Here is a 60,948-nt window from a genome sequence, read left to right as displayed (position 1 = left end):
TATGGGTGCTCAACAAATGCTCATTCTTCCCTAGTCGCTATAGGTACCTTTTTTGGTGTGTGTGTGTGTATATGTTTACCCAGACATTCCTGAAAATCAATAAAATTTATTTCATTAAGTGTCTGTCAACATGGGATTTGCCTTTGCAACATCATGAAATTTCTATATTAAAAATATTCATAGGTTAGAAAACTTGCTTTATCAGATCACTACCCAATTATTCCTTCACAAAAATCATCGTCTCCATGACTGTTCATAGCAGCACCACTCACGAGAGCCAGAAGGTGGAAGCAACCCAAATGTCCGTCAATGGATCGGTGGGTTAAACATCGTGCTATATCCATACAGTGGAATGTTATTCAGTCATAAAAAGGACTGAAGTATGGATACAGGCTACAACATGCATGAACCTCAAAACATCATGCTATCCTTTCGAAGCCAGACACAAAAGGCCACATAACATATGATTCCATTTCTGTGAAATGCCCTGAACAGTTAAATCACAGAAAGCAGATTCGCGGGTGCCAGGCTCTGGGGAGAAAGGAATGGAGAGTGATTGCCTCGTGGGTATGGGTCTCCTTTGGAGGTGATGAAAATGCTTTGAAACCAGACAGAGGTGACGGTATCACCACATTGTGAAGATACTAAGTGCCAATGAATTTTTTGCTTTAAATGGTTAATTGTATGTTATGTGAATTTCACTCAAATTAAAAAATGATCTCATGTTCGCATTGTCCATAAGAAGTAGAGAGAAGGGAAATGCAGGTGTCAGGTGAGCCGCACAGGAAGCAGGAAAGTGACCTCCCCTGCCCAGGAAGTCCTGCCGAAGGGATCCCCAGGCTCAACCGCAAACTAAGAGAGAACAATGAAGTGGTATTTTTTTGTCTTTCAAACTGGGACATGTTTTCCCAAATAGTACTCCAATTTGGCATGAGAATGGTAAAAAGGGCATTCTCATACACTGGTGGGATAAAAATGAGCCTAGCCATTCTGGAGGTAGGTTTGCCATTTTGTATTATAAGAGTTTAAATTGTTCAGGTCTTTTTAATCTTTTTAAGATTTATTTATTTATTTATTTGACACAGAGAGAGAGAGCGAGTGAGCACACAAGCAGGGGGAGCAGCATAGGGAGAGAGAGAAGCAGGCTCTCCGCTGAGCAGGGAGTTGGATCTGGGGCTCCATCCCAGGACCCGGGGATCATGACCTGAGCTGAAGGCAGACACCTAACCAACTTAGCCACCCAGAAGTCCCTAAATTTTTTTTTTTTTTAAGGAAAAGTCTATACCCTTTGACTTAGTGTATAATGTCAGGGTCCTGGCCAGAAACAGGCCCAAGCACTTAGTCTGTAACTGAGGTGGTATTTCAAATCAGTGAGGGAATATTCTCATAAAAGAGAAAGGCTGAATAATGGCATTTGGGCAGTTGGCAAACGCTTTGGAAAAAAGTAAGTTTAGATCTTTATCTCATACCTTTTTTTTTTTAAAGATTTTATTTATTTATTTGGGAGAGAGAGAGAGCAAAAGAGAGAGAGCACAAGTGGGTGAGAGGGACAGAGGGACCAGCAGACTCCCCACCCAGCAAGGAGCCAGAGCCAGGGGCTCGATCCCAGGACCCTGGGATCATGACCTGAGCCGAAGGCAGACGCTTAACGGACTGAGCCACCCAGGAGCCCCTACCTCATACCTTACATCAAAATAAATTCCAAAGGGGATTAAAAACATGAAGAAGTAGAGGAAGGAGGAGGAGGGGGACGAGGAAGAAGCGGGGGTGGAAGAAAATTAGGGAAATCTTTGTCTGGTACTCAGATGGGAACAGTCCTACAAGCAAAAAGCAAAGGGAAAAAGAATACAAGAAAACATCAAAAGGTCGGACCACATAAAAATGTAAAGCATATGTGTTCAAAATCACCAAAAACAAAACCAAGAGGTAACTTCTAAGCTTGGGATAACACTTGCAACACATGTGAGAGACTTGACATTTTGAAGTGCTTCTAAAAATCAACAAGAGGACAAAAAATTAAAAATAGGAAAATGGGATAGGATAGGAATAGGCAACTCACAAAAGGGGAAGGGTAGATGTTTGCATCTATTTTTAAAATGCGGCAGGCACGTGGTTGAGCAGCCGCTGAAGAGGAACAAAGCCCAGGCTTTTGGGCAGAGAAGGCACTCCCTCTTTCCAGCGCGGGGGCGGGGGGGGCCATCTGGGCCAGGCCTCCGGGGAGCCGGCGTCTGGGGTGCCCGAGCTCGCCCTTCCCAGGGGCGGGAGAACCAATTCCCTCCTTTGTGGAAGCTTCCCCCCGGGCAAAGCCCACGGGCCCTCGGGCAGGTGGTGTGTCCTCTCCGTGCGTTCCCGGACGGCCTGGGGCTCCAGGCCGGGGGCCTGCACTCGGGGGTCGGGCGCGGGCCCCCAGGGCCGCCTCCTGCGCCCTCCACCGCGCTCCCGGCCACCGGGGGGCAGTGCTGCCCAGGACACGGCCGGCCGCGGCCCGCGCGGGGAGCCCACAAAGGCCCCTTTCTTCTCCGCGGAGAGATGAGTCACTGCCCAGGCAAATGTCAGAAACGGCCTCGGATCCGGAGCTTCTGCAGATCCCGGGCGCGGGGCGGCGGCGGCCGGCGCCTGAGTCCCCTGCTCTGCGGCTCCCGGCGCATCCGCCGCTCCCCGGGGCTGGGCGCGCGGCGCCGCGAAACTGGGTCAGGCCCGTGGCCTAGTTTGTGTTAGTTTGTGTTGGCAGGAGGTGAGCGGGCAGGGCATCTCGATTGCCTCCCTGGCTCATTCATGGGACAGATATCTGAAGAGTCCCTACTAAGTGCCAGGCAGGTCAGGAGCCACGCTGACGGCCAGTTGCTAGTGAACTTCTGAAGCTGGGGCCGTGTGAGTTCACAGTGGGTCATCTCAGGACCCTGGAGGCTGGGCTTGCCTGGGCAGGTCCCCAGATCCCTGGGCTCCCTGTCTCATAGCAAGTTCAGCTGCTCAAATTGGAATGGCTCATCCTGGCATTGGATTCCCCTGGGATCTACCCCGCTACCTCTCTGACCGGCTCCACAGGATGTCCTCACTCGTGTCCCGACCCCCCCCCCCCCCGCCATTTCTGCTCATTTGGGCCCTGGGCCTGTGCTTGTATTCCAGCCCGAGGTGGCCTTCTGCCTCCCACGCCTACCCAAGCCCACCCTGTCTTCCCTCTGCTTCTGATCCTGCCCTGGGATGTCCCAGGACTGCATTTCCTTTTCTCTTGTTAAAAAACAAAATTCAGGGGTGGGTGCCTGGGAACTCAGTCAGTTAAGCCTTCTGCTGAGGTCATGATCCAGGGTCCTGGGATCCAGCCCAGACTGGGGCTCCCTGCTCTGCTAGGAGTCGGCTTCGCCCTCTGCCCCTCCCCCTGCTTGTCCTCTCTCTCTCTGTCTCTGTCTCAAATAAATAAATAAAATCTTAAAAAAAAATTCAACTGAGTAAATTTGAAAATCCAATTGGCCTTATTAAATGATTCATGATTTGGGCAGCACCCCATCTAGCAAGTAGAGGGGAGCTCTGAGCAGTTGTACAGAATGGAAGGTTTTTATAAGAAGGAGGGTGGGGCAAGAAAGTCATCAGCCAAAAAAAAAAGGATTGTCCAGGCAAGGACTCTTTCCCTTAGGGGGAAGCGCAGGGGGTCTTACCAGCTGCTGACCTCACTTCCTTTAGAGGTCGGGCACCCCTGTGGCGGCCTCCTTGGCTGGTAGGAAAATTCCTGGCTGACTGGTTAGGACTGCATTTCTCAGGGAGGTTGAAACTGCAATTAGATTCCGTACTAAGCCTGTTCGGGGACTCAGCCTAAGTGACACCGTTTTGGGCCTGTGGCTTTTTTTTTTTAACACTCCAGAATTTTCACTTTTTGCTCATAAAGAGGACACTTTGGTCACCTGGTCCTAAAATGTGAGCTGCTGGACCTCAGTGAAGCTAGAAGCAACCTATACAGACCAGGTCTGTTCAGTGGGAGGCTGCGGGGGGGGGGGGGGGTTGCCGCTGGAGATGGCTGGGGAGACCCAGAAAGGAAGAAGCCGTGGGCCGGACTAGCACAAAGACCTTCTGTGCCAGGAGGGAGGTCAGTGAGAGTCAAATGGAGGAGGGGCTGAGTCCAGAAGAAACTAGCTGTTCCTCTCCTCTTTTTTCCTTCCTCTTTCCTGCAACCCCCAGCCCCCACTCGAGGTTGGGTGGGACACCGCTTCGGCTGGGTCTCTCGTACGCTGAGTTGCGCTGACGATGCCAGCTCATCAGCTCCCTCCAGCCCCCACCCAGCTTCCCGGCAGCTCCTGAGCATCAGAGATGGCTCTGCCTGCGTCGTGGGTGGACACACTGAGGCTCAGAAAGGCTAAATGACTTGCCAGGAAACACTGTGAGGTGGGAGAGGGTTACCTCCAGGCCCCAAGCTCCCCACTCCAGAGACCGGAACAAGTAGGCAGCAGGTGCACTGGGCCTTTGCTGGATGATGTGTTCATAGGTTTGAAGGTGTCCATTGGTCTCTAGCTTTTTTTAAAATTACTTTTTAAATGTTTGCTGTAGAATTTCCCAGCAATACAGAAGTGTCTAAAAATAGAATCCCAACGAAAGTCTAGTTCTCCCCCCGCCGCCAATTCACATCTCACTGTTAATGTCTTGGTATATAAATCCTTCCAAGCTTTTCCAATAATAAACAAACAAACAGGCAAACAAATAAATCTAATTGAGCATAGCAGTCTAGAACTTGCTCTGTTCTCTTCTTGTAGCTTTCTCTTTCTTATAAAGGCTCCTAATAGCCCCCCTGGGGTTAAGCCAGCCCTCTCCGACCGACAATCAGGTAGTTTCTTGGTTGTATCTTTACAGGTACATACCCTTGGTGCGCTGTGGGAACAGCTCTGGAGAGAAACTTTCTAAAAGCGGACTTGTGAGACAAAGGAAATTCATGTGTCTGTTAGTCTCTTTAAAAGCTTATGGTTGCAAGGGGCTGACAGGTGCAGGGCTGCTGTATGGAGCCGAGCGGTTCCAGATGTCAGCCTCCAGGGATCCCTCCCTCACCACCTGCTTCCTCCCTCTCTGGCCAGGAAGCAGCTCAGTCTAAAGCTTCTGCCTTTGCGCACCAGTCCCTGGGGTCCTTCTGTCACCCCTGACCCCACCCCCCCGCACAACCTCCTTATTTGCCATCAAACACCTCCACAACCCTAGGGCTGTCAGCACCCACAACGGCCCCATCAGGGGCGCCACCATTCAGCCATGGACTCCCAAAGCCTTTCCTTTGCAGCCTGCTAGCTTTGGTAACAAACCCCCTTTCCCCTCCTTTTAAGGCAGTGACAAAGACAGAAAAACTGTTTGTCTCCAAAAGCAAATCAGGCCATCTCCACCGCCGCAGCGCTGGGCCTAGATCTGCTTGTAGTGGGTCTGCTAATTGTCTTGATAGGGGGTCTGGGGTCCACTCCGGGGGTGTTGGGTGAGTGGTGTGGGCCAGTCGAGCAGGAGGGTTTCATGGAACTACTCTACATGCTCAGCCTCAAGCCAGGCACTGGGTGTGCCCAGCCGACCTCCTTTCCTTCAAGGAAACATTTTTATATCGGGCAGCAGAAAGACAGTAACCTTCCCCGTGTAAATGTAAAAACCCCGCGACTCCAGCCCGCTTTACACGCCTGCATGAGTCCTCTGTCCTTTCCATACCCTCATATTTCATCCACCTTTCATGAGCTTTTCCTTCATTCATGCACTGGGTTGGGGCTGTGAACCCCCAGAGAAGAAGCAGCTGCCTGTTTTACAAGCTGGGTGCCGAACCTCTTTTGGTTAAGATAATACCTGGTGCTGGCGAGGCTGTGGGGAAATGGTTACACCCGCCCGTGCTGCCGCCTGTGGTTTAGACAGACTGCATGTCACGAAAGCCATCAAGCAGGGCGCTCATACAAGCTGGAACTTTGACCCACTAGCCCATCTTTGGCATTACAAAAGCTTCCTTCTTTGGGGAGCTATTTTTATTTTTTATTTATTTATTTTTTAAGATTTTATTTATTTATTTGAGAGACAGAGAGAGCACAAGTGGGGGGCCAGAGGAAGAGGGAGAAGCAGACTCCCCCTCTGAGCAGGGAGCCTGACACGGGGCTCGATCCCAGGACCTGGAGATCATGACCTGATCCCAAGACAGACGCTTAACAAACTGAGTCACCCAGGTGCCCCTGGGGAGCTATTTTTAATAGGAGAAAAGAGGGAGCGACTTTTTTCCCCATATTTTTATTTTTATTTAATTAACATATAATGTATTATTTGTTTCAGGGGTACAGGTCTGTGATTCATCAGTCTTACACAATTCACAGCGCTCACCATAGCACATACCCTTCCCAGTGTCCATCACCCAGCCACCCCATCCCTCCCACCCCCTCCACTCCAGCAACCCTCAGTTTGTTTCCTGAGATTACGAATCTCATGGTTTGTCTCCCTCTTTGGTTTCGTCTTGTTTCGTTTTTCCCTCCCTTCCGCTATGATCCTCTGTCTTGTTTCTCAAATTCCACATATCAGTGAGAGCATATGATAATTGTCTTTCTCTGATTGACTTATTTCACTTAGCACAATACCCTCTAGTTCCCACGTTGTTGCAAATGGCAAGATTTCCTTTCCTTTTTTAAAAAATTTTTATTGTTATGTTAATCACCATACATCATTAGTTTTTGATGTAGTGTTCCATGATTCATTGTTTTTGCATAATACCCAGTGCTCCATGCAGAACATGCCCTCTTTAATACCCATCACCAGGCTAACCCATCCTCCCACCCCCCTCCCCTCTAGAACCCTGTTTGTTTTTCAGAGTCCATCGTCTCTCATGGTTCGTCTCCCGCTCCAATTTCCCCCTCTTCATTCTTCCCCTCCTGCTATCTTCTTTTTTTTTCTTAACATATATTGCATTATTTGTTTCAGAGGTACAGATCTGTGATTCAACAGTCTTGCACAATTCACAGCGCTCACCATAGCACATACCCTCCCCAATGTCTATCACCCAGCCACCCCATCCCTCCCACCCCACCTCCCACTCCAGCAACCCTCAGTTTGTTTCCTGAGATTAAGAATTCCTCATATCAGTGAGGTCATATGATACATGTCTTTCTCTGATTGACTTATTTCGCTCAGCATAACACCCTCCAGTTCCATCCACGTTGTTGCAAATGGCAAGATCTCATTCCTTTTGATGGCTGCATAATATTCCACTGTATATATATATATACCACTTCTTTTTTTTTTTTTTTTTAGGATTTTATTTATTTATTTGACAGAGAGAGACACAGCGAGAGAGGGAACACAAGCAGGGGGAGTAGAAGAGGGAGAAGCAGGCTTCCCGCAGAGCAGGGAGCCCAATGCGGGGCTCGATCCCAGGACCCCGGGATCATGACCTGAGCTGAAGGCAGATGCTTAATGACTGAGCCACCCAGGCGCCCCTATACCACATCTTCTTTATCCATTCATCTGTCGAAGGACATCTTGGCTCTTTCCATGGTTTAGCTATTGTGGACATTGCTGCTATAAACATCGGGGTGCACGTACCCCTTCGGATCCCTACATTTGTATCTTTGGGGTAAATACCCAGTAGTGCAATTGCTGGATCGTATGGTAGCTGTATTTTCAACTTTTTGAGGAACCTCCATACTGTTTTCCAGAGGGGTTGCACCAGCTTGCATTCCCACCAACAGTGTAGGAGGGTTCCAAGATTTCCTTTTCTGATGGCTGCATAATATTCCATTGTATATGTATACCATGTCTTCTTTATCCATTCATCTGTTGATGGACATCTAGGCTCTTTCCACAGTTTGGCTATTGCGGACATTGCTGCTATACACATTGGGGTGCACGTACCCCTTCAGATCACTACATTTGTATCTTTGGGGTAAATACCCAGTAGTGCAATTGCTGGATCGTAGGGTAGCTCTATTTTCAACTTGTTGAGGAACCTAAGAAGGAGCAACTTTTTTTTTTTTTTAAATATTTTATTTATTTATTTGACAGAGAGAGACACAGCGAGAGAGGGAACACAAGCAGGGGGAGTGGGAGAGGGAGAAGCAGGCTTCCTGCTGAGCAGGGAGCCTGATGTGGGCCTCAATCCCAGGACACTGAGATCATGACCTGAGCCAAAGGCAGACGCTTAACGACTGAGCCACCCAGGCGGCCCAGGAGCAACTTTCAATGTCTAACACGAGGCAGCTTGTAGATGGAAAGCTCCTTGGATCCAGGGCCTTTTTTTTGTGCATAGGGCTGCCAGAGGCTGGGGCAGCAAGAGCGGGCTGTCCACAAATGCTCATGAGCTAGGGTGCCGAGAGCTGCAGTGTGGTGTGGGGGTCAGAGGTGCAGCTCCAAGAGCCAGCCTGCTTGATTCGAGTCCCACTCAGTAGCTGTGTGGCCTAAAAAGTTCTGTCACCTCTCTGTGCCTCAGTTTCTTCTTCCGTAAAACGAGGATGGTGATTAGAGCAGGACCAATCTCATGGGATTGTTGTAAGTATAAAGAAGGTGAAATATGTGAAGCAGACGTATATAAAAATATGAGCTATCATTATCACTGAACAAAACATTCTGAAATGTCATGTGGCAATTATAAATGGTAACTAGGAAAAAAATTAAAAAAAAAAAAGGTAACTAGGGGCGCCTGGCTGGCTCAGTCGGAAGAGTGTGCAGCTCCTGATCTCTGAGGCCTTGCTCTGCCCAAGGGTAGGCACCACTGTTATCTAAGGAATGAGCTGGGGAGGCATGAGCTGCGGGGGTGGGGGGGTGGGGGGGTGCATAAGGATGCTTTGAAATGGCACAGGCAGCCAGGTAGGGAGGCCACTGGAAGTTCCCCCAGGGTTCTCCCTGGTTTCCGGTGCTCTCCCCTACGGCCCCTCCCTTTGAAGGTCCCATTGCTGTGCAGACTGGGGAGCATTGGTACCAACAAGAAGACTGAAAGGAAACAGCACCTCGGTTTCCCAGTCTGGGCTCCGCTGTGAATTTTACCTCGTCTTGATCCAGTTGATTGACTTCAGGAACATGAAGGAGTTTGAACCAGATCAGTGGTTTTCAACAGGGAACCTGTTGTGTGTGGCCTGGGTTGTGTTCAGACTCAGAATCTCCAGGGACAGAGCCTGGCAGGTATGTTTTCAGAAATTCCACAAGTAACTCTTATGGTCCTCACTGGCCTTAACTTATCCGTTCTCTGGCAAGGGCCATGGGGCACACTCGCTGGGAGCTTTGGTGGGGTCGGTATAGAACCCCAGTGCTATCCGAAGAACTGGCAGCTTCGTAAAGAAAAACAACTTAACCACTCATATTGTGCTGTAGGCCAGGTCCTACTCCGGTCTAGCAAATCCTTTAATCCCGATAACAACCCTGTGAGGTTGTAGCTAATAATTACCCCCATTTTACAGCCAGGCAAACAGAGGCCTAGATAAGCTCCCAACCTGCCTGAGGTCCCACAGCTAGTTCGCACAGAGCCGGGGTGCCCACCTGGCGGTTTGGCTGCCGTCAACCCACTTTTTCGGTTGCTCCTGTGTTAGCCCAGCAAATAGGGGGTGAAGAGTGATCCTGCACGGAGCCCATTATAGCGATCAGGAGGGTGGCTTTTCCTTAGCTTTTTAGTGGTTTGCGGGTTTGCTTCCATCTGCTTCCTAGACTGGGGTTCTTTGAGGGCAAGAGTCCTCAAAGCGTCCCCGGCACTGGGTACGGTCTAGCATGTGGCAAGTGCTCGGGTGCTGCTGAGTGGACGAACTGTAACTGAACTCAAGGGGCTCCCTGCACGGGGTGCATTCAACTGAACACAGCCCAAGGAAGTGTTGAAAGCAAAGACTTTTATTACCTGCTATAAGGAAGGAGACAGGGAAGGAGCTCTCAGAGCACTGTCTCCCCACGGGGTGAGTGCAGGAAGCTTTGATGCAGTGCAGTAGGGGGAGGGGCAGGGAGCTTGCATATACATTAAGGGACTTACACATACTCTATTACTTAGGCTCTGTGGTTCCATTGCGCATGCCCAGTGTGTCAACATGCTAGTGCATACATGGTATGTTCAAAAAATGGCAGCAAACCCCGCCCATGGGAGGTGATCTTCGTATTCAGATGAGTTTAAGGTAACTTTCAGGACGGCTCTGCTCGGGTCCTCAGTTCCAAACCGCCTGAAACTGGCTCCCATAAGGGGCTATCAGGTGAAACACCAACACAACCCCTAGCTGAGTGTTGTGTTCTTGATGGAAACTGCTGGTCCTGCCCTGGTGTGTCCTTTTCCCCTCCTCCCTTCTACTGACAGCTTTCAGCCCTCTGATTGGAGTAACTTCCCCTGGCCTCCTGGCTAACAGAATGCATGCAGAAAGGCAGGCAGGAATGAATGAATGAATGAATGAAGCTGTGCTCAATTCCATCCAGTTCTCTACCTCCCTGTCCACCACTCCCCGATCATCTGCCTGCTCACGGGAGGCCCAGAGTGGGGTGTGGCTGTTTTTCAGGCCTTTGGCATATATTTCCAAAACAACAAAACATTTTAAACAATGACTGATATGCTAAAAAAAAAAAAAGTCTCTGGTTTGCCTCAAATTTGTTTGGGGAGGGGGATAATGATAAACACCCAAGGCCCCTGTTGCTATGGAGATGTGCTCCCGTAGGCGTCATCATAACGGCTCCCTACTTTAGGCTAGGCCCTAAGTGCTAAGTGCTAAGTACTTCTAGGGCTTGATCTCCTTTCATCCTGATAACCCTGGAGTTCAGGTATTAGGTTGATGTCCAATTTCACAAGTGAGGAAGAGGAGGTTCTGGAGGTGAAGGGGCTCGTTCAAGGTCACGCAGCTACAAATTAGAGCAGAGATTTTAAACCAAGTGTTTCTTGATTCTGAAGCCAATGGTCTTAGAAGTGTATAACCAGACTCTGTCTTGGCCTTGTCTGAGGTTGTGTTGATGGCCTCTCAGTATTTATTTAGTGCCGAGAAAACAGGCCAAAGGGACCCACTTTCCCCAGAAAAGTTCCAGCTAGGCACTCTATCTCTCTCCCCCATTCTCTTCCTCTCTCTCCCTCCCTCTCATTTGCAGAGGAAGATACCAGAGATCCCCTATGTTGCCTCTGGGAGGAGGAATAGTATGCCATTCTTGGTACTTCTCCACGTAGCTTGACTTTAAAAAGTCATCAGCATTTACTTTTAAAAACAATAAGCATGAAGACAGTACTTTAAACATCCATGTGGAGATTTGCATTTCTTGAGCATGTATTTACGTTTAGATCCAATTTGCTCTGCCTGCCAGGAAGCTCCAGGTTGAACTCTGTGCACAGCGGCAGATGGAGTAACTGTTTTGTCATCCTGACTTCTGACTCCACCCTTTAGCATGGGGGGCGGGGACGGGATCGGCTTTTTGGCAAGTTAGTTAAGGCTCTAGGCCTCCGTTTCCTCATTTATAAAATGGGGATAACAATACCTGCTTCATTGGGTTGCTGGGAGGAGATCATACAGGTGAAACGCTTAGGGCAGGGGCTCCATCCTAGTGCTTGTGTTAGCCGTTTTTCAATTTTAATAGATTTTCATTGGCTGGATTTTCATTGTCACATCGTTTTTCAGGAAGGGCTCACAGACGTTTTCCCCTTTCACTTGCACCGTCTTACTTCACCCTTCATGCATCATCTGTCCCCGATCTGTCCCCGGTGTCTTCTACTCTTGACATTATCTATAACATCCCATTGACCTTTTAATTCTGTATAAATTCCACTTTGTAGCTCATCAAATCCTAGATGCCACTGATTATAATCTGTGCCACAAGGGTGTATCACTTAAGAAAGAAAAAAATTTGGGGGCACCTGGGTGACTCCATCGGTTGAGTGTCTGCCTTCGGCTTGGGTCATGATCTCAGGGTCCTGGGATCAAGTCCCACATCGGGCTCCCTGCTCAGCGGGGAGCCTGCTTCTCCCTCTGCCTGCTGCTCCCCCTGCTTGTGCTCTCTCTGTCTCTCTGATAAATAAATAAAATCTTAAAAAAAAAAAAAAAAAACAGAAAGAAGGAAATTTAAAGACACCATCGATTCTAAAATATATCCCAATTTCAGAGTTGTTCAAATGCGTAGGGATAAAAGTGTAGCTTTTAATCCATGAACATGTTAAGGATGTTCTGATCCTTTATTTCTGACTTGGGCCCTTCCTGGCTACGAACCGTCCCCGCTCCTTTGATGGCATCTGTAGCATTGACCTGCATGAGTCTCCCACCTGCCACTGTAGTGGCTGGCATTCCCGTTGGGTCAGCTCCAGGCAAGGGAGTCTAACCTTGTGGGAGCAGCTGGTGCAAGGGGCTTGGGTTTCCCCTGGACTTGGCAGCTTGTAACCAGCCCTGGTGTTGATCTTTCAAGCCAGTGGCTCTGAGGTCAGCTGACTTTCTCATCTCCAGTGACTGCTCTGCTGCTTCCTGTTTCAGCCTGTGTTTGATTGTTCACGTGGGTAATAAAAACGATTTGTTTGCGAGAAGTTCCTTTTTTTTTTTTTTAAGATTTTATTTATTTGACAGAGAGAGAAAGAGACACCCCTAGAGAAGGAACACAAGCAGGGGGAGTGGGAGAGGGAGAAGCAGGCTTCCTGCAGAGCAGGGAGCCCGATGTGGGGCTCCATCCCAGGACTCTGGGATCATGACCCTAGCCGAAGGCAGATGCTCAACGACCGAGCCACCCAGGCGCCCGAGATAGGTTCCTAAGAGGAACAGTGGGAGGATGAAACTGACCCACATCCAGTGTAATTTCCCCCAGGCAGTGGGCAAAGGACAGAGCTCAACAGTCATTTTCTCATCTGTGTGGGTTTCCATCTCCAAATTAAATTTGGAGCCACTCCTTCTATGCTCATTTTTTCCATGATTCAGTGAAAAGCTGGGTGTGTTGGGGAAAGATTAAGTCTGACAGCATGCTGACCCCAGGGGGGTTGGCAGACACAGGCAGGGACTAGCTTAGGCATCTGTATTGACTGAATGCCTTACCTAAAGTATTGTGCCCATCCGTGGCCATCATGGAGAGAAACGGGGCCCTGGAGACAGGAATTCAAATCCTGGGTGTCATTTCTCAGTTCTAGGACCCTGACAAGTAAGTTGGTCTCCCTGGCCCTCCATAGCTGTAAAACGGGAATAGTGATACTTGAGTTGCTGGAAAGCACCAGGCCGCAATAGTAATGAACACTTGGCCAATGCTCAACAAATGGTAGTAACAGACGTTGAATGCCTACCACATACCTGACACTGTGCAGATACAAAATAAAAGCTGAACACTGCTCGTGTAGGGAGGCATTATTACTTATTACAAAGCTCCCGAAGTTACAAGCTGTTAAGCAGCCAAGGCTGCAATCAACCTTGGGCCGGCAGCCTTAGCTGGCAGTTCTGCAAAGTCCTCTGGGCAGCAGGCCCTGGGGTTGAGGGACTGGGCCAACCTGCTGTATGAACACCCTCCTGACTGAGGGGGCCAAGCCGAGAAGACTGCGTCTTTGCCAGGTGCCGAGCAACGTGACCCAGACATCCCGAGGGAGCTGCTCTCTCCACCTAGCAGCAGCTGGGTGGGTTGGCTGGGGGCCTCTCATCCAAATGCCCCAACACCAGGGTACTTCCATGCCTGCGGACCGGGGCCAGTCTTTGTCTCTCACTGGGACCCAAAGGCCAGCCATGGGCAGCAGAGCCCTTAGGAGGCCACAGGACCCCTCAGGGCTGAAGACATTTGTCTTCTCACTGAGGCACCAATACCTAAGGAGCAGTAACAAGTAACAGGGCATATTTGAAAAGGCCAAGGAAGTGGTGTAGAAATTAAGACTGATGGAATCGAGGAAAAGGGGCAAGAGTGCTTTGGGCTGGGGCAGCACATCTGCCACCACCAGAGAGGCCATCTATGTCATGGGTCATAAACTCAAGTATCTGCAAGAACTGGAATGCCGTGAAATTCAGTAGAACAAGTGAAAACAGGCTTACGCCGCAGGAAGTGATGGCGGACGCAACCCGACCCGGGGCTCCAGCCCCTGGGACCGCAGGCCCACAGGAATGTTCGCTTCTCCTCCCCTAAGCTCAAGCGTGAAACCTGCCATTCCTGCCAAATGATCTCAGGGGCCTTAGAGGCGGGGAGACAGTTCGGGAATACAGAGATGGATACCCGTGCGCTCTAGCAGAGTTGCCACCCGTGGAAGGGCTAAGGAGGTATCCCTGCTGGTCCTACAGACGCTCTAACTGTGCTCTCCTCCACAATTCAGGATCGAAGGATGGTATGAGACAGACCCAGTGAATCATGTGACTTACTGGGGGAGCTTCCCATTTTGCCTTAGAGCTGATTAGGCTGAGTGCAAACTTGGGTCTTTATGGTTTCCGTTTTTTTTTAAGATTTTATTCATTTATTTGGCGAGAGAGAATGAGCAGAGGGAAGGGGCAGAAGCAGAGGGAGAAGCAGACTCCCCAATAAGGAGCCCGATGAGGGTCTTGATCCCAGGACCCTGGGATCATGAGCTGAGCGGAAGGCAGACGCTTAACTGACTGAGCCTCCCAGGTGCCCTGGTTTCCGTTTTCTATCAGCCTCATCCCAGCCTGTTTTATTACCATTCTCACTAGCTTTCTCAACTTGCTTTTAATATTCGTCTTTTTTTCCTGCAAGAACATTTCATTATTAAACAGAAATTGGGAAACATACACAAAACCGCTTATTGGAGTCACCACTTCATCTGTCTTCATTACCAACTCATTTTATTTTTTTAAAGATTTTTTATTTGACAGAGAGAGACACAGCGAGAGAGGGAACAGAAGCAGGGGGAGCGGGAGAGGGAGAAGCAGGCTTCCCGCAGAGCAGGGAGCCCGATGCGGGGCTCGATCCCAGGACCCCGGGATCATGACCTGAGCCGAAGGCAGGCACCCAACGACTGAGCCACCCAAGTGCCCCTACCAACTCATTTTATTTTATTTTATTTTTTTGTTTTTTAAAGATTTTTTATTTATTTATTTGAGAGAGAGAGAGAGCGAGAGAGAGCACATGAGAGGGGGGAGGGTCAGAGGGAGAAGCAGACTCCCTGCTGAGCAGGGAGCCCGATGCGGGACTCGATCCGGGGACTCCAGGATCATGACCTGAGCCGAAGGCAGTCGCTTAACCAACTGAGCCACCCAGGCACCCGCTACCAACTCATTTTAACTCTATTTCCTGACCTATACTAGAGGTTCATTTCTATGGTTCACACTTTATTTTTGGAATAGGAGAGTTATTAGTGCTTCAGCCTCATTTAATGCAAAACAAAAAAATGATCACCATCATCACTGTATTATACGTTTTCCTAAACAAAGCCTAGGGTTTATTTTCAGACCAGAAGAGTGATTCCCTGCGGTATTACAGGTAGAGAAAGTTCCTAGATTTCTATCACCTCTGAAAGAGAAACCACAAGGATAATCATAGTTGTCGTCTCCAGTAGGGAAAATGCCAGTTAATAAAAATTGAATGAAATTGCTCTTCCTTTCCCAATCCCAGCCTCAATCTTTTTTCCTGACTCAACTGTTAAACCTATATAATAAATGCCAAATCACCACACAAAGCTACCCAACCACCCATAATATAAATAAATCAATTTACACCTTATTCAAACCAGGTATTTTGCCTTGGCTAAAAGCAAGCTTTACAGAGAAAAGGGCAGGGTGAAATTGTCTACTAATCTTTATTCCTCCCAAACATCTTACCATAAATGTAAGCCAAGGTTATGATGGCCATTTCTCCAGGTTGCACTTGAACAGCTCTTACTTCCAAGGGGATTTAAAAACAAAAAACCAGTATACTCCAAATTGATGCTTGGCCGGATTTTGAAACTGACATAGAAGAACTGGTATTTAACTCTACTGTAGGAATTACTTGTGTTTTATAATCCATACATTCTATAGTTAAAATGCATTCTTAGGCCCAAACCCAGTCAGAATTACTTGGATAAAAATTTCACCCACAAACCTTCACTTGATTGACCTGACGGCTGGATTCATGCCCCGGTCTCTGGCTTGGGAGACGACGCTGGCTTCTCATACTTGGGACTTTCTCCTCCCCGTGCGGGCTGGCTGATAGCCAAGTCCTCTGCGCCCATCAGCCACTGCCCCAACCCACAAGCATGCTACAGCGCAGTCCAGCCTTTTTTGGTCTTGCCCTGAGGGCAGTACAAACCAGCTGAATCCAACTTTACTCTGTCACAAGTAGGCAGGGGACTTCAAGGATCATAAAGTTAAGGTTTGCCAACCTAAGGTCAAATTACAGGTCTTAATGTCATTTGAAGTTATTTAAATCAACTGAAATTGTGAAGGACAGTGTGACTGCTGAGTGTGAGGCGCCCTGTGCGGCACTAAAATAGGAAATCGGGTCTGAACATAAATGATCTTGCCAGTTCTCCAAATGGCATGCTTTTGGCAATCAGAGAAAGCAGTATCATTTTGATAAAATCCTATAGCTAGAATCTGACCCGACCACATCTCTCCTACCTTCCCTTGGTCACTCAACTCTGTGTTAGTATCATCCTGTTATTATCTTCTCCACAAATGGGAAATTTAAGCGTGTTTCTACTTCACTATATCCTGCAATCTTCCTTTCACCTTGGCACTATGATTTTCACATGAAAATGTAGCAAGCAATCTGGCCTTCTCAGAGAATGCATCTTCCAGAAATGCAATTTTTACCTGATCACATATGTTGGTTGGAGAGTAAATAATATCATGGTGTGAAGAATAAGTAATGGTATCTTATCATTTTCAAATTATAAAGCAGATGTATTACAAAGTAAAATGCAAAAAAAAAAAAAAATCACAACAGGTTTAAAGATAAGATGCTTTTGTGGTTTTTGTAAAACAGGATTCTCAAGAAGTAACTTAGGCACATTTTGTATTGGTTTTCAAATTTGTAACTTGCACCGTTCACAGAGCCAACTGTTAAGAACTTCCAGATAATCTCAGTGGCAACAACCAAGTCTTCAAGAGCACACATGACTGGGGGCACCTGGGTGGCTCAGTCGTTAAGTGTCTGCCTTCGGCTCAGGTCATGGTCCCGGGATCGAGCCCCGCATCGGGCTCCCTGTTCCGCGGGAAGCCTGCTTCTCCCTCTCCCGTTCCCCCTTCTTGTGTTCCCTCTCTCGCTGTGCGTCTCTCTGTCAAATAAATAAATAAAATCTTTAAAAAAAAGAGCACACATGACTGAATAAGTTTTGCTTATTCTGCCTCCTCAAAAGGCCCACATCACTAGACTTTCCTTTGGTTACTTTAACCAGATAGACTTACTATAAGCCTGTTGGTTCCCCTAAAAGATTTTTCTTTTGCTCAATAGTTATTTTCCCCTGTTCCAGAGCTTTTCTGTGCTTTTAAAGTAAGCAACAATTACTACAACAGTTCTCCTAGAACAAACCACCATAAAAGTGGCCGCATTCATGAAGCACTAACTCTAGACTAGTAGTACCCGTGCTAGTCGTCATCCTTCTTGCGTAACGTGCTGTGGTACTGCATCCGTCTTACCCTGGGCACACAAAAGAGCACTCAACTTCCCAACATACTTAAGAAACATTTGTGATAGTGGTTTTTTACAAGTCTTTAATTAAAAAACTCAAAAATATATAATCAAGCATTGTACATAATGCATACATTCTTAACATCTGCAGGTAAGATAAATAACAGAAGGCAAAAGCAGATACACTGTATTGCTTCTCTCTGGCAAATCACCAATATTACCCCCTGCAGAAACGTATGATACATGTAAAAAAAAAAAAAAAAAAAAAACATAAAAAAAACAAGCAAAACCATGGTCTTAAAATTGTCCCTTAGTATAAACAAAATATTTAGCAATAATACAGTAGATGGGATTTTTCAAACTGCCCGAAATTGATAATACTTTATACCACTGGGTTAAAGTAGCAAGCTGCTTTCCAAGCTTAAGGCCGGGGGGGAGATGACGCAGGACAGACAGACAGACAGACAGACAGACACACAGACACACACACACACACACACACACACACACACACACACACACTCTCTTTTCCTAGTTATACCCTGGCTCTGTTTGTATTTAGTAATGTCACTAATTCTATGTCTTGGATGCCATTCCTAAAGAAAACACAATCCTCTCCCCTTGGGTTTTACTTGCAGGTCAGATGCCTGACCCCCACCCCCAACTGCTTTCTTCAGCCAGTATTACCATCTAACGCAGTGGCCCGGAGCAGGGGGGAAATAAATTCCTTCCACTTTGCAGCAAGCTAGATATCGCAGCTCTACTGAAGCAATATATACATGTTGGAACTAAAAGTGAAAAAAGCAAAAGGGTCCATTCAACACATAGCAGCTTATATCTAAATATATACATGTATGTATATGGTTTCACAGTTAAATTTTAAAAAAATTTACATTTGATATGTCCAGAAATATTTCTCCTGTAGTCTATAAATAATATTTGAATATGCTCAAATGATCAAAATGCACTACAAGAATGTATCAAATTAAATAAATTTTCTAAACCTTGACAAACAGATACTTGAAGTCAGTCAAGCTTGAGGTTTGTGTCAAGTGAGCTCCATCAGACCCTAGAACCAGGGAAGACTGAGCCCTCTAGATACGATAGGAGAGAAACTCCAAAACTTTGGAAGGAATCGGCAGCTCCTGGACCTCCTGGGTGGGCATCACTCTCCGGATCGACATGCGACACAAATGTTGAAGGCTAGGGACTTGCCTTGGAGTGGCCCAGAAATATACACTTCCATCATGTGTCCTAAACAGAAACAACAACAAAAAAAACCCACAAGCTCAGTCACTTACATACATGTATTTCAACATCCTACCGCTCAAACAACTAACACCCAAGGCTGTGTATGAGAGTCACAAACTACACATTAAAACCTAATTAAGGAGGCCTAACCAATGATCTCCTCTATGACAAAGTAACAGTATTATAAAGAGCCCTTATGGAAGATTTAGTGACAATAAAATACTGGCTGCTTTGATTAAAAGCCACCTTAGGGTGCCTGGGTGGCTCAGTCGGTTAAGCATCTGCCTTTGGCTCAGGTCATGATCCCAGGGTCCTGGGATTGAGTCTTCCATTGGGCTCCCTGCAGCCTGCTGCTTCTCCTCCCTCTGCCTGCCACTCCCCCTACTTGTGCTCTTCCTCTCTCTCTGTCAAATAAATAAATAAAAGCCACCTTAAATTGCCTCTAAAAGAAAACAGAAAAATCAATTTACCCAGCAGCTAAAACACTGCCATCAGTAGAAAAGGCACAGCAAAGACCATTGCTCAAAGGTGCAACTTGAACTGGATAATCCTCATCAATTCTCCAGAACCTCACCATTCTAGAAAGGAAGTAAGTTATCCAGTGAGTATCAGAATATTTAAGGTAAAAGCAACATCTATACTTCAGATAAAAAACGCCACTCTGTTCTGAGTCACAACCACACATAGATACACACACATATCACTGCAGCAAGCAATTACGCTAACTCAATTACTCTAACTTGCTTTATAAAATATTTTCTAGCCTATACCAATCAGTAATTTGGATCAGCTCACACTTAAGAGACTATAATGTACGGCTGCCTTCCCTTCCCAGTGTTCGGATCCACAATGGTCACAACCAGAATCTTTCTCCTTATACTCAATTAATATCTGCTCTGAGAATTTTCACAGCCAAATGAAATTTCTCTGGCAAACAACAAGGATGTTAACATTAACATTATGTAATGTAACAACATTACAAAATGAAAAGACTAATTTATGAAAATATTACAATTAACAACATGTCTGTGAATCAAGATTTGCCAATCTTATTTTCCCAAAAGGCAAAAAGGTTTTACTCTTTCCGACACATTTAAAAAGCCTTTTCACATAGGTAGAATGTGTCTAGAAACAGCAGAGACTGGATATGCAAAATCTGAACAAACAGAGAACAGTGACTGCTGGCAAAAAAACAAAAAACAAAACTTTCTCTGTTCTGGAAAAACGAGTGACTCACTTTCTGAATTAATGTGACCAAACTACTTAATACTGTATACCATGCACATGGTATAATAAAAGCATGAACAAAAGGAATGGCGATACCTAGGTTCTGCTTCGTACCAATAATCGTACCAGTGTATCTTACTCGTGTGACATTTCATCTTGTAGCCGCAAATCCAGTGGACACAGTGACTCAGCTTTTACCATTTATTTCACTTTGAAAATGCCCTTCTGCTTCAATCTTTACAAGCTATTACTGAAAAATAAATCTGCGAGCTAAAAGCTAATTAAAAATCTACCCAGTCTGCCTACACTAGTTAACACACAAGAAACACAGGGAAAGGCATAGATTATCTTTAGTTTGCATGGATACTCTTCTTCAGGCCAATATTCTTTAAGACACACATCTCCCAAAGTCTTGTCTAGAGAAAGAGACATTAAAACCCACACAGCAGAAAGGTTTTTTTAAGCCTTGAAAATGTTTCCAGTAAGTAGAAAGATGAAAGGAAATCTTTAAAAGATAATAATAGGTCAAACTATAATTCACACACTTACTTATCATCAGCAAGGCTTGCAACATGCAGTCCATCATGACTAAAAGACACAGATCGTACCCATCGGTCATTTGCTCCTCCAGCAAATATTGGAGTAGGTGGGGGAAACAGGTGCCTGAGGTCAAATACACGTTTTCAGTGAAAATGAGAGTCACTTCAAGAAGCGAAACTACCCAGGTACAAAGTACATCTGTCTTTGAATTATGTTTAAACTGACCTTAATGACCACAATTGAGGAGACTGAGTAGAGCTAATCCAAATTAAATGAAAGGAACCTTAAAAGAATTACTAATCTCCTTTTTACAATGTGGTTCAAGACACTAAGATTAACTCCAATGTCAGTTTCAACCGTTTTTCAAAAACCTTGACACGAAACTCTAAATATAATTAACCACTTCTACAGAGTTGTATACTGTCGAATGACAACAACATGATCTGTTATCAAGAGAGCCAATGATAGACTACAATTTTAATCCTACATGTTAGTGATTCTTTTCATGTAGTTTCTTAAAAGCTATACTAGGGCGCCTGGGTGGCTCAGTTGGTTAAGTGACTGCCTTCGGCTCAGGTCATGATCCAGGAGTCCCGGGATCGAGTCCCGCACCGGGCTCCCTGCTCAGCAGGGAGTCTGCTTCTCCCTCTCCCGCTCCCCCCTCTTGTGCTCTCTCTCTCACTCTCTCTCTCAAATAAATAAATAAAAATAAAATCTTTAAAAAAAAAAAAAAGCTATACTAATAGCCAGAGATGAACCACAGACTACAATTAATTCATGCTGTACCCACCCAAATTCCATCAGAATGTCTCCAGTATGTGGATCCCAGATATATACTCGAGTATCATAAGATGCAGTAGCCAGTAATGCTCCATCAGGAGAAAAGTCACAAGCTACAACATCATGGTGGTGTCCTTCTAGTTTCCGTATCATGGTATATTTATCCATATTCCAAAGGAAAACCTGCAATAAAAAGGCAAATGTTATAGCTTCAGTCAGACACACAGAGGACAAAATGGCACAACTTAATCTAAAACTGCTAAATTTAATTAACATTAAACATTATAAATTATGAATAATTAAAAGAATATGTATGCTCAGTGTCATAGTCAGATTAAAATCAGTCTTTAAGTTAATTAAAGTAGACATGCAAATTCTATTTCAAATGTTTCTGTTAAATGTTAATTTAAAAATAAGCCTAAACATAAAAAAGGCAATGCAATTTAACCACAAAGTTATACTGAAATCCATTTATTCCAAAAACTAATTAACTAAAATATATACAGAAATAAATAGGGTTAAGTACTACAAACCCCCTTCTTTTTTTTTCCAGAAACTACCAAATTTTTAAAAAATATACAGACAGAAAATGTAATGTTAACAAATTGTTACTCCATTGGCATCTCCCTTTGAGATAATCACTTGTTTACAATAGGCTTGGGTCACCAACGTGAGCCTAGGAAGAGAAACAGATACTGCAAGCAAAGAGAATTTTCACAGCCAAATGAAATTTCTTTGGCAAACAACAAGGACGTTAAACCACATTACAAAATGAAAAGACTAATTTATGAAAATATTACAATTAACAACGTCTGTGAATCAAGATTTGCCAATCTTAATCTTCCCAAACCAACCACAATCATTAGTCATTTTAAGTATAAAACATTTAAATTACTTTAGTACAAGTTTACATAGTTTTCAACTCTGTAAGATCAGTACTTAGACTGTGCAGAATAGTTCTGAATAGGATTCAAATGTTTACTTCAGTCTAGTTATAGGAAACATGAGCTTGGAGGTTTACAACAATCCTAATAAGACAATCTCTCCTCTTGGAGTAAAGCAATCCTTTTTGCTACTTTTTTTCTGCACAGACACAATATTATTACTTCCAAAGAAAAATAAATACAAATTTTAAGTTGGATCAAAGTCTTAAGGTATCTCTAACATCTCAAAGAATTCCAAAAAAAATAGCACAGAGAAACCATTTGAAAGCCAATTACATTACATTAAATTGGTTTCACATGTCAGACTCCCAATTCCATGAGACTGGAAGATTAATTTACTTGGAGGAGTCAGTGGGTTTCACTGCGGGGTGAAATTACTTTAAAAAAGAAAAAAAGAAAGAAAGAAAAGCAGAAAGTGGACATCGACCAGCACCTGTGTACGTACAGTACACCTTGCAGCGGAATGCAAGGTTACTTCATCCTATGGTAAAGGTCGCCCCCAGCCCGGTAGCCAGAGATGCCACTCTTTCTGCCCAGCTAACACCATTGTGCGCCTGTGTGCGAGTGGTGCCAGCATAACCTCAATCACACCAATATTGCTGCCACCACCTGTGACAGGGAAAGCAAGAAGCATATGGAAAACACACAGCCTAAAATAGCAATGTCAATATCTAGCTTTGTTCTTCTTATGATTTTTAAAGAACTGAATACTTTTTTTCTAAACTTCTAACATTTGCAACTATTATCTTAACATACTTCTTGGCTAAATAAAATGCATTTAAAACCAGCCTCCCACCCCCAGTAATTCAGAGTGTATTCTGAATATCCCATGTATTTGGACTTCAACATTTTTCATAAACATCTGAAGCTAATAAGATCTCTTTATAGTAAGTCAGAGCTGGTAGACAACTAAAAGAGAGTTCATTAATAAGCATAACCCTCTCAAGAGTCACTTTATACTTAATCTGTCCACAGGTATGCTATGCAAGACAGACCATGTCAATTTCGTCTATACTTCACTCTAGACATACATGAGTGCTGTTTTTATTATTAGATTTTCAAGTTACTTTTTTTCAGTTAAATGTCCAGGACCAGCTGGGAATCAAAACTTTTTAAACAGCAAACTGGACAAAAAAAATAGAACAACAGAGAAGAAAATAATTAGCGGGAATGTCTTAACATTTGGACTAGATCTCTTCTATAGCACGTAAACTTTCCTAGATCTTAGAAAAAGTAAATTTGACATACCCCTTACTTTATGAATATTATCTCTGACTAAAAGCAATCCAATTTCTCACTCCACAATCAATAACTGTATTTCCCTCATGCAAATTCTCCCCCATCGTGAAATAAAATATTTAAGATATTCATGACACCGAGCACAGACTTATAAGTTACTTAGATTTAAAATGATTATGCACACATTATTATAATCCAGTTCACAAGGAATGTACAAGAACTTTGATACATACTGCTTTACTGGCTCCCACTGAACACAGCATAGAAGAGTCAGGAGAGAATGCACAGCTATATACCCAGTTCTGATGGCCCCTCAATACTTTCATCATGTTTCCTGAACAAAAAGAAATAACCTGTATTAACCCTAGAGTTCACTTCAAATGAGCAGCATTTCAAAAATGGCAGAATCAGAGAATCACACACTTCTAGAGCAGCAGCGATTTATCTGTAACAAGGGTTAGCTATAAACTAGTTGATTATTTCATAAAGTTCTACTGGAACACAATCATGCCCCTTTGTTTGTTGTGTTACAATGGCAGAGGTAACTAAGGCAGAGACAGCATGGTCCACGAGCCTAAAATATTTACCATCTGGCCCTTCAGGAAAAACCTGCTGACCATTCACCTATAGAAGATAGAATTCTTTTAGTCTAATCCACTTACTCTACAAATGAAGGACCTGTAACACTTCAAGGCTGAGACCTGAGAACATCGTCAAAATGCCTTTCATCCTTTTTCCTTTCTGATAACCTATATTCCACTCCAAAGCCCCTGTGCATTATAGCGATTATGTCTGTATATTTTAACTCTTAATTTAACAAATACTTACTGAATGTCGACTGTATGTCAGGCACTGAGGAGACAGCTATGAGTAAGACTAAGTCCCAACTCTCCTGAGCTTACATTTTACTGAGGCCACATTTTTTTTTGTTTTGAGGGGTGGGGAGGAGGAGAGGGAGAGAGAGAATCCCAAGCAGGCTCTATGCCCAGCATGGAGCCCGACGAGTGGCTTGATCTCACGACCCTGAGATCATGACCTGAGCTGAAATCAAGAGACGCTTAACCAAATGAGCCCCAGGTGCCCCTGAGTCTATATTCTTAAAACATATGCACACAACTGAAAATGTGTTGAGAAAGCAAGCAGCTTTCGATATGCAAAAGAAAATAAAAATTTAATAACTGAACTGTTATAACTGTTGGGATATCTCCACCCCTCAAAGCCGAGCATTCAGAGAATGCTAAGATGCAGAGGAAGTCCATCGTGGTTTGGTAAGATGAGCGTATTATTTTAGTAGGCAATGGTTATTACCCATCAGCTGGAACAAGTCTCCAAACCTCAGAGTTTTGTTTCCTACTACATTCAATTTAAGTCACAATACTTCCAAAGCAAACCCTCAACCTTGAGCCTGAGGCTGTTAGAGGACTAGCAGATCTTATTTAAATGTAAGGTGTTAGCCAAAACTGTAAACTTTCTTATTAGTGGCTAAGAAACGGAAAGAGATGCTCATCCCTGGTCCTCTCAAATGAGGTAGACTTTCTGAAACTTTCTATGCACTGCAATTAACGAAGTTTCAGAAAAACCTGAGTACTGAACACTAACATACCTTTATTCTTTTATTAAAGATATTTATTTATTTATTTATTTATTTATTTATTTATTTATTTGTCAGATAGAGAAAGAGAGTGCACAAGCAGGGGGAGCAGCGGACAGAGGGAGAAGCAGGCTCCCCGCTGAGCAGGGAGCCCAATGCGGGGCTTGATCCCAGGACCCTGGGATCATGACCTGAGCCAAAGGCAGCCACCTGACTGACTGAGCCACCCAGGCATCCCTAACATACCTTTTATTATACTGGATAGCAAGTCTTTTGATAATTTCTTACTTAACCTATCCAACTTATTATTATGCTTATTAATTTTTAGGATCTATAAATCCTGGTATGTAAATGTCTTAATCTAAGTTTTATTAGATTACTAAATTGTGTTACTTCGAGAGCTACTTAAATTTTTGCTAAGCAAATGAAGTTAATAACCTTCCCTAAGATAAAGAAAATAAACTAACACATTTATAAAATGCTAAAATTGACCCAGATTTTGTCCTCATATAGTTGATACAGATCTGTGTGGTTTCTAAATAATATCAGATTGTTTAGAGTAACTGCTGGTTCCTGTTCTGGGTCACATTTATGGTTCCGTTTGATCTGCACAAGGAAAGGGACCAAACGATTAAGCAGAGAACAGGAAACTTTGATCATAGGCCACTTTTAAAGTCAAATGCCCCAAATGATCAACACTTCTTGACATCTCTCAGTAGTAATGTTATGAAACCCATTCTGTTTCACAGCCTGGAAAAAAGACATACCATCATCTTTCAGGTCCCACACTCTCAGAGTTTTGTCTCTTGAAGCTGATACTAGGATCAAGCTCCCATCTGGAGCAAAAGTTAAATCTCTGACCACTTCAGTATGATCTACCAAGTTAAGGAGGAGTTTTCCTAAATGCAATGGAAGAGGGAAAAAAGACAATGTTGTTAATTTTTATCAGCTTCTTTCTTTAAAATAGGGTTCTTCACCGTAAAACACATTATATAGAAATACTTGTCACCTCCTTAGTTTCCCAAGTGTAAAGTGACTTAATAGTGCTTTTACTATCACCTTTAAATATTCTCTATTTACACAGTTGTAAAATGTATTATTTCCAGGATAATAAAGCCTAAATTTATTAGATCAGCTTAAAGAGAATTCCTGAAATGTAAACAAGTTAATTTACCATCAGGAAAACCTACCTTATCACTTTTTAATCTTTGTATAGTATGATTTTAAATATAAAATCCAATTTTCCCTTTTCTTTTTCTTGGATTACTAACAGACTGTCAAACTCCCCAAAAAGATTCATGTTATCTCACAACCACCTAAATTTTCAAAAATAATCAGTGAAAAAATATACTTTATTCATCTAATATTGTGAGAGTTCTGTTTTCTATGAAAATCTATGTGCTTTCCTTAAATTTTTTTTAAGAATCCAATCAAATTTACTGACTCTTTATCCTCATTCAATATTAGTATCACCTGCTGTATTCTACTCTACATAGTTTTAATGCTCATTTAAAAAAAAAGGCCTTCACATTTTTGGCATATACTATCAGCCAGAAACTGTTTTAGTCAGTGAATAACACGTTCACTTTTAATTGCCCAAAGAATTTAACTTCTCAACCTATCTAGTTAAACTTTAGATACAATGTCACTAAAACTTCCAAAGGTTAGACAATGATTGTTGAAAACCAGATTTGCCTTGAAAGCCTCCAAGCTATCACTGAAAAAGTATGTAAGACAACACCTTGCCATTTGAGCCATAAACTAAGTTACTAATTTATAAATGATAATTAACTAAACATTCCTTAGGCATGTCCTTCTTGCTGTAACATTCTCTGAAGAGTGACCAAGCAGTGAGAACTCTATTTTCTTAAAATAAAACCATGAGCTGAAGATGCTATGCAGGACAATCATAAAGACACATCCATAGAACCAATTCTCGCTTTTCAGTAAGTTAAAATCCTCAAATCACATAGTGCCTAGGAGAGATGCCCTGCATCATAAAATAATCAGGTTTGCTTTTCAAACTATGGCCCCATACCTGTATATACATCCCATATTTTGATACGTCCATTGTTTAACCCTGTGGCAAGGAGCAGCTGATCCTGTCCAAATCTGAATTGATGCCATTCTATGTTGACACAGCGACTCTGTTTTTCTGGAACTGAAGATCCAAAAGCAAGACTCCAGACTATGTCACCACAGTCTATAATATGTTCACGAGGCTTATTTTTCTGACCACCATCACTGTTTTGTCTTGACAATCTCAAACTGCTTGAATTGGTGATATTTTTGGTGCCATGCAAGAGACTGAAGGGAAAAAAGGTCATATTGACATCTAGTTACTATTTACTCTGGACTCCTACAGATACTAAATGATAAATGTTTGTTAAAATAACCTCAATATTATCACAGTGATACTGAATAACAATCAAATTCTATGGATGGGAAGGCGAAAAGTTGCTATTAGCTATGAGCATATGACCAAATAAACTCAAATCAAAAGACATTTTCAGTTGCTAAGAAAGAGATTAAGTTCAACAATAAAGCAATGTATAATTTCTTTGTGTCAAAATTTTCCTCAAAACCACTATATCAATTAGGACTCCTTTAGCTAACCTAAAATAAGTATAAACAAGCAAAAAACAAAACAAAAAACTGGATAAGATATTCATATAAAGGTCAACTAGACACAAAAAGGAGGGAGAGATTAGATTTAATATATATTTTAGAAAAACTTTCAACAAATAAATCCACCAGAGGAACTTTAGGTACATAAAAAATAATTACACAATCATCATAACACTGTTATCTAATAAAATGTTGTGAAATCCAAAAAGCATCACATAACAAAGGTCACCTGCCCTGGCACAACACAATATATACACTACCAAGGAACCAGTAATCTGCTTTTTAATACAAAGACACAAAAGCATCTGAGAAAGTATTATATAATGTATAAGGCCAAATAATTCTTCCTACAAATTTTCCAATATATTCAGCTTATGATTAAAATACATTTACAATAGCCTACAAAGGAAAAACTTAAATATCAAAATCTTTTTATTACTCCACACAGAAAATAGTAAATTCTACAAAGAGATACAAAACACAGAAAAAGAAGAGAATCTTACAAGTTCTTAAGGCACTGGGACCACGGAACAAGCTTTACTGTACGATGTCCTTGTGACCAAGCAAAGTACGAACCATCTGGAGCAAAAGCAACAGTCCAATTTTCACGACCACATTTCTTGTCAAAAGGAGCTACTGGAGCTAAAAGTTCACCTATAGTACGTGATCTCACTAAAAGAAAAAAATATATATATGTCACATATAACCAATAATGAATTTGAGACTGCCTCCATATTAATTTGGGACTCTCAACTCCATTGAGTTTCCATGCAGACAAGGAATAAGGAGTTCTGATTTCTACCCTCTGAAGGGAGATAATGTGCTGTGAAGACCCTTTAATGATATAACTAACTTCAAGTTTTGATAAAGTGATTTTTAACATCTCCCACCCAAGAGCTTGTTTAGAAAGCTTCAATAAAAAACCTGGTTAAGTGATAATAATGTAATGATATATCAGGGTTAGCAATTACTAAAGTCCTGACTTTTGCATTGTCTTATGTTTTCATCAAATTACTAACATTTAAAGTGCAACAGGCTAACTTTGTAAGAAAAGTAACTTCCAGTAAGTTTGTAGTTTTCAAAAACCACAAACCACTATAAAATACATTATATCATTATTCAAAGGAAAGCACTATTAAATGGTCTCTTTAAACATGAATATTCTTTTTAAGATTTTATTTTTCAAGTTATCTCCACACCCAACGTGGGGCTTGAACTCACAATCCCGACACCAACAGTCACATGCTCCACTAAGTGAGCCAGCCAGGCGCCCCCACATGAGTATTTTTTGAGGCCCAGGTCACCAAAAAAAAAAAAAAAAATCACAAAACTCCTAGAACTAGAAGGGAGTTAAACGTTATTTAGTACAATCTCCCAACCAGTGCTTTAAAATGCATTACACATTTGTGATCCTCAAATAGTGGTCCTCAAGTGTCTTAATGGTGGGCCATAAACTGACCCCAAAATGGAAGTGATTCTTTTGGTTTTTAAGGACAGAGAATAAACAATCTCATAGATTTTTAATTTAGTTAAGAGTACTTAAATTTAGGGGCACCTGGGTGGTTCAGTCGGTTAAACATCTGCCTCCAGTGTGGGTCATGATCTCACGGTCCTGGGACCGAGCCCTACGTTGGGCTCCCTGCTCAATGGGAAGTCTGCTTCTCCCTCTCCCTCTGCTGCTCCCCCTGCTTGTACTCTCTCGCTCATGCACTCTCTCAAATAAATAAAATCTTAAAAAAAAAAAAAAGAGTACTTAAATTTATCATTCATAACAAAAACTGGCGTTATTACCGGAGTATACAGAGACTTTTTGTTCTGCATTTAACATGAAGTATGATCAACAAGCTCCTACTGTAGATGTGTGCATGCAAACTTGGCCAGAATTTCCTCAATTTGGGGAATCTTTTTTTTTTTTTAAAAGATTATTTATTTATTTGACAGAGAGAGAGAGAGCCAGAGAGACAGGGAACACAAGCAGGGGGAGTGGGAAAGGGAGAAGCAGGCTTCCCGCCGAGCAGGGAGCCCGACAGGGGGCTCAATCCCAGGACCCTGAGATCATGACCTGAGCCGAAGTCAGTCACTTAACCAACTGAGCCACCCAGGTGCCCCTGGGGAAAGAATCTTTATCAGTGTATCACCATTGCTTTCTTGGGTTGGTCTTGATTTCAAATTTTGCTACTCTTCCTTAGGTATAAATTAGTATCACTTTAGTTTCCCTACTATCTATTTTGTGATTAGTTGTCTGGCTAACTCTTACAGTGTATTTTTAGGTTTTTGGCTTAAACTTCCCAACAACTAAACTACATATATCCCACGTATTGCAGTTCAAATAAGAACCACTTATACTCTTACTGCTAGACCATATACATACAACCCCCCCCACCATGGACTCATTGAGGTGACACTTCAAGTCTCAATGTGTGCTCTGACAATAGCCAGTGGAACACCCGGCATATGACTGGTGATCAGTAAATATTTATTGAATAAACATAGAAGCACACGTATAAGTTCCCATTCTTAAATGATTTCAACATTTCCTTGTCCAAGTTTTTGGTACATTAACAAATGAGCTATGGTTTAAAAAGCAAAAGAGGGGTGCCTGGCTGGCTCAGTTGGTAAAACATGTGACTGCTGATCTTGGGGCTGTAGGTCTGAACCCCACGTTGGGTGTAGAGATTACTTAAAAATCTAAAAAAAAAAGGTAAGAAAAATTGAGACCCGTATTTCTGATATTCACAAATATGAATACCTAATAAGGCTTATCCTATTTTTGTGCAGCTGACATTATCAAAAATCTTCCTCCTTGCTACTCCACCCACTCAGTCCCGATTCTGACCTAAGCTTAATCCTGCTCTCACATGATAGTCATATATTGAAGACAGCCATGACATCAGCAACTAAATCTTTTCATCAGGCTAAACTCCCACAGGCCTTTCAATCATTCCTTAGATTACATGGTTTCAAGTCCATTCTCCAACTTCGCCTTCATCACTTTTCTGGAGAAACTCCAGTTGGTAATGGTCTTCATAAATGTGGCACCCAAAACTAAACACAATACCTCAGGTGTGGTTTGATCAAAGCAGCAGAGCCCCCACCTATTCCCACCCCAATTAAGATGACATTACTTTAATCAGCAGTTACACGACTTTCTTAATATAAAATCCACAAACCAGTGACCCTCATATGCCTACAGAATGATTTTTTTTTTTAAGATTTTTATTTATTTATTTGACAGAGACAGACAGTGAGAGAGGGAACACAAGCAGGGGGAGTGGTAGAAGCAGGCTTCCTGCTGAGCAGGGAGCCTGGGGGCTCGATCCAAGGACCCTGAGATCATGACCTGAGCCTAAAGCAGGCGCTTAATGAATGAGCCATTCAGGCGCCCCTAAGCTAATTTATTCTTAAACATATAGAAATTCAATAAATGGGGTCATTATTTTATTTTTTTTAAAGATTTTATTTGACAGAGAGAGACAGCGAGAGCAGGATCACAAGCAGAAGGAGTGGGAGAGGGAGAAGCAGGCTTCCCGGCGAGCAGGGAGCCCAACTCGGGGCTTGATCCTAGGACCCCAGGATCATGACCGGAGCCCAAGGCAGGCACTTAACGACTGAGTCACCCAGGCGCCCCGGGGTCATTATTTTAAAACTACCAAATAGATGCTATGCTGTCTCAAGTTATTAATAATTAGTTTGGTGTTTCCTTGTTAACAGGTATATCAAATGATTCTTTTCTCCCAAATGATCTTTGCATCAAATGATTCAAGCACTCATTTAGATACTGGTACAGTATTATCAAGTAGCGCAAGCTTATAATGAGGCGCTTCGAAAAAAAATTTTTTTTAATTTTATTTTTTTTAAAGATTTCATTTATTTATTTGACAGAGAGAGAGAGAGCACAAGCAGGGGGAATGGCAGGCAGAGGGAGAAGCAGGCTCCCCGCAGAACAGGGGAAGCCCGACATGGGACTCGATCCCAGGACCCCAGGATCATGACCTGAGCCGAAAGCAGTCGCTTAACCAACTGAGCCACTCAGGCGCCCCTGAAAAAAATTTTTTTAAGTTAAACCTTTATTACCTGCAGCTGTTTAATATATGATTTAATAACCCTGTATAAGGGAAAAGCTGCCTACCATGGGAACTCAGCCATAAAATACAATACTACATTATCTGTACAGGAGTAACACACTGAGTTACTGCTGAACCAAGCGAACCAGATTTAGCTCCTTCTTCACATTCCTCTCCGCAATTTCATAACCAGAAAGGGAGGATCTGGTATTGCGCCTTGTGAAAGAGGGCCGTAGCTCCAGGCAGTACTCCCTGTCTCACAGGACTTCTTTAATCAGTCAAGGAATCTTGCCTCTCCTCTTTCAGTACTTGAGAAACAGAGAGCTGTAATTAATATCCAAGAAAAGAAGGGAAAAGTTAAGTCCTTCCTGAAAGATACAAAGCTACATAGAGATGTTACTGTTTCACTCTGTATCCAAATGGTACTTCCAAAGTAAAGAAAGAAACAAAGAGGGTGCCTGGGTGGCTCAGTTGGTTAAGCAACTGCCTTCAGCTCAGGTCATGATCCTGGAGTCCCAGGATCGAGTCCCACATCAGGCTCCTGGCTCAGTGGGAAGACTGCTTCTCCTTCTGACCCTCTCCCCTCTCATGCTTTCTCTCTCTCTCTCTCTCTCTCAAATAAATAAATAAAATCTTTAAAAAAAAAAAAAAGAAAGAAACAAAAAAACAAAAACTGGGTTTTGGGTTGTTTCTTGTTTTTTGTTTTCCTAAAGCTTAGGAAAGGACAAAGTTCAGATATTTGGGACCTGGCTAATAATTTTATACTACAGCCAGGAAATAACACTGAGACCTAACTAAATAAGAAAAATTTTAACTGAAAAGGCTACTATTTAGTGGATGGTTCTTCTACCTTATGCAGGTATGCTCAGTAGCTCTATCCAGCCCTTAGAAGACAGGACTGGAAAGTTTTCAAAATAGTTCATCAAGATGAAGTAAAACAGATAAATGAAAGGCAGATCACTTATCTGTGATACTATTGTGTAGGAGAGGAGGAAAAAAAGCCCACTGGACTAGGAATAAGAACTTTTGGGTTCCATGTTCCACTTTAGGACCTACTTAATAGTCTTAAAATACTAAAATAAAATTAGGCATGAATTTTGTTTTCTCTGTATTTTTAAAATAGTTATTAGAACCAGGGTTAAAGTCCCCTCCTAACCTGCCATTCAACCTTACCCTTAAGAGAACAAAAGTCCAGAATTCTAAGATAGCCGTCTCTAGATATAAAAACTGAACCCACATACAGGATAGAGGGCCTTTAGGTTACTTCAGCTTCTCCCTCTCTCTAGAAATACCTCCTCCATGTATTTAAAGGCATACATAAAGAACGGGGAAATGCAAAGGGTCTCTGCTCGGTAGCCACCTCCAATTTTCATTTAATTAACACAGTAAGTTTAGTGTTGGACTTTTTGTTGGGGCGGGTGCTAAACCTGTTTTTTTTTAAATGGAAACTGTACATATATAAGATGTATAACATGACTTAAGTTCAATGTTTACTAAGCCTGTCCATCAATGCACAGCTCTAACTCCCCCCAGAACTGTGCCAGTTATTTTCCCGTAAGAGGGAATTTAAATGTGAGGTGCTCTCAACGGAGCCCCCGAGGCGGTCTTCACGCAAACGTCTAGGATCTATTGCCCTGACTTCGGTGTGGCAGGGCTAGCCTCTAGACCAGTTTCCAGACAGCCTTTTCAGAGAGTGCTCTTTCATACAAGAGCCTTTCTTCCGTCACTCCACCCAACCATTCTGCTCCTCCCCGCTCCTATGTGTAGAAAAGATAATTGAGTCTCCTCCCCCGAACCGCTGCTTTCCTTAACGCCGCACCATTTTTTGCTTTTTCCAGGCTGATGGCACCTCTTCGGTCGCATTTCTCCTTTAAGAGTGGTTGATATACATGAGGACCCCTCCCCTTTCATTACACTCCGAACACATAAGTTTACTTTTCCCGTCGTAAAATCAGAGAGCCCAAGACTTCCCCAGCACTCGCCTATCCACTCGACGCCCCAGAGAATCCCAGGACGGCCGTGCGCGGACCTCTTTAGAGGAAATTGGGGTTCCCCCGAGGGTGGGTGTCCACCCCCGGCCACACGGTGAGGACGCCCTGGGCGCCCAGGTTCCCCTGGACCCGAAGATCCGCCCACTGCCTCCCGCCGAGCCGGGCGCACAGTAGGTGCTGCATCAATGTCGACCCCATTTACCCCTCGGCGACACCCCCCGGAGGGGCCGCTTCCTTCCTCTTCGCTCCAGGGCTTGGCCCCGGCTCACCCTTCTTCACTTAAGACTCAGACGCTTCCTCCTCCGGGGACTCCCTGCCTCTCCGCAGCCCCGGCGCTCTCACCAGCACCCCTCACCCACCGTCCCATTCCTCACCGATCTCTTTCTCGTTGACCCTCGGGGGAAAGCTGGCCATCTATGGGGCACCGTCTGATTCCGGGGACGCGATGCGGACGCAACGACAGAGAAGGGATCGGCGAGCGCTGAGGGGCGTGACGCGGGCTCGGTCCCTCCCGGACCGGGGGACGGAGGGGGGGGGCGGGGGCGGTGGCGGGAGTCTCTGCCGACTGCCCCGGGAAAGACGCGGAAGGCCTCGGACCAAACTACGGAGTCAAACACAGACAATAGACCCCGTTCCCTGCCTCAAGCCTACGGACCGCGACACTTCCTCCAACGCCGACGACCGCAAACCAGACGCTGGAGACAAAATGGCGGGCGGCGCGGGAGATAGCAGGGCGGTGCGGGCGGGGTCTCGTGACGCCATCGCCCGAGGCCCCGCCCCCCGACGCTCGGGACGTGACGGCCTGGGCTTGGCACCCCGCCCCCCGCCGGGTGCGCGCGGGCGTTTCCGCGAGGACAGGACCGGCTGCGGCAGGAAGAGTGCCGAGGCGGAGGCGGAACCGGGGCTGCCTCCCCAACCCAGCCGAGGCCGGAACGTTGAGTACGAACTGTGCTCCTAGCTCGGTCTTGTCCCCCCCCCGCCCCCCCGTCCCCACCTCCCGGGACCGCAGCGTGGTCTGTATTTCTAAGTTCAGGTGCCTTCCAAAAGGCAAACGGAGAATTGTATAATACATATTAGCCCACCGCTTAAAAGATGGCGTGGAATTTAAACTGGCTGAACCAAAAGGAACAAAAAAGACATTTAAGATTTTACCCCGATTTGGCCACCTCCCCAGCCCTTACGTGCTTGATGCAAAAAATGAGTTGAGAATGAACACCGGTCGCTATGCCCCAGGCTTGTGGCGGCGGTCATCCTGACCTGGGCGGCCGGTGTTTGCAAGGGTCGAGGTGCCCGGGCGTGCGGGCAGCCCACCCTGCCCGAGGACCCCCCTGCGCTGCCTTTGTGCTGGCTGCTCCTGCATCCGGACGGCCCCGCAAGGCGGGTGGTCGGCGCTGCCCGGGCCTCTGCCGAGGCAGACTCTGCCGGATCAGCTCAGACCGAGGCCTCCGGGTTCACACAGGGCTGATGAAAGTGTCTGTCTGCCAGAGCCACGTTGGTTCCCGATCACAGATGACATACTTGCATTTTAAGGGGCCCTTCTGTGGACTCTAATCCGTGTTCCAGTGGAGGACATCCAAGGCTGGGAATTTCAAGTATGTGGCAGATACTGCTGGGAGAGGAGTTGCATTAGTCAAACTCTTCCGAGAGTTCTCAAATGACAACACGTCGGGCATGTCTCCTTTTCTTTGCATGTTAATTATTCCAATAGTGAAATGTTTAATAGCAGGTAAAAGAAATCAACCCCTCTCTTTTATTTTCAGTCAACATATTTATTTTTTTAATATAAAGATTTTATTTATTTATTTGACAGAGAGAGAGCACAAGTAGGCAGAGTGGCAGGCAGATGGAGAGGGAGAAGCAGGCTCTCCCCTGGACAGGGAGCCGGATGTGGGGCTCTATCCCAAGACCCCAGGATCATGACCTGAGCCGAAGGCAGCCGCTTAGCGGACTGAGCCACCCAGGCGCCCCTCAGTCAACATATTTATTGACTGCTTACTCTGTGCTAGGCACTGGGGCTAGTTGTTGAGTATTTAGAATCGAACAAAACAATTTTAATGCAGTCTTGTAGCTCATATATCAACATTTCTATCAGTCCCTTTTCATTGTTTAACCAACCTTTATTACCTCTGTTCACTTATACTATACCCTACAAATTCATGGAAAATACCAGTTCTTGAGTGCCTGAATTCCTGTGGTGGCTTTTTTAGACAATTGTTTAATTCCACTGTAGTTATTCCTGCTCTCCAACAAACTTCCTGACCCATTTTCTCAACCAAAGTACAACAGTGGAATGAAAAACAATTTTATGATTTGTGTACTCATTAGTGATAATATCTAATATTTATTGGATCCATGCTACATGCTAGGCACCGTTCCATATAAGTGCTTTTGTGGATTAACTCATTTAATACCCACAACAGTATGAGTAGCATATTAATCATTCACATTTTACACTTAGTAACCTGACAACAGTCATGGAGCTACTTAGAGGCCAAGTGCTAGATTTGAACCCAAACTTGTCTGACTGCCCTGCCCTACTTCCATGCTACCTCATAAATGAAACCAAGCTTGAAAAGCAAATCTGTATCTGGTATTTCATATCTTTGTTATTTTAATGTCAAATCTGAATGGCCATCTTATCCCCTGCATATTCCGTATAGTTGAAGGTTCTTCAGAGTCCTGCCCTTGGCCCACAGCCTTTTTCTTCTTCCACACTCTCCCTGGGTTATGGCAACTTCTCTTTTGGGTTTAACTACCAACTAAGTGCAGACCTACCTGACCTCTCTCTTGAGCTTAAAATGGGCATATTCAGATACTTACAATAAAGCTCAACACATCAAAACAGCACATCATCTTCTCTCCCAGAGTTGCTCTTTCCTCTATATTCCTTATCCTGGTAAACATGTCCACCCAGTCACCAAACCAGAGGCGGAGGTATTCTTAGACTCCTTCACCTCTCCCTCAACCCTACCTGGACTCAATCCACAAATTCTGCCCATATTTTCTCAAACTGATCTGGAATCTGTCCTCTCTGTTCCAGCTCAGCTGTCTCTGTCTTAGCTCAAGATTTTATCTTGTCGTATCATCATTCTTAACAATCCTTTATAAACCTATCCCCTGAGAAACCACCATCAATACCTTGGTGTATTTCCTTCTAGTCCTTTAAAAATTTTACTAGCTGTGTGTCCTTGGGCAAATTATTTAGCCTCCCTATGCCTTAGTCTTCTCATCTATAAAATGGGGATAATAATAATATCTACTTCACAGTTTTGAGGATTAAGTGAATTTATCTGACACAGTGTCAGATACTAAGTGTGAGATATGTGTTAGATACTGTTTTTGTATATAGTAATCCCAGCTAACTGTAAAATTGAAAGATCAAAATCTCTAAAAAAATAAGGGATTGGCAAAGAGCCATTAAAATAGCATTTAAATATATGTATAAGCAAAATAATAAATGGAAGTTCTGGAAAGGATTCATTTCCAAAACAAAGCTGACCCAACCACTAAAAACCCATTCTCCTGAATCTCATTCTTGAGTTATTTAGAAAGCATTGCTGCTATGTGGTTATCTACTAAGGCTGATTGACTCGTAATTTTTGCTATGTGGATATTATTTCTTTTTGAAATTTTTGAACCAGCAGTTAGTATCTTGACATACAATTTTAAAAAATTTTGTGGCCTCCCTTATTCCATTTTCTCGCATCTCAGCAATAAGTTGTATTAACAGTCTGTTATTTTCATGTAGTTTTACATCTTCAAAGTGTTTTTTCTATACCACCTTCTTATACTGACAGGCAGATACGTAAGTATAGCGATGGGGAGCAATAATTATTATATTGTTTTAGTTAAGGAGAATAAATATGTATTTATTTTTTACATGAATATGTAAATAATTAGAATTGAGTAGATAAATATAAAATTTTGTGTCTTGCCTTTTCTTTCCTTTTTTTTTTTTTTAAGATTTTATTTATCTATTTGACAGAGAGAGACAGCGAGGGTTGGAACACAAGCCTGATGCAGGCTCCATCTCAGGACCCTGGGATCATGACCTGAGCTGAAGGCAGACACTTAACGACTGAGCCACCCAGGCACCCCTTTTTATTTCCTATTATAAGATATTTTCCTATATTAATAAAAAAAACTTTTCACCAGGAGCACCTGTCTGGCTTAGTCTGTGGAGTGTGTGACTTTTTGATCTCAGGGTTGTGAATTCGAGTCCTATGTTGGGTGTAGAAATTACTTAAAAATAAAATCTTTAAAAAACAAAACAGGGGCGCCTGGGTGGCTCAGATGGTTAAGCGTCTGCCTTCAGCTCAGGTCATGATCCCAGGGTCCTGGGATCGAGCCCCACATCGGGCTCCTGGCTCAGCGAGGAGCCTGCTTCTCCCTCTCCCTCTACCTCTCTCCCTGCTCATGCTTTCTTTCTCTCTCTCTGTATCTCTGTGTCTCAAATGAATAAATAAAATCTTAAAAAAAATAAAAAATAAAAAATAAAAATAAAAATAAAAAAACAAAACAGAACTTTTCACCACGTCATTGTAGGTAAACTTAACTTCATTGGGAGGTGAACTTTTTCCCTTCCTCTGCCAGAATACATAATAGCACAGAAAGGTGGCCTTCTTCTGTAATTAACTTTTCATTACTCATATGGACATTGTAGGTATATTTCCCTTGATGTCATGAATGTGTCGAATTCACAATTGTGAACTGTTTTTGGAGAATGCATAGTCATCCCAAGTTGGAGTAATTCAAATGGATTGCTGCTATAAGCATCTGCCTTCCGCTCAGGTCATGATTCCAGGGTCCTGGGATCGAGCCCCGCATCGGGCTCCCTGCTCAGAGGGAAGCCTGCTTGTCCCTCTCCCACTCTCCCTGCTTGTGTTCCCTCTCTCGCTGTGTCTCTCTCTGTCAAATAAATAAATAAAATCTTAAAATAAAAAAAAAGATCTCCGAAGTTACAGATAAACCTCTTAAATTGGGAAGGATTCCTGCAGGATCTTATTTCAGGACCTATACCTTGGTGAGAGTAAAAGTAAGTGTCCCCTTCCTATAACTAAAAGGAAGCAATATTTACTTAAAGCAACAACTGAACATGACTAAGATTAAAAAAAAGAACTAATAAATTGTACAACAGGGGTTTGAAGTTTACCACCACCACCAGGAAAAAAAAAATCAAAATGCCAAATATCTATTGTTCCCTAGTGTGGTTAAATCTCAAAGATAAAAAAGATTACCATAGTTTTTTGACTCTGTAATGATCAAGACCAAACAAACAAAAAAAGTTAATAGCAGTTTGGAAAGCCAGCGTTGTTTAAGTAATAGGCAAGTTGCTCATTTGCTTGTTTTTGCTTTTTGGACCTCTCTACTATTATGGTTACTACAACTCTCCCAGGCTAAGCCTAAGAAGTCATCCAAGTTTATTTAGTGCTTGGGTGCTAGGTTAGGAGTTTCACATCATGGGATTTGTGGAGTTAAATCTGGGATTCCAGCTTGAGAGTATGGAATTTGCTCCGGATTTAGCTAGACAAGCATAAGTTATACCCATAAACATGTACATTAATAAACAGTAATAGATACCTCTATAACTTTGGAAAGTGCTGGAAAAATAATAGGACCCAGGGGAAAGTCCTGGAGGCAATTCCTTTTGGCTGTGGTAGTCTTGCTGGGGATGAAATGTCTCTTGGTGTTCCCAGTTCTACCCTGCTATCTTATTTTTCACTTTTCTTCCTGATTTCACATTTTTTGTGGGCTGTTTGACAGTGTGGTATGAGCAGAACATTAGCATCAGGTTTTCAAAGATGAATAATTTGATCTTAGTTTACGGCTATACTCAGAATGGCTCAAAGGTGTGGAAAATGTACATCTAGATGTTTCTACATCTGTGTCCGAGCCAGAATGCTCCTGGCAGTTTATAGGAAATTATTGTATTATATCTAAAAGAACAAGCAGGAGGCCCCTGGCTCCAGTGTTCTGTAGGATTCCCTACTCTTGTTGCTGAGCCAACCCAGCACCCGACACTTACAGCAAGCTGTGTCCTTTTAGCTCAGTCCTTGACCTTCAGGAGAAATCTGTATAAAATGGAATATTCCATGCTAGGATGGAGATTTTCCCCATATCAGTCATTTTTCTCTTCCTCTAATAGAGCTTTGCATTTTCATTTTTCTGAATGTTTCTGCCTGTGACCATCCTCTAAAGATTATGACCGGGAAGAAAATTATCCTTCACCAACTGCACAAAATGCAAGGGTTTCTCTTACTTGTCCTCCTCCCTGTTCTTTTGTTTCTGATTTGGGAAATTCTTCCTGAGTCTTCCTATCTCCAGTTGCCTGGCTTTGGGAGCAGCCTAATTTTTAGTCAGCTGTTTCTCCTGGCATCAGCTGGGATGTATGTGTCTTTTTCCATGGACCCCAGAGAGTCCTGGGGACAGCTCATGGGCTATCTCCCCTGGAGCTTCAGGCCCCTGCCTGCCAGTCTTGCCCTTGTGTAATGGATTTGAATGACCTTCCTATTGATGCCTTGACTTGCTGGTTAATAGGTCAGAGCGTTTTTTAGGCGGAAGAACTTCTGACTGATTTCCAACACACTGCCACATCACTGCTTTTTTATCTGCCACACTGTTTTACTTTCTGAATTTGTTTTTTCCTTTCTATGAAATGAATACTCTTGATATAATGGAAATGTTTCATTTTCTCTATTTGCTTGTAAGTTCCTTAGGGCATGACCTCTCTGTATCTTAGAATCATTTTTAGGACTTGGCACATAGTTGATATTCAATAAATGTTTGTTGAATGGAATCAAGTTGTATCTTTCATCTACCTTCCTCATAGATTATTTGAGATTGATTAATTTTTTTAAATATTTTATTTATTTTTTGAGTAATCTCCACACCCAAAGTGGGGTTCCAGTCCCACAACCCCAAGATCGAGATTCACATGCACCACTGACTGAGCCAGCCAGGCGCCCCCTATTTGAGATTAATTTAGAAAGCAAATGTTCCTATTAGTGCCTTTACAAAAATAAAGAGAAATCAAATTAGAAAGTTTGCCGGTAGGCGAGTTGAAAGGTTGGAGCGATTGTAGATGGAAACCAGTAAAAAACCTATTGTGTGGGGTGCCTGGGTGGCTCAGTCGTTAAGCGTCTGCCTTCGGCTCAGGTCATGGTCCCAGGGTCCTGGGATCGAGCCCCGCATTGGGCTCCCTGCTCGGCAAGAAGCCTGCTTCTCCCTCTCCCTCTCCCCCTGCTTGTGATCCCTCTCTCGCTGTGTCTCTGTCAAATAAATACATAAAAAATCTTTAAAAAAACAAAACAAACAAACAAACAAAACCTATTGTGTGACTTTGCTTATTAGTTTTACATGGAAAAATAAGTGTATTGAAGAGATCATCTCCAATATATAGTTAGGGGTCTTCAAGAGCAAGTATTTAAACTAATTTTTCAGGGCACCTGGATGGCTCATTCAGTGGAGCATGTGACTCTTGATCTCGGGGTTGTGAGTTCGAGGCCCATGTTGGGTGTAGAGATTACTTAAATAAATAAAATTGGAAAAAAAAAAAAAAAGAACTGGGGCGCCTGAGTGGTTCAAACGGTTGAACATCTGACTCTTGGTGTCTGCTCAGGTCATGATCTCAGGGTCATGAGATGGAGCCCCGCGTCAGGCTCCCCACTCAGCCCCGAGTCTGCTTGTCCCTCTGCTTTTGCCGCTCCCCCTGCTTGTGTGTGCATGCACTCTCTCATATAAATAAATAAATCTTTAAAAAAAAGCTAATTTTTCAGAGGCATAGAATAATTTTCAGACTCTTAGCTGCAGGGGACCTTAGAGATCATATGGTGTAACTTTATTGTACTGGCGATGAAACTGATGTCCAATTGTAGGAATGACTTTCTCACATTCAGACAACTAGGTACTGGAAAAATGAGGATGAGACATAGTTATGCCCATAAGAACCCAGCGCCTTTTTCTATTGCACTTTAGCTCTTTTAGCAGAATGTAGTTATTTGTATAGATGCCATCTCCCCCGAAAGGGTCCTAGGTTAATGGAAGACAGGGGTCATATCTTTTTCATCTTGCTCTTTATGGAAGATACAAGGTATAATGCCTGGCAAATGTGGCTACCAAATGGTAGGTGCTCAATTAACACCCTTTGTTGTTGTTGTTGAAGATTTTATTTATTTGAGAGAGAGGGAGAGAGAGAGAGGGAGGGAGAGCACGAGCAGGGGGGAGGAGCCGAGGGAGAGGGAAGAGCAGGCTCCCAGCTGAGAAAGGAGCCTGACATGGGGTTCGATCCCAGGACCCTGGGATCATGACCTGAGCCAAAGGCAGCTGTTTAACCGTTTAACCGACTGAGACACCCAGGTGCCGCTCAATTAACTCCCTTTGAATTAAATTATTACGTGATGAAATGTGATTCTTCTTGGCCTCATGTTCATGGGATGCCACTCTTCATTTATTCATTAAATATTTGTTGATTGCCTGCTATGTACCAAATACCACGGTAATATCAAAATGAGAATTAAAATGAAGATCTCCATTTAGCTTTGAGTCTCTATTAAAATATTACTGTGAGGTGTTACATATCTCAGTCGGAAAGGAAAGGAAGTGAATTCTCAGCTGATCTGTTTCCTTTTTATAGGCTCATTTGCATTTCATAGAATTTTAGTGCTAAAGAGAACTTTAGGTTACCTAAGATCACATTGTCAGGAAATGGCAAAGCAAGGACCAGAATGAATGTCATCTCCCTCAAAATCTAATATTTTTTCTATTACAAAGAATTCCTTTCTTTTGCATTTGTGGAATAACATATGCATTAGTTAAACTTATGAATGTTAATCAAACGGAGATCCACATTTCTTCTGGATTAGATATCAAAATGCCTGAAGGAGGAGTATGGAGTGAAAATAGAGGAGGAAGACAGAGCAATTGATTCTTAGCCAAAAGAACAGAAAATCCCCTAATTATGTGCTTCAAATTACAGGCTATTAGAGCCACAAGGGTGCTTAGAGCCCACCTAAGCAAGCCCTGTTAATTTCCAGATGAAGATGCTGAGGCTCAGAGAGGTTAAAGTTCACACAGTAAATTGCTACCAGAGGTGGGACTAGAATCCCAGTATCCTAATTCCCAATCCACAAGGCCAGTGTTTCCTACATTTCAGTCATTTGCAAACTACATTTTCAATTTGTTTGAATCCACATACCATCTGTATTAGTACCTCATATTTTTGTTAGCTTGTTCTTTTTAATGAAAAAATTTCTAATGTGTAATATATTTTCAAACTCCAATTTATTTTAAAAGGAAATTTGGTTGCCATTATCATAAATGGGAAACCAGTATTGTTTGCTATGATTAGGAGATAAACATAAAAATAAAAACTTTGGAAATATCTCTCAACCCCGCTTAGTTACCCCCTTTGTGGAAGGCGTGGGGCCTAAGGTTTATTCTCTCTTTTTTTATTCTCTTTTTCAAGAGAGGAATAAGTAAATGTTAAAGACCCAAAATGAGAATTACTTCTTGATGTAGTCAAAGACAATTGAAAAGGGAATGATTTCTTCTATTTTTTGTCATTTTGTGCTGCAGCTGACTCCCACCTGAAATCATTTTGTGTATCACCAGCATTTCACACCCACATTTGAGGAAACACCACTTTATTCAATAGTAGCATTTACTGTAAAACGTGTTTGGATTCTGCTCTTTCATCCCTGGGTAACATTGTATTTTACAAATGTTAACTGGCTCTTATCTAATCTGTGTCTTTAGGATTGTTATTTCTTCATCCCACAGAATGTTCTGAGTTCCAAAGAGGTTTCGAGAATTATTGCAGCACCATGATAAGTATGACTGAGCCAGGGGCAAATAAGTTAGGAGCTTAAATTCCTGATAGGATTTGGCCATCTTCCTCCCTGCGAAGTGATCTGGGAATCTAAGGGTTGTGTAACCCAGGTTTGCTCCAGCTGTCAAGCAAAGGGCTAAGAGAGTGCGGAGAAGGCTAACTTTCATCAGACTCTGGGCCTTGCCAGGTTAGCTCATTTAATCCTCCCAGTAAATGTATCCCTATTTCACAGATGGAGAAATAGTTTCAAAGATGCTAAATAACTTTGGCAAATTCATATACTTACAGTAAGAGGCTGAGCCAGGATTTGAACTACTCTTCCTATTTGTTGTTTGTTTAAGATTTTATTTATTTATTTAGAGAAAGCGACTACAGGGAGGGGTAGAGGGAAAGGAAGAGAGAGAATCTCAAGCTGACTCTGCACTGAGCGGGGGCTCCAATGCCGGGCTCCAACACCGGGCTCCAACACCCAGGCTCCAACACCCGGGCTCCAACACCAGGCTCCATCTCACAACCCTGTGATCAGAACCTGAGCCGAAATCAAGAGTCGGTGGCTCGTCACTCAACAGGCTGAGCCACCCAGGAAGCTCCTCTTCCGGATTTCTTAAGCTCTTGTGCTTCCTTGAGATCATGAGATTATAAATTTTGAGATCTGGATTCTAGGCTGATTTTGCCACCAAATTGAAACATAATACTGATCAAAAGATCAGAGAATCCTGAGACATTATCATCACTACATCTTTTCGCCCACTCATGGGCTGGCATAGTTCTCTTGTCCCCTCACCCAGGGGCACGAGTGAATTCACAGAGTAAGCTTCTCCCTCTCTCTTCCCTGCACAAGTGCCTGCCTAAATGCCATTTGGCCCTTATTTTATATTGTATTCTACAGTTACGTTCTTTGAGCAAAGGCAAAATTTGAGAAATTGCTTTAAAAATTGAAATTCCAAAATTAATGCTGTTGGAGAATCAACATAAACAAGACTGATTTTTTTCCATATATCAACATAATCCACGCAGAGAGAGAATTTATAAATCATGAGACGTGGCTATCTCTTGAATCCCATCAAGATTCAAGGCTTTGGTGAGCAGGTGAGGGGATGCGGAGGGAGGTCATTAAAAAGGAAACTAAAAGAGCCTAACCATGGGGGAAGGGTTTTAATAACCAGGAATTCAGAGGGACTTGGGGATGCAGAGCAGGAGCAAAGTATGGGGAGATAGAGATAAGGATGGTGGGGGGGTGCCTGGGTGGCTTGGTTGGTTGGGCATCTGCCTTTGGTTCAGGTCGTGGCCCCGGGGTTCTGGGATCGAGTCCCGCATTGGGCTCCCTGCTCAGTGGGGAAGTCTGCCTCTCCCTCTCCATCTGCCTCTCCCCCTGCTCGTGCTCTCTCTCACTCTCTCTCTTTCTCAAATAAATAAATAACATCTTAAAAATAAAATAAAATAAATCCTAACAACAATAACAACAAAAAGAGATAGGGATGGTGGGGAGTAGGAGGACAGGAGATGACAAAGGAGGAAGGACAGAAACAGTTTTCTCCTTTCTTCAGCTCCTTAGCCTGGCTGCTCTGCCCACAGCAGCCCTTGCATATTTCTTAGAGCCTTTTCACGTTCCTTGGGCTGGCCGTGCCCTCAGCCAGGTAGAAGCTACAGCCTCATTGTCCTTTTTGCTCCCTTTGGGCAGCAGCTCCTTCAGCAGCCTGGTACCTTGGAGGACATCATCATCTTCATTTCACATTTCAGTAGGTCATCCATAGGCTCTGCCTCATTCAACCTCTGTGGTTGCCCCCGCCCTGCGGTTCTCACACGGTGGAAACCATGGCCTGCCGTCTCCATGGCCCACTGCATCATGCTTTTTAGTGCGTAAGTTTTGTAGAGCATCTGGGGAGTACTTTCTAATGGGGAAAAAGGGTTCTGCCTCTCAACTTCATTTACTGAAATATAGTTAAAAAGTTAATGGATCCATATCACATGAGGAGCCAGCAAGTGACATATCCCCCTTATTTCTCAATGGCTTGTCTGATGCAATCATTGATTTTGGATAATTCATCTACCATTCATTTCACCCCCAACATGACCTATTACACACACACACACACACACACACAGAATTCTAATCATTTTCTTTCTTTTTTCTTTTCTTTTCTTTCTTTTTCTTGGTCAATAAACATAAGGATTGTGGGTAATAAATGGCATATAAGAAGCTAGGGCTCTGCCATATCGATGTCTTACAATATTTTTAAAGTGGTAATTCATGTGCCATTGGAGAGATTCTGGTTTTATTGACATGCCATTTGAAAGCGCAACAATTATTTTCAGAGTCACAGAGCAAGGAATAGTGGAAGTCCTTGAGTCAGCGACAAAGACAACAGTCAAAATCTCTTGTTGTTAGCTAAGCTCTTGACTTGCTGTCTTGGAAACAGTGATTTCAAACCAAGAGTGATTTCAAACAAACATCTGTAAAAAGGAGTTAAAGCTCAAGATACTCAGCCATAAAAAAGAATGAGACCTTGCCATTTGCAACAACATGGATAGACCTAAAGAGTATAATGCCAAGTGAAATAAGTCAGAGAAAGACAAATACCGTATGATTTCACTTATATGTGGAATCTAGAAAACAAATAAATAAAGAAACAAAAAGCAGAGACAGGTCCATAAACAGAGAGAACACACCAATAGTTGCCAGAAGGGAATGGGGTGGGAGGATGGACAAAATGGGTAAAGGGGAGTGAGAGATAGAGACTTCCACTTACAGAATGAATCAGTCAAAGGGATGAAAGGTCCAGCATAGGGAATATAGTCACTGATACTGTATTGTATGGTGACAGATGGGAGCTACACTTGTGGGGAGCACAGCCTAATATATAGATTTGTTGAATCACTATGTTGTACTCCTGAAACTAATGTAACATAACATTGCATGTCAACTATACTTAAATAAAAAAAAAAGGTCAAGGTAAGTGAGAAGGAATTAAGAGAGTATATAGTCCCATAGATGACCTTGTCTCTGGCCCAGACAATTTCCAGCCCAGTGTCCTAAAAGAACCTACAAATGTGATCATAAAACCAGAGTAGAAACTCCTTGATGAGATATCAAGAATAACAGGTGTTAACTGAATTTGTAATTGGTTGAGGAATTGTACCCAAATGGATGGATGAATGGAATAAAACCAACCTAGAGGAAACTATGAGAGATCCCGTGGGGAATTCAAAATCAGGAAGACCAACAGTCATCAGTTAGAAGGGATTACAGTCTGGAAAGTACATTATTAGGTCTAGAGAATGGCAGAGTTGAGGGTGAAACATCAGAACTTGAAGTCTGGAATCTGTCTCTCTTCCTGACGATCTGCACGGCTTAGGGTACACAGCCTTCGGTTGCAGTCTTAGAAATGCTTTGTGAAGGGTGCCTGGGTGGCTCAGTCAGTTAAATGTCTGCCTTCGGCTCAGGTCATGATCCCAGGGTCCTGGGACGGAGCCCCACATCAGGGCTCCCTGCTCAGCGGGGAGCCTGCTTCTCCCTCTGCATGCTGCTCCCCCTGCTTGTGCTCTCTCTCTCTGTCAAATAAATAAATAAAATATTTATTTTATTTAAGCAGGGGCAGAGGGAGAGGGAGAAGGGCTCGGTCACAGGACCCTGGGATCATGACCTGAGCCGAATGCAGACGCCCAATGACTGAGCCACCCAGGCGCCCCAAATAAAATCTTTAAAAAAATTTTTTAATTAAAAGAAAAAGAAATTCTTTGTGAATAAAAGAGAAAGTATCTGTGAAATGCTTTATGTCTCTAGAAGGAAAAACTGTGTATGAAGGTAGGGTATTAAACTTTTCATTTAGCTCTCAGACTTCATTGGATTCATTAGAAATTTGTGTAGCTTGAATTACCAAATGATTTGAGGAACAAGCTACAAATCATGGAGGAAGAGGCAGTTCTAAAATGGATATAAGTAAACTAATGAGATAACACCTAACTATTTTATTGCTTTGAAATAGGACTAGCAACACTGCCGAATAAGCAATTTGTTTTTCCTCTGCCAAAGTAAAACCACTTACCCAGAACTTTTCCTTAGGCCTTCCTTGTTGTTTTCCTCCAAACCTTGTCTTTTTTCTCTATTTTAAAAATCTGTCGGGGCGCCTGGGTGGCTCAGTGGTTGAGCGTCTGCCTTCGGCTCGGGTCGTGATCCCGGGGTCCTGGGATTGAGCCCCGCATCCAGCTCCCTGCTCCGCGGGGAGCCTGCTTCTCCCTCTCCCACTCCCCCTGCTTGTGTTCCCTCTCTCGCTGTGTCTCTCTCTGTCAGATGAGTAAAATCTTTAAAAAAAAAAACAAAAACCTGTCATCCATCTACTTCTTTGGGGCAGGGCTGTTGTTTAAGGACTAACTACCTACCTCTTCTCAGCATTGCCTTGACTTAAATTAGCAAAATATTCTCACATATTTCTGTGAAACACAGCTCTGTAAGGAGCTGCTTCAATGTGTTCTTGTTTCATTAATTTCTTAGGTTTGGATTCACTTAGTACACTAACATATAGATAAGAGAAGGCAGAGAGATGAGGAGGAGGGAGAAGCCTAAGAATATGTTGCCAAAATTTTCTTTTTATTGCAAATGATTCTTAAAGAAGGAAGAGCTCATTCTCTTATCCCTTTAAATCTTACTGTTTCATATTCCTCCCTAAACTTGACCTTCCTTTCAACTTGTATTGGAATCTCTCCAGAACTAAATTCTATTGTCTAATTCAAATGATAACCTTTCCTATTTCCTTTCTTCTTGCCTGCCTTATTACAAATAGGTGGCATGGATTTTGCTTTTTATTAAAACTTTCTTGTAACCAACATTTATTGGTTGGTTACCAATGGAACATTCCATGCAACTAGTTTAGGGAGACAAATAATGCTAAAAAAAAAAAAAAGGCTTATGCCAAAAGCAACAGACTGACTTCTGACATTTACCTCCGTATTTCTAAGAAGTATGTGTATATTATCTCATTTCATTTGTCACATAGCAATTTTTATAAGTTAGGCAATTATGAACAGCTTAGAGATGTGAACAAACTGTTCATCTGATCAAGTTTATTGTTCTTCAAAATTCAGGTATTGAGTTTGTTAGCCTTCAAAGTACAAAATTTACATAACCAAGCTATAATACATCATCCTGAATGATAAAGTTTTTGGAAGAGCAAACCCAAAGAAGATAACGCATTTACTCAACTAGAAAAATCAATATAATACAGTCAGGATTCAATCACAGAGGCAGGACCCACTAGGAGCTGTGTGGGTGTGCCTGCGAGCATATCACATCCTCTATATCATATCTAATCTCACCCAGTTGTGGGAACTGTTTAAACAGTCTCTGTAAAGCCATTGTCTTCATACCAATCCTGGAGCTTAAAGACTTCAGAGAAGGCAGCCTGGAAGGGAAGATATGTGTAAAGTAGGGAAAAGCAAGTATAAACTGGAACCTACAGGTGTGAGCTAGAACCCAGGAGGACAGACTGAAACCTTGTCACTTCTCACTGCCTCTGACCCTGATGGTATAGATCCCATAGGAGAAGCTGTCCCCCTTCATCATGTATCTAGCTCAGGAGTTGGAAAAGTCGGAGAAGGATTCAGGGGAAGGTGGAGCAGTTGTAGCTTCCTCGCCTTGCCATTTGGCTGTCCCTTGCCAGGGAGGTAAGCCAGTTGATAAGCAATAATGATGTGGTTTTGAAATATGGGTGAGGTTCGGTAGGGTGAGGTCCATAGCCGACAACCAAGAAATAATTCTTGAGACATCTTTGGTGCAAAATGGTGGTTTTATTAAAGCACGGGGACAGGACCTGTAGGCAGAAAGAGCACCGGGGTCTTGAGGAGTGTTGATTATATACGGGAGTTGGGGGAAAGTAAGGAAAAGGGAGGTTTCAAAAGAACTTTCATATGCTAAAGAGGACCGACCTACAAGATCCTACAAGATACCAGAGGCCTTTGCCATTGTCAAGTTAAGGTTGGGAGATTCCTGGAAGAACGTCCCAAGGAGCGGGGGTGAGAGGAGGTTGCAGGGTGTCAGCTTATGCTTTGTCTTCAGCTAGCCTTCTGCTCCCTCGTCAATAACATGAGCTACAAAATGGCTGCTACTTCACTTCCAAGCCCCAAATCTGTGTAAGAATGTCTCTTGTGGGCCATCTTAGCCAGAAACATTCCAGGAGGGAATTCTGGGAAACGTAGTTCAGTGTAGCGGAGTTGCCATATACATTACAAAGCAACCACAGTCGGCTCCTTCTCAAATTGGCATATGTATATATACATATATATATTTTAAAGATTTTACTTATTTATTTGAGAGAGAGAGAGCACGAGCAGGGGGAGAGGCAGAGGGAGAAGCAGGCTCCCTGCTGAGCCAGGAGCTGGACATGGGGCTCGATCCCAGGACCCTGAGATCATGACCTGAGCCGAAATCAGATGCTTAACCAACTGAGCCACCCAGGTGCCCCAATACATACATGTTTTTCTTCTCCTACAAACAAATAGTTAAGGATTCAAGTGTCTATCCTGCCCCCTTACTGAGAGAACAATGGAAAAGTCACCTAACATTTCTGGGGTTATGTGTACTTTGGGAAGAATTATTTGTAAGAGAAAAAAGAATGATGTTTAATCCCTGGAAATTACCTAGAAGTCCAACATCAGGGATATTTGGCCAGCTCCTTTTTCTACTGCCCAAATGTAACTGCTGGATAATCCAGGGTTTCTGAAATTATATTCCCTAGACTGTAAAGCAATAGAATATTGAATTCAGAGCCCTTTCATTTCTAATCAACATCTTAGTTAAAAGAAAACAAACAAAAGGCTTCCATATGAATCATCTCTGTAGTCTGCTTTATTTTCTTTCTTTCTTTTTTTTTTTTTTGTAGATTTTATTTATTTATTTGACAGAGAGACACAGGGAGAGAGGGAACACAAGCAGGGGGAGTGTGAGAGGGAGAAGCAGGCTTCCCGCTGAGCAGGGAGCCCGATGCTGGGCTCGATGCTGGGCTCGATGCTGGGCTCGATCCCAGGACCCTGGGATCATGACCTGAGCCAAAGGCAGATGCTTAACGACTGAGCCACCCAGGCGCCCCTCTGCTTTATTTTCTTACCTCTTGGCACTTACTTGAATTTTGTTTTTCTCCTTTTTTTTTAAGTAGGTAGGCTTAACTTACTCATCATCACAGTGGAATCTAAAAATTCCCCTTTATATTGTTCAACAAGCAGGAACAATGCATACTGTTCAGTAGAGGGTCAATTTTTAGAATAAAGGAAAGTGCTCTGATGGAGTCAAATATTTTAATGTTTTTAGACAAGTAAACCATTTCCATTTAGTATAGGTCTTTTTTCATGGAGCATTATATAAAGGGTTGGGCAATACATAAATTTTAACTATAAAATATAAATATAAAAAATTATCATTTTGGGGGGCACCTGGGTGGCTCATTCAGTTTAAGTGTCTCACTCTTGATTTCAACTCAGGTCATGATCTCAGGGTCAGAGGATCGAGCCCCACGTCAGGTTCTGTGCTGGGCATGGAGCCTGCTTAAGATTCTCTCTCTCCCTCTCCCTCTGCCCCCATCCCTCTCTCTCTCCCTCTTAAAAAAAAATTATATATATATTTTATTATATATTTATTTATTTATATATTATATATTTTATCTATTTTTATATATTATATATTATATATTTTTTATTTTAATATTTTATTATATATTATATATTCCTAAAAATATATAATTATATATTTATATATTTTTTCTTATTTATATTTCCTATATATATGTATATATATACACATACATATAATTTTTTCCTAAGCTATCCATAGATGAAATTTATCATTCTTTCCACAAAACGATCTGTTTCTCCCCAGTCTTCTCCATGTGATAGTCATAAAAATCTCCACTAAAGGAAAACTCTTCAGAAATAAATTATGTCTTTATAAAAATGAACGTGGCCGAAGTTGATCATATCAATCGAAGAATAAGCAAAACTGTCAACTGTATAAAGGAAACCAAGGTTGGTTTCCAGAGTGTCTCTCTGGTCAAATGGTATTCTCCCAGTCTGGTACTTTGTAGCAAAATTGGATAACAAAGAATTATAGTAATTGTGTCATCAAGGCAGAGGCAGATGCTTAAATTACAGGAAGTTTTAAAAATAGCTTTTAAATGTTTCTGCTGCTGACAAACAAGAACTATCAAACCCTTTTCACTGATCTTTTCTCTGGATCCTCAGATATGCCCCATTTTTCTTGCCATCCAGGTTTGTTTGGGTTTTTTGGGGGGAGGGTGTTCTGACTTGGCTCGGCCACGTGGCTCAGTTTCTCAGTGAGTTCATCTTTCATGATAATGCATTTCCTCAGTCATTCTGTAGACCGCCCATCTCTGAGCCTTTTCTACTTTTTATAATGAATATCATAGGGGATTCATCTGTGTTGGGGGTGGGGAGAGATTCCTTCCACCACTTCTTTACTGTGTAGCTCTTCTAATTCAGCAAGATCTGCCTTAAGAACCCGTGTCTTCTGGGCACCTGGGTGGCTCAGTCGGTTAAGCATCTGCCTTTGGCTCAGGTCATGATCCCAGAATCCTGGGATCAAGTCCTTTATTGAACTCCTTGCTTATCGGGGAGTCTGCTTCTCCCTCTTCTGCTCCCCCTGCTTGCTCTCTCTCTCTCTCTGTCAAGTAAATAAATAAAACCTTAAAAAAAGAAAAAAGAAAAAGAACCAGTGTCTTCACTTATCCACGTACTGTGCAGCTTATGGAGTAGGAGAAACATGAACTGCAGACTGATAGTAGACTCAGAGATTTATTTATTTATTTATTTTAAAGATTTTATTTATTTATTTGACAGAGAGAGGAGACAGTGAGAGCAGGAACACAAGCAGGAGGAGTGGGAGAGAGAGGAGCAGGCTTCCCGCCGAGGAGGGAGCCTGATGTGGGGCTTGATCCCAGGACCCTGGGATCATGACCTGAGCCGAAGGCAGACACATAACGACCCAGCCACCCAGGCGCCCTTAGACTCAGAGATTTAAAGAGCTCACCTTTCAAAGGCACTGATTTGCCCCTATTTGTTATGTTGAAAATCAGTAGTGTTTTTGTGATTTTTTTTTTTAATTTGCAATGGCTCAAAGAGTGCAGATGAATTTTTAAAAAGCCAAACTTAAGAGACAAATTAGTTGCATTATTAAATAGCAAAGGGTATAATTTCACTGTGAACTAGAAAACGTATTACGGATAAAATTTCTGAATGTCCCACAAATATTGACATATAATCTTAAAAAATATTCTACAGAAGCTTAGCGTGTCTCTCCACAACATCTCCAAGGTCACAGCACTTTGCAGGTGGGGTCTCAGTAGGAAGATGCCAAGATCACCTTTGGGATGAGTGGCCAGAACTGGTCTCCTAGGCTAGCTGGCCTGCCCTGCTTTCTTTCGGCCATAAGAGCCAAAATGGTAGTCCCAGTTAGTCGGGGATGGGGAGAGGGAAGAAGAATGGTAAGCATTTATGGAAAACCTACAAATTCTACCATAACCAAAATTTCCATTTATACCTACTTGGGGTGGGGGTGGGGATGGAGGGCGGAGAGGGTGGTGGGAGGGGAGGCAGAAGAGTAGCAAACACTTTCTGCATGTGTTTCTCAGTTGTTTCATTGTACTCACTAAAACCAACTCAGTTTAGGGCACCTGGGTGGCTCAGTCAGTTAAGTGTCTGCCTTTGGCTCAGGTCATGATCCCGGAGTCGTGGGATCGAGCCCCGCATCGGGCTCCCTGCTCAGCGGGGGGCCTGCTTGCTTCTCTCTCTGACCCTCTCCCCTCTCATGCTGTTTCTCACTCTCTCTCTCAAATAAATAAATAAAATCTTTAAAAATAAATAAATAAATAAATAAATAAAAATAAAACCAACTCGGTTTAAAATTCTTATCCAGGATGTCATGAGTCAGCAAACTGTTTTCTTTTTAACATGTGGTCCTTACTTGCTTTTGCAGAAGCAGCGCCTTATATGCCTACTGGTTCAGCCTGGGACAAGGGACATGTTTCTCTGCTCTGAAGCTTTGGACTTTCTAAGCTGACCTTTCTTTCCAAATGCAAGATGTGCTTCTTTAGCCGAGCACGCTGTGTAATTGTGTTTAAATATTTACTCTGGCACCTTTAAAATGCACTGGCTTTAGGGGCTTTGTTAACAGAGGCTTGGAAAATCGAGGCGACACAGCGACGGTTCTCACTGACTAGTGTCCTCTTGCCACGATGAACAAAAGTTTCAGTGTATACAGCAAGGAGGAGTCACCAAGGGGAGCAAACTTGGGTGTTGATTTTAAGTAAATTATTTGGATTTAGGCAGTTGTAGGAGGCGGCCCCTTTCCCCGCTCCATTTTTGCATTATTTACCAAGCAGCTGAGTCTCCAAGCCAAGAAGCTGCTGGCTAGAGACTGCTTCTATTGCTGCAGTCTTCCCAGTAGACGCTGTTAGGAGCTAGAGACAAGCTGAATAAGAGCTTTCTTCTATGTTCTCTGCTGCCCTGGCATAGCATTAAAAAGGGTGTGGATGGTCTTCCAACAACAGCTCACACTGAGGCAAAAAGTAACCCTGAGGTAATCCTTACCCCTACCAACTGCCTTGAAAAGTCCCTAAAGGCTGAGACTGAAGAAATAGAAAAGGATGAAGCTACTAACAGGAGTCCCAGCACTCCCTCTCCTGCAAATGTAATGGTCCAGCTGCCCTCATTGACAGCAGCGTAGGCAGCAAGAGGATATTACTTTACAACGTTGTCTGTGTTAGACCAGTGGGAAGAGAAGTGTCAGGTGATCTCTCCGTAGTTACTTCTGAATGAGGAAATCATTCTTCTTCTTTTTGTTTATTTCATGGCCTAGTGAGTCCTCAAGGTGCAGCCTCAAGAGTTAAATGCTCCTTAAAGCTGTCCTCCAGGAGGTTGTCCCAGCTAAGTTGCATTTTTCAGGGGACAGCTTCTGCGTGACCTCAGTTAGAGTATCAGGAACCTTCTTAGTCCAATGGGATCTCCTCTGGGTGTTCGATTGGCTCTTTCTCCACTTTGTGGTTTTAGTCTCAGCAGAATTCAAAATGGCGGGGTGCCAGGGTGGTGCAGTTGGTTAAGCTTCTGACTCTTGGTTTCAGCTCAGGTCATGATCTCAAGATCTCGAGATCAAGCCCAACATTGGGCTCCAGGGGTGGGTGGGGGTCTGCTTGTCTCCCTCTCCCTCTGCCCCTCCCCTCTCTCTCTCATCTCTCTCAAATAAATAAATAAATCTTAAAAAAAAAAAAAAAGAATTCAAAATAGCTAATGGTAAAAAAGAGGAAGCCCCTGGAAGGGCCAACACAAAGGTGGATTCCTGTTGCAGAAAGTTGGCTAGTAGCTTCCAGTCTGTTTTGTTCATCAGCATCTCAAACTCCCTGACCCCCAGCCTTGGATGTGTGGAAACAGCTACTGCCAAGCCAACCAGGAGTCACTCAGCACAGAGCCTTTGGAAGGGGCCAGAAACACATATCAAAATTCTTAAACCGAACAAAATGTGCTGTGCACAGAGACTCAGGACTCTCACTCAGGCCACGGTTGCCAATGGTGGTGTCATTTGACCCAAATCTCTAACTAGGAAGAAGAGCAACAGGAAACCTGTCTGAAATACACTTAGATTTCTTGTTACCTCATGATCAAGATGGTTACTTTCCTCTCATGTCTGAGGCCTGCGCTGGGATGGCTGGGACAGCCAGGGGCTGGGCAGAATCACCATCTCTCTTTGCGAGCCTGGCTTGGGCTTCCTCACTACATGGCTGTCTCAGGGGAGTTAAGTTGCTTACATGGTGGCTGCCTTTCCCCAGAGGGAACATTTCAAGGGACCCCGGGTGGAAGTGCAAAGCTTCTTATGACCTGTCCTTGCAAGTTTTCAGAATTTCACTTCTGCCAAATTCTATTGTTCCAGAAGTCTCTCGAAGTCCAGCCCAGAATTAAGGGGAGGGGAATTCGACAATACCTCTTGAAGGGGGAGGGGCATGGTCACATTGTAGAAGAGTGTGGAAGGGGGTAGATATTGTGTGGCCATCTTTAAAAAGCCCAATCTACCATATCTCAGGACTCAAAATTTTCTAACAATTTTCTAGTATTGGTAATTTTAGCGTGCTGTATTTCTGTAGGAAAAAAACCTAAATTTTGCTCTTGGTAATTTTTATTTGGGCAAATTGGAGATGTATGAAGCTTTCCAACCAACAAAATTTCTGCATTTGAGTTGTAACCATATATATTTTTTTAAGATTTTCTTTTTTTTTTTGACAGAGAGAGACACAATGAGAGAGGAAACACAGGCAGGGGGAGTGGGAGAGGGAGAAGCAGGCTTCCTGTTGAGCAGGGAGCCCGATGTGGGGCTCGATCCCAGGACCCTGGGACCATGACCTGAGCCGAAGGCAGATGCTTAACGACTGAGCCACCCAGGCGCCCAAGTTGTAACCATATTTAAGTGTTACCATGATTTCAAAGAAGCTGTTGATTCTGAAGTAGTAGGCATTGATTGAGTTGACTTTTAAAACAAAACAAACACTGTTTGGATTTTCAATATGATATAGACATTAGAGTAATAAATCATTGGTTTTCTACTGATCATTTCTATTCTGGAGGATAAATTCAATGAATGTAATAGTCAAAATTTTGTAAGAGATGAGGATAGGATAAGTACAGATAAAGCAACACCCAGAAAATCCTCTTCTTCTTCTTCCTTTTTTTTTTTTCCCCAGTAAATCCTCTTCTAAGACTAATAAGAGACAACTTCAAGAGATTCAGTAAGACTCAATGAGTTCAACCTGCATTGTTGAACTTGGAGAAATAAGCCCAAAAGAAACTTAAGTCAATATAGCCGGTCTCCTTCACACCTTCTTTTGGGATCCAGTCAGCAGAAGGGGGACTTGCATCTAGAAATAAACCCAGTCACCAGTACAGAACAAAGGCCATGAATAGGGGTGGATGGGGGGGGGGGGGCTCTGTATATGAGCACAGATAAAGAAGGTTTAATCTGGAGGACAGTCATGAAATTAGCAGAGTCTCCAAGGAGACAGGCAATGCAAAACAACAGGACCCCAGTGTAGGGCATAACAGGGTGGGCATGAGGAGTCCCCACATAGTGGGGACACCATGAAGCCCCAAGATTCAGGGGCAGTGATCAGATTCCCAAGAGAGACTCCACTTGAAAAACAAAGGACATGTAGTTATTTGAAACAAAATAAGGTTAATACCAGCTAAATACCAGTTAGGTTCTCTCGTGTCTAAGGTTATGGCTAGTCCTGGGAGCAGAGGTGGAGCTGAGGTGGAGGTCAGCTGATTAGATGTGGGGGTCCTAGGAGGCCTGTCTAGGGCAGGAGCTAAGCATATTTGGCCAGAAACAACAACATACTGACGCTCCAAGATGAGTGTGTCCCAGAATCTCCTAATTGGGTTGTTTAAAAATCGTATTCTGGACTCCACCCCTAGAGCCTCTGGGTCAGTATATCTGGGATGCAGCTCAGGATTCTGCATTTTTATAACCATCCCAAGTGATTCTGTTGGCCCACACTTTGAGACCGACAGGCAGCACAATCCTTTCCACTTGGTTGGAGGCTCAAGGATGACGAGGACAACTGGATTAAGGTTTTAGCCCACAGGGGAACTGTTAGAATTTGAGAGGACTTAAGAGGGCCTTCAGCATAATGGGGCTTAGTGAATAATTCATCAGAAATGACCCTATCTCCTAAGTTTTGCTTCTACACATCTGCAGCAGACTCCAACTGCCACATCAGAAGTTTGAAATGTAACTGGGAACGTTTTCGCATCATGTAAAAATGTGGAGCATTTGAGAAGTTGCCCAGCCTGATTTTAAAAGCTACACACTTGAAAATAAAAATACTTTTTTTTTCCCCTTAAACTAATTCTTGTGGATGGTAGAAAAATAAAAATTTAGATAAGCAAAAATAATATTTTTAAAAATCCATAATCCCACTACCCAGAGATAACCACAATTAACCCTTTGGTGTGTATCTTTCCAGCTTCTGCCTAGACAAATATACTCATATATGGGCTTGTTTTTCTTCCCTTTGTTTTGATAAATGGGATGGTACTGTACATGCCTGGGTGGTGGTGGTTGTTTTTAAAGATCTTGTTTTAGGACCAGGCGCTGATGTCACTCTCTGTATCTCCTAGACCCCGTGGGCTGCCTACTGCCTCAGCATCTTGGCTTCGTTCTTCTGTATCTACCGATTGGCTCTTACTTTGTGACCGATGCTGGGTGTTTTACGAATTATTGATAGATGCAACAACGTGCATAAATCTCACTGGCATTGTGGCAAATGATAGAAGGAATACATGTTGGACGCCTGGGTGGTTCAGTCAGTTAAGTGTCTGCCTTTGGCTCAGGTGCTGATCTCAGGGTCCTGGGATTGAGCCCCATGTCCAGCTCCCCTTTCAGCAGGGAGTCTGCTTCTGCTCTCTCTTTCTTTTTAATTTTTTAAAAGATTTTATTTATTTATTTGAGAGAGAGAGTGAGCAGGAGCAGGGAGGAAGGGTAGAGGGAGAGAGAGAAGCAGACTCTCCACTGAGCAGGGAGCCTGGTGCAGGACTCGATCCCAGAACCCTGGGATCATGACCTGAGCCAAAGGCAGCCACTCAACCGACTGAGCCACCCAGGTGCCCCCCGCCCCACTTTCTTTCTCAAATAAATAAATAAAATCTTAAAAAAAAAGAATAATACATGCTGTATGATTCCATTTGTACAAAATTCTAGAAAAGGCCCAACTCCTCTGTAGTGGCAGGAAATAGATGAGTGGTTGCCTGAGTATGGGGTGAAGGAGTTGACTGCAAAGGGGCATGAGACAACTTCTGGGGGTAATTAAAATATTTTGTGTCTTGCTTATGGTGGTAATTTCACGGCTGCATACGTTTGTCAAAACTCATTGAACTAAGGTGGGTGCATTTGGCACCCACTCTGAGTCCTATCGGGCAAGGCTGGGGGGCCACTGTAAAAGATAAATTGGAGTAGATTTCCAGCTGACAACAAGCCTTCCTTCTCCAGAAACAGCCTTGGGCCTCAGGAGTGCACCCCAGGGATCGTGCCTGTGCTGTGAGGCTTAGTCCTCCTGCCAGAGCTGACCGGTGACACAAGCCCGGCGAGTCCTCCCCTAGGAGGTTTCACATGGGAACCTAGGAGAAAGGATCAGCATCTCTCTGGTGGTGGCCTCTGTGGACGTGAGGCCCAGGTGCTGCCAGGAAGCAGGTCCACCATCTTGGAGGACAGAGTCAACATGCAGAGAGGAGCAAGACAGAGTAAAGTGCTGGTAGAAAGGATTTCTCTGCAGAGTCAAATGGATGTGGAATAGGAAGCAATAATTTTCTTTTTTTTAAAGATTTTATTCATTTATTTGACACAGAGAGAGAGAGAGCGAGTACAAATAGGCAGAGTGGCAGGCAGAGGGAAAGGGAGATGCAGGCTCCCCACTGAGCAGGACCCTGGGATCATGACCTGAGCTGAAGGCAGATGCTTAACTGACTGAAACACCCAGGCGCCCCAGGAAGCAATAATTTTAATCATCAGAAGTCTAAATGCACAGAGGCAACCAACCATTAGCTTTCCTCTTCCAGGGCTAGAGAAAATTCCAGGGATGGATCTCATCTGAGCGGTGAATCAGAATTGCCAGAAGCAAGTGTAGGTGAAGAGGGGATCCTCCCCAGCCAGAGGAACAAATGCAGGCATGCTGTCTCAGCAGCCAGTGGGCAGACATAAGAGGGAGCTCACCTATTTGTGCTTTCAGCGCACATTTATTGAGCTCCTCCTGTGTCCCCAAAACTTGTTCTAGGCCCTGGCAATAGAGCAGCAAAGGAGGCAGATGAGGTCTGTGCTATCATGAAGTTTTCATCGCACTGGACAGAGATCGGCAATAAACAAGCAAGAAACAGACACATGGAAATTTTAGTGAGACATTCAATGAAAAAATAAAACACAGTGATGTGATAGAAAGTTGCTTCAGCAGAGAGCAGGTCGCTTTAGACAGGTGTCGAGAGGCTTAACAACAGAAAGTGGGATTGGAGTTGACATAAGGAGGAGCCCAAGAGGCCAGACCAGCTTCCACAAAAGCTCTGAGGCAGGAGGGAGCTTGGGGTATTTGAGAGAGAGAAGGAAAGTCCATGCGGATGGAGTGAAGCCAGCAAGGAGAGCAGAAGCAGGTGCTATTAGAGAGCTCCGGGCTCAGAGGCTCAGAGACCAGGATGAGGGCTACAGTTCCTGCTAAGGACGACAGGGAGGCATAGGAACATTAAGGGGGAGGTTTCTTTTTCTTTTTTTTTTTTTAAGTAGTCTCCTTGCTGGGCTTGAACTCACCACCCTGAGATCAAGACCTGAGTTGAGATCAAGAGTCAGAGGCTTATCAAAAAGAATGAGATCTTGTCATTTGCAACGACGTGGATGGAACTGGAGGGTGTTATGCAAAGCAAAATAAGTCAATCAGAGAAAGACATGTATCATATGACCTCACTGATATGAGGAATTCTTAATCTCACGAAACAAACTGAGGGTTGCTGGAGTGGGGGGGGGTGGGAGGGATGCGGTGGCTGGGTGATAGACATTGGGGAGGGTATGTGCTATGGTGAGCGCTGTGAATTGTGCAAGACTGTTGAATCACAGATCTGTACCTCTGAAACAAATAATGCAATATATGTTAAAAAAAAAAAAAAGAAGAAGAAGATAGCAGGAGGGGAAGAATGAAGGGGGGGAAATCGGAGGGGGAGACGAACCATGAGAGACGATGGACTCTGAAAAACAAACTGAGGGTTCTAGAGGGGAGGGGGGTGGGAGGATGGGTTAGCCTGGTGATGGGTATTAAAGAGGCCACGTTCTGCATGGAGCACTGGGTGTTATGCACAAACAATGAATCATGGAACACCACATCAAAAACTAATGATGTAACGTATGGTAATTAACATAACAATAAAAAATAAAAAAAAAAAGAGTCAGAGGCTTAACCAAGACTGAGCCACCCAGGCACCCATAGAGATTTCCATTTTGAAAAGATCCTGCTGGTTATCATTCTGAACACAGAGTGTAGGCGGGCAGGAATAGCAGCAGGGGGATGGGTAAGAGATCACAGCAGTGAGTCCTGTGGGAGACAAGTAGAGAAGTCACACTTCGGGATATACATGACATCAGGTGCTGAAGAAAATAAAAAACAATTTGGACAAGAGTTTAGATGTGTAGACTGTGAGCCAAGCGAGGTGACGTGACCAGGAGGCTGGCGAACCAGCTTAAGACAAAACCTGGACAGCCCACGAGCCCACCTTGGGGCGCCCGAGGGATGCTATTGCCCTCAGCGCCCAGAATCCCCACGTGGGCCTCTGCTGCTCTAGTGGGGGAACCCCTCCACCATTTTGGGGTCACATTACTCTGTCACCTTGTCATCAAAACAATGGGCCTCTGCCCTGCTGTTTCAGACTT

General features: G+C 43.3%; 1 protein-coding gene across 4 annotated transcripts; it reads right to left on the bottom strand.

The window, feature by feature from the left end:
* Positions 1 to 17,143: 17,143 nt before the first annotated feature.
* WSB1 (WD repeat and SOCS box containing 1) lies at positions 17,144 to 34,383 on the bottom strand. 4 transcript variants are annotated; one of them, XR_004302339.1, is made up of 11 exons: positions 34,054 to 34,382; positions 28,128 to 28,296; positions 27,035 to 27,303; positions 25,764 to 25,895; positions 23,639 to 23,739; positions 22,600 to 22,775; positions 21,233 to 21,405; positions 20,452 to 20,565; positions 19,146 to 19,253; positions 18,429 to 18,678; positions 17,146 to 18,212 (listed from the first exon to the last, which is right to left on the bottom strand). XR_004302339.1 is itself a non-coding variant. In XM_032428853.1 (9 exons), exons 1-9 carry the CDS (start codon positions 34,091 to 34,093, stop codon positions 18,519 to 18,521), a joined length of 1,266 nt encoding a protein of 421 aa, XP_032284744.1. In that variant the 5' UTR covers positions 34,094 to 34,383; the 3' UTR covers positions 17,144 to 18,518. The 4 variants fall into 4 exon arrangements, 1 of the variants encoding a protein (XP_032284744.1); XR_004302337.1 differs by lacking the exon at positions 22,600 to 22,775 and having other exon boundaries at positions 17,145 to 18,212; positions 34,054 to 34,383; XM_032428853.1 differs by lacking the exon at positions 22,600 to 22,775 and having other exon boundaries at positions 17,144 to 18,678; positions 34,054 to 34,383.
* Between the last annotated feature and the right edge of the window lie 26,565 nt (positions 34,384 to 60,948).

The sequence above is a fragment of the Phoca vitulina genome, unplaced genomic scaffold, assembly GCF_004348235.1.
Source record: "Phoca vitulina isolate PV1807 unplaced genomic scaffold, GSC_HSeal_1.0 scaffold40, whole genome shotgun sequence".
Classification (NCBI taxonomy): Eukaryota; Metazoa; Chordata; class Mammalia; order Carnivora; family Phocidae; genus Phoca; species Phoca vitulina.
This window is presented reverse-complemented; position numbering and strand designations above follow the sequence as displayed.

Coding starts and splice junctions, on each gene's coding strand:
- WSB1 (XM_032428853.1), bottom strand. CDS start 34,093: ATGGCCAGCTTTCCCCCGAGGGTCAACGAGAAAGAGATCG. Junction 21,406..23,638: donor CAGTGGGAGCCAGTAAAGCA/GTATGTATCAAA, acceptor TTTTTATTGCAG/GTTTTCCTTTGGAATATGGA. Junction 18,679..19,145: donor GGCAGTGTTTTAGCTGCTGG/GTAAATTGATTT, acceptor GTTTCTGTTTAG/GACACATGATGGAAGTGTAT.